The sequence below is a fragment of the Mercenaria mercenaria genome, unplaced genomic scaffold (genome assembly GCF_021730395.1).
Source record: "Mercenaria mercenaria strain notata unplaced genomic scaffold, MADL_Memer_1 contig_4537, whole genome shotgun sequence".
Lineage (NCBI taxonomy): Eukaryota > Metazoa > Mollusca > Bivalvia > Venerida > Veneridae > Mercenaria > Mercenaria mercenaria.
This window is the reverse complement of record NW_026462773.1, coordinates 1-66,894: the sequence shown is the minus strand read 5'-3', so window position 1 is coordinate 66,894 and position 66,894 is coordinate 1. Positions and strand designations below refer to the sequence as shown.

Genomic DNA, 66,894 nt, shown 5'->3' with positions numbered 1-66,894 from the left:
CCAGTCATTCCTTAATATTTACCATACATTATAACGTATACAGTAAATAGCACTAATTCGTTTGTTTTCAATTAAAAGGTACACATGTTTAATTTGTGTTGGTTCCGTCTAATGAACCCATTGTACCTAATAAATTTGAAAAACACTGAAGACCCTTTCGGAAATATTATAGTTTGCCGCGAACATCAGGCGAACATGCCGCAAACACTTTCGATACAACTGATACAATGTTCGCGGGATGTTCGTTTGGTGTTAACTTTTCACATGGAAATTGAATTTGCCGCGAACAAGTTGCTGCGAACTTCCCACGAACAAGTAGCTGTGAGCTTCCCGCGAACTAGTTGCTGCGATTATACCACGAACTAGTTGCTGCGAACATGCTGCGAACTAGCTGAAAACCAGAAATTGCCCACAAAATAGCATGCACAGAAAAAGAACAAAAACAAATAAATTAATAGGAATCTGGGATATAAAATTGAATAAACTTCAGCAATGCGGCTGTAACAAATTCAAATTGCCAATGTCCATTTCGATGGACATGTTAATTTTGTAAAATTTGAAATAATTATCTTTACTTTTTCAAGAGTTACAATGATTATACGCCCGAAGGAACGTATTATGTTATACCCCCGGTGCCCGTCTGTCTGTACGTCCGTGCCCGCGAAATGATGGTTAAGTGACTGCATAACGGTACTTTCTCTTTGATGTCATTCATTCCGTTCTGTTTATGTGACCTTTTTCTTTTTATGTGACTGTTAGAACAATAGAGAGAACAATGGGGGTGTCACATAAATACCGTTTCGTTAGAACGTCCGTCCATCCGTCCGTTAGCAATTTCGTGTCCGCTCTGTAACTCTTGAACCCCTTGAAGGATTTCAAAGAAACTTGGCACAAATGTTCACCACACCGAGATGACGTGCAGATCTTATGTTTCGGATGACTCGCTTCGAGGTCAAGGTCACACCTAGGGGTCAAATGTCATAATTACAGACCCTGGCTCGCGGATTTTTCAAAGTCTGCGCTTCCCCGCGATTGGACCCTAGCGCGGACAATTTCCTGAGCCGCGGGGATGCGCGTTTTTTCATGCATCTCCGCAATACATTTAACAGCGTCCGCCGCGACCAAATGCAATAAAACCGATTGCGGTGTCCCGCGATGATGGTCGCGGCGTATCGCGATGAAGTGCCGGTGGTTCGCGGTGAATTGGGATGAATCGCCGCGATTTACAGGTAAATGCAGTGGCATTTTGTATGTATACAGTTAATTTAAAATTTCAACACTATGATGGGATAAGAAATGAAGAAATTAAACAATGTTTTATATTTTTGAATCATTTATTTCTTCTTTCTTTTCTATTTCAGGTGTTATTTCCATTAACTCATATAATTTAATAAATGCAAGAATTATATTTTTAAAACATCAGGGTTATGAAATTTAATATCATTATGTCTTTGAACTTGTATAATACGTGTATATAAACATGTACTACTGTATAATTTGTTAATTCATTTAGACAAGATGGAAATAAATAGTATTTCGTATTTTGCAAGCATTTATATCTTCTAACTTTTCTATTTCAAGTATAATTTCCATTAAATTCTATAATTTCATAAATGCACAAAAGACTGTCATTGCTTTTAAAATTCCGGCGTTATGTAATTTCATTGAACTCGTATAATATTATTAGCTAATTCATTTTAACCACATGATTTTGGTTTTGAATAATATTGAAACAATATTTAATAAAACACTATTTATGTTGAAGTAATTGATGTTGATGGATGAGTTGCGAAAATACATCACACATCGAAAATTCGATTTCATTCATCAACGTATTGTGGTCGATAATTGCCCCAAGTTCAATGATGCCCATTTGTTTTAATTCCGAGATATGAATTTAATTATAGTTGATTACTTATCTGAGTGTTTCATGTTCCACTGATCAGTTCGTTAACCAATAACACGTGAAAATTAAAGACTTGAAAACAGTCATTGTTCAACATAGTTGTGATATTGTGTTTAACTTAAATTTTAAAGTTATAGAATTACGCTGGAATTAAAAAGTAACCTATAATGGCACTTCGTCAATGGACGAATTAAATTTCGCATTTTCTTAAAATACTTGTGTGACGACAGGAAACAGATCAGGATTTATTAGAACTAACGATGAGGTAATTGAAGATTTCACTTCATTATCTTATATCTTATTATTTTCCGGGAGTTTTGCATTATATAAGCCGCGCCTTGAGAAAATCAACAAAGTAGCTTTGCAATCAGCGTGGATCCTGACCAGCCTGCGCCACCGCGCGGTCTGATCAGGATCTGTTCGCTGAACTGTTTCTCTTACTGCAGTAGGTTACGGAAGCGAACAGCTTGGATCCTGTCTAGACTGCGCGGTCACAAAGCCACTATGTTGATTTTCTCATGGCGCGGCTCGATTATATAGTGAATTTATTTTTTTCCAGATATTATCAGATTACGAGTTTAAAAATCATATATTTACAGCTTTCTGTAATATTTTAGTGGTCAAGTCTGCTACATGTTAATAAGGCGTTGAATGTGTTACATAGTGAAATCAAAAAAAATGTCGAAAATGATTTTATAATGTAGAGCTCTATATAAAGTATCTGTATTTAAAACGGAACTGCTTTTCCACCCGATAATGTTCATGAAACATTTGCAATAATAATGAATGATTTAATAAAATCTAGAAATATATATCATGATAACACATAAATTTTCTATGGATGCAAAATAAATATCATAAATATATTTTTAAGTCAGTGCTTTAAACTCCGACAGAAATACGTATGTTTTCATTATAAACTAACTTCTTATGAAAAAATGCGATCTATCTATCCATTTTATTGGCCCCGAATTGCCACTAAATAAGGAGCGTTAAAACAACACAGAGATTACAACACTGATAAGCTACAGATGCGCTTTGAATATAATTATTATGTCATTTTACTTTTTCGCATCATTGTTTTGTTATACAGTGTAACTTCCGAAAACCGGAACTTCTGAAAACCGGAAACCTTTGAAAACCGCACGAAAGTCAATGTCCCGTTTTATTCTGTCGTTATTTCTATATATCTTTAACCTCTGAAAACCGGAACTTCCGAATTCTGAAAGCCGGACGATATTTGAAGCACCGTTTATATTTTAACACTAAAATTGACTTCTGAAAACCGAACAGCAAAATATTTACTGGATTAAAAGTGTCACCTGATAATCCAGAAACTCTGTCAACATGTTCTTTTGTTTATTTATTAGCGGTGCGTGTTTATTTTGACACGCTGTATAATCACAATTATCATTTGATGCAAAAGTAAGGAAGTAATTAGCAATTATTTTCATTTGTATTCAATTTATGAAAACGTGATGAATTAAATACATTATATGTTAAAAACTTTCTTAATGTTTGAACAAAAGAAAGATAGATGTTTTAAATGATTAGTTACATCGATTAAACTATGCATTATCAACATTAATTAATTAATGTTGACGAACTCGGGACTCCAAAGATGGTAAAATGTAAGTGGAAAATGTTTGCGTAAATGCTATTATTAAAGTTCTGTTGTTTCTTTTTATACTTGTTATTTATGTATTTATTATCCTTAATGTTTGTAAATAATTAATTAATTATCTAATTAATTTATTAAATAATTATTATGAAATTGTAAAATTAAAAAGGATAAAAATCTCCTTCATCCTACGTGTAAGAAAACATAACTTGTGCACCATGTCCACTTTGCCTACAAACTTTTAAACTTCTGAATTCCGGAAACTTCCAAAAACCAAACTTTTAGGCTGGTCCGGAGGTCGTTCGGTTTTCGGAAGTTACACTGTATTTATTTTGGAAACAGTTTGGTGAATTTGTTACGTTACGCAAGAAAAAGACTGCCACTGCTCATGAACTAAAGCCTATGCACTACTGCTTTATTTACTAACCTTTAAAACATTTAAAATATATTAAAACTTTAAAAACACATTTATAACAACAATGTATTTACGTCCGATACCTTCCATTCTCAGGTTTATTTTTAGATATGTTACTCCATGTACTTTACTATTCGCATTATGGTTAACAATTTCGCTTTACTGTATGTTTTTAAATTGACGGCATTTTTCTATTATTAAAGATTTTTTAATTCTGTTTTTTTGCCTTTTCTAGCCAAAAGTCCAAACTTAATATCCGCATTGATTTCAATTTATTTATTTTTTAGACATAATAGCTATTTACAACCGCGCTGTATGAAATGTTACCGGTAATTTTACTGAAAATCAGCCGTTTCTATGTAATTTTGTTTAGTTTAATGTTTATATCTTAATGAAAATACTCTGACAATCTAGCTGTATTTATCTTTTAACGATGTGGAAAGTTTGAAGCAAATCTATTGGATAATAAAAGCTCTACACGCATTTCCTGTGTACGGGACACCTCAATTTCGTGGTATAATTCTTTAAGTTAGCTAAAATTTATCTGTTTACCTGTTGCCTGCTTTCGGTTGCCTGTCGTCGTCTGCTTGTTTACTGTACTTCCTCACTACTGGATTTTCCTATGGTGACTTCTTTCTTATACCTATTACCCTGTTCTGTATGTTGTTTATGCCACCATAGGTCCCTAACATCTATCTACAAATGCTGGCCTAACTTTACTTTAAATAATATTTACTGCCTGTGATTCCTACTGAATTTCTTAAAGTTATTTCTTATTAAAGTTTTATTACCTTTGTTTCTATTCTATGTAAAACATGTAAAAATTGTGTAAAATTTGGTTAAAACTGTTAAAACTAGCTAAAATTGGATAAAATAAGAGTCGGCCTTTGCCAAAAACGAAAACACAAAGACTCTTATTTCTGATTTTTATTGTGCCTAAAGATTTAATAAAATATTATTATAAAATTATATTTAAAACTAATTTGGTAAAAATAGGTGACCAACCTTGCCGAAATGTAAAGTGGTTTACTTAGAAAGTACTTAAACAACGATTTCTTTATCTATTCTATATATTAATATTCTATAAAGAAAATGCCTGATATAATGTCTGTTGATAATACATATCACATTGTGCAACTGTTTCTTTACAAAAATAGAAAAGTGTCAAGTGTCAAGTACGTGTATCATACAATATTTGACTATGCTTAAAATATTGATGACAATATACAGTATGAAAAGTGACACTTCCTGCAAGTGTGAAACGGATCAATTTTTGTTTCTCCAACCTAGGTACTCCACAATGACATGAGACAGTTTTTGTGAAATGCTATATATTACTTATATTTCTGTTTTATTTTGCGAATGAATATAAACATTTATCCTCTACAGCTCAACATAAATTACAAAATTGCGACGCCAAGCCCTACTTGTAAATTTTGTAACTGATCCAAAAGGTAAGATGGGAATAAATTTTAATTTGTTAAATTCTATAGATAAATTATTAAACTGATGGAATGATTACATATCAACATTAATTTTATTTATTTGTTCTTAAACCCTATCATTTGTCCATTTTAACAGAAAAAAACTAATACGATTATACATGTCACAACAGTAGAGAGTTTATATGTATTTAACCTACAAAATTTACCTGGATTTCGCGGTGACTGCCGGTGGTTCACCGATCCATCGCAATGCACCGCGACCCGCTGAGATTATTCCTCGTGACTCGCCGCGGACATTTAGTGATACTTTTATTGCGGTGTATTATATAATCATCGCGATTTTTCGCTCTTGTCAACAGCCGTTCAATGTGAAAAAATCATCGCAATTTTCCACTCAAGGCAAATATTTGTGCCGGTGGTAACACGGAAAAAGCAAAATCCGCGAGCCAGGGACTGTATATGACTTTGCTTTGTGTATATTGCCTCTTTTATGGGCGATCCCTGTTTTGGTTCACTTACAATACTTTTTTTTAATTACTTCCCTTTTATGTTACTATAAATAGCTTATTTTGAAACTTTTTTATTATTGGCCGTAGGGTAAAACCGAGACCACTTTTCTGTGGTACAAGATGTGTAACCCTTTGGCTATTTATGTATTAAAAGTTAGTATATAAACATCCAAGGCTGGGTTCGGTTTTTCTTCTTTATTTATATTAAGACACGTGACATCAGTTACTGAGTTAATACAAAGCCAGAGATAATGATGATAACATGAAGACGATACCCTGAAATGATACAAAGTACAACATACTAAATATCTTAGTCGCATATATCACTTCTCTGAGATATCAATATCTAAAGGATATCTATACGCAATAAAGGATATACAAATCTCTCAAAGATATCTAAACAAAGTAGCCTCTCTCTAAACAAACAATAGGTGCATGTCCTATAACTGAAGGTAATGTCGTCGTAAATTAATGTGTCTAGTGGCTTTGAATAAAACATTACAATGGTTCATACCGGTATATACATGTATACATAATGGTAAATCAACAATCAAACAGTACGCTTACCAATTTATGGAATCAGGTGTACAAACTGCCCTGTTCTCTGCTTCACTCCACCCTGTCTCACTGTGCTGTAAAGTTAGGAAATGCATGGATATTATTAACGGTAAAATAAACATAATCATGTGTCATTAGAAAGAGACTGTCATCTCAAAACCATCTCGACTTAAAATATTTATAACTTATAGAAAGGGAACTGAACTGCAAAACATTAGTCTGTAGTTTATAACTTAGTATACATCTGATAAAGCCTTTACAACAAGCACTAACCATGAAATCCTCCTATAAAATACCGGCAAACTGCCTTTCAAGATGTCTAACTAAAAACAGCCTCCAAAACAGAAGAGCTCTGGTCATGTGACCAGTTTTGGCGGCAACTAAAACAGAGGTCAAAAGGAAACATCTCTTACAACTAGGTCAAAGGGAAACAACTCCTTTAACTCTTAACTCCACATAAAACCTACCCTAGTTACACTCTCCCCCACTCTGTTAAATGACGTCCCGTCATTCTGTCAACAGTCACTGTGTTTGTACGTCATACCTTAACAACCACCTGTTTAACTTGCAAAAAATTTATGCTTACATACTTTTAGTTTTATAATATAATAAACATTATTATACTAATCCTTGACTTACAAAACAAAATTTATTGACATTGCCCCCTGATCTTTAAAAATGACTGAATGAGTACATCCATAGCATCATACATTATTTACATAGTTATTACATTCTTCATTAATTTGAAATTTGCTCTTGATCAAATTAATTTTCACAAAAAGTATATCCTTATACAATATCATATTAAAACATCATTATACATCAATTAAAACTATCATTACACATAATATATCATTTGTTTCATATGATAATCTTTATGCCATTCTGGTTCTTTCTTATCTCTCTTGGAGCGTCTAGGTGCTGCTTTTGGTTGAGACACATTTATAATTTGTTTAGCTTTTTCGTCTTTATCTTTCTGTCCTATCAAAACATTCCTTGTGTCTGTAGTAGAATCTTTGTCTAATTCTATAACTCCCTTATGTTTCTTACTTTTTTCACTTTCACTAATCTTGTCACCTATAGCACCTACATTATCTGAACTTTCAACAGTCACTTCGTTATCTGCATTTTGTATCACAATATCTGTGTCTTTCTTCTCTGTGTTGTCTACAAATGCATTTGTACATCCCGTTTGATCTTTTGGTGTATCAGGTCCGTTTTCCTTTTCTTCATCAATCTTCTTAACTATTGTTGTATGATGATCTGACAGAAAATCAATCCCAACTGTATCTGTTTCAATACTCTCTGTAGTTAAGACCTCAGGCACACTTTCATCTTTCTTATTGTGACTTTCTATCCTCTGTGTTTCAGAACTAGTATCTGGATCATGAGCGTCCTCATGTTGATATGTGGGTAACACATATGTTAATCCAGTCTCTTCTTCCGACTCCTCATCAGTGACGTCACTAACTTTTTCTTCTCTCTTCTTTATCTCTTTTCCATTTGGCTGATCAACTTTATCTGAAGTTAATCTCTTCTCAGATACCTGTTCATTTCCTCTCACTTGTGTTTCTGTACGAGACTGAACTCTTTCATTGACCTCATTTGTATTGTCTTTATCCTTGACCAAATACAAGTGAGTTCTATGAAGAGTTTTAACTTTGCCTGATCTTTCTGCTTTAACCTTATACACTGGGATGTCTCCTCTTTGTTGTTCAATAACTTCATATAGTTCTTCCTCGAATTTGTCCGCAATTTTGTGTTTACCATCAAATTTCAAGATCTTTACTAACATTTTGTCACCTACAGATACTTTTACAGCTTTTGCTTTTCTATCAAAGAACTTCTTTTGTTTCTGTCTTACCTTTTCAGTGTGTTGTTCTACAATTTCTTTTGTCTTCTCTATTCTTTTTCTAAGGTCTTCAGAGTATGTATTTACTGTTTTCTCTTCTGTTTGATCATTTGCTTGTTGAAATAGCATATCTACTGGGAGTTTCGGTTTCCTGCCAAACATCAGTTCATACGGTGAAATTGTGGTTGTTTCGTGTGGTGTGCAATTGTATGCGTAGACAAGACATGATATGTATTACTTCCAGTCGGTCTTTTGCTCTGTTTCTAATGTTCCTAACATGTCTAATAAGGACCGGTTAAACCTCTCAGTAATTCCATTTCCCATTGGGTGATATACAGAGGTTTTGCTCTTTTTCATGTTGGTAACCTTACACAATTCTTTCATTATTTCTGATTGAAAGTTAGCGCCTTGGTCTGAATGTATGATGGTTGGTATCTCGTAGTAAACTATGAAGTGGTTATAAAATGCATCTGCTGTTGTTCTTGCCGTTTGGTTTTTTGTTGGAATAGCAATTGAGAATTTAGTGAAGTGATCTGTTATAACCAGGATGTTTGAAATACCACCTTTTGCTGGTTCCAGTGTAAGGTAATCCATGCATACCAATTCTAGTGGATATGATGTTGTTATATTGATCAATGGTGCAAATGAACTGGTCTTCGATTTCCGCCTGAGACACCGATTACATTTTGATATCCAATTGTCCACATCCACAGTCATCCTCGGCCAGAAAAATCTTTCACGTAACAAACCAAGTGTTCTTTCACGTGCGGGATGGCCTACTTCATTGTGAAGCCCTTTCAATATCTCTTTTCTATAGAAGTAGGGACGACAAGTTGGTAAAGATCACTTTCTTCCAAATACTTGTACAGAATAACTCTTTTCATTTTAAGATGGTTGCAGTGTTTACGCATAATCATGTCCTCTTTATCAAAGTTCTTATTTGGTATGCGTTTGTCAATCACTGCACATCTCCATCTTTCTATAGTAGGATCTTGTCTTTGCATCTTTCTTATTTCTCTAAACTCTAGTTGTGCCATTTGTCCATATTCTTCTGTTGCTTCAACTATGTTGATCTCTGCTGCAGGTAGTATTTCTATGTAAGGTGGTACCACTATACAGCTACAAATTGTCTTGACTACATTGTTTTCTATTTTGATCATGTCTGTACCATCACTCTCCACTTGTTCATACAGATAACGTGACATTCCATCTGCATCGGCGTTATTAATGCCAGGTCTATATAGAATTTCAAAGTCAAATTCTCCAAGCGCTGATGCCCATCTTTGTCCCGTAGCGTCTAATTTAGCTGAATTTAGGATGTGTGTGAGTGAGTTATTGTCGGTTAGTACTGTGAAGTGTTTCAGCGTGAGATAATCTGAGAACTTTTCTGTGACCGCCCATTTCAATGCCAAGAATTCTAATTTAAATGCTGAGTAGTTTCTTTCTGATTTTGTTAACAGTCTGCTTGCGTATGAAATGACACGTTTCTTTTTTTCTTGTATCTGATATAAAACTGCTCCAAGAGCTTTTGTCGAAGCATCAACATGCAGTTCAAAGGGTAATTCAAAATCTGGATACGCCAATATTGGGGGTGATGAGAGGATTATCTTCAATTTCTGAAATATCTCTTCTTCTCTTTTTGTCCATTCCCAATCTCTTGTAGATTTTTTCAACTTTTTTGATGACGTTGGTGGTAGAAGTTCTGATAAAGGTCGTGTTATAGCAGAAAAATTTTCAATGAACCTTCTGTAGTACGACGCGAAAGCAAGAAAAGATCTTAATTCATCGGAGTTTCTGGGCGTTGGCCATTCTTTTATCTTCTGTATCTTTTCTGGGTCAGTCTCTACTCCGACTTCGCTTACAACATGTCCTAAGAAGTGTACCTTCTGTTGAATAAAGAAGCATTTCTCAGATGAAAGTTTTAAATTGCATTCTCTTAGCCTTGTTAACACTAGGTCTAAATGTGTAAGGTGTTCCTCAAATGTTTTGCTGAAAATGATGAGGTCGTCTAAGTAGATGACGCAGATTTTCATGTTGTAGTCTCCTAGGCATTCTTCCATAAGCCGTTGGTACGTCGCAGGGGAGTTAGCAATTCCGAATGGCATCTTGTTGTACTCGAAGAAACCTAGCGGACCAACAGTGAAAGCCGTTCTTTCTTTATGCTCTTCTTCAATTTCTACTTGGTGATAGCCTGCCTTTTGATCAATTATACTAAAGTATTTACTGCCTTTTAATACGTCGAAAACTTCTTCAATTCTGGGAAGGGCGTATGAATCACGCACACATTTATTGTTCAATAATCTATAGTCCACACACATTTTGGTCGTCCCATTCTTCTTCTTTACTAATACGACATTGGAACACCATGGTGATTTTGACTTTCTGATGATTCCTGCAGCTAATAACTGTTCTAAGTATGTTCGGATTTCGTCAATCATCACTGGGGGTATTCGTCTGTGTCTCTGTTTAAATGGAGTCTGATCTAGTAAATCTATTCGATGTTTGATCATCTCACAATTTCCAATATCAATGTCACTGGTGGAGAAAATGTCCTTATGTTTTTGAAGAATATGTTTTATTTGTTGAGTTTGTTCTAGAGTAAGTTGTTTACTATCATCTATATGTAGGTTATCGATGATGTCATCATGAATTTCCTTTTCTTCTATCCTGTCGAATACATCTTGGTCAATGGATACAACCTGCAATTCTCCAATAATTGCTCTGGGTTCTATTGTCACTGTGTTTGTGGTCAAGTTGGAAATGTTGACGGTAATTTCTCCATTTTTACCATACTCATAATGAATGACGCCTGGAGTTATATCTAGAAATGATGGTATACTTGAATCTTCTGTTTCTTGTATGATGGCTGCCGTTGGATGGTATTCAACTTCTTTATCTGTCGTACAGGCTATATGAACAGATTCATTTGGTCTGATGTAAATCTTTTCAAACATTGCACTTCTAAGAATCGCTAGTCTATTTTTGTTTCTCTTAAGTTCTTTCTCTCGGACTACAATGCATCGAAATGTCAAGTACCATGAAGTGTGAAGATCTGCCTTTTGCAGAAATTGCTGACCAAAGGTGTTTCTACATTCTGTTAGTAGTTCTTGAATAATATTTGTTCCAATGATAAGAGGAGTCTTGGAGGAATATGTTGCATCTGGTGTTATGAGAAACAAACACTGGCGTGGCTGAGATTTCGGTAAACCACTGTTCACTTGTAATTCCACTTCAACATATCCGAGGTATGGGAGAATCTGTCCATCTGCGCATTCAATGTGTAATATATTGCGAAGAGGTTGTATTTCAACATCATTGAGGTTTTCGTCAAAGAATGATTTGCTTATTACACTTACACAACTTCCACTATTAAGGAGAGCCGTGGTTGTTATGTTGTTGATATTAATTTGGGCTTCGTTTATATTTCCTATTAATTGGGGATCTTTGTTTTTAGTGCTCTGGTCAGATCCCACGACAGGAGCACGTACTCTTTTGGGCAATTTCTAGCATAATATCCTTTCTGGTTACAGTTGTAACATGTTGGTAGCGATTTAAAAGTACAGTTTCTTGCTATATGCCCTTTTCCATTACAGTTGTAACAGGTTGGTTGCATGGTACCTGTTCCTGTGGGTCTTCTTGGTTCATCGCCCCTTCCTCTACCTCGGCCTCTATTTGATATCCCAGGTCTTCCTCTAAATCTGTTGGAAAATCCATGTCCAAATGGTCTCTCTGTGGGACTGGTGTCCTGTTTCTTTTCAATTGTGTCAATTCTCTCGTGTAACTTCTTCAACAGCGCCTTTACTTCTGTCAGTTCCGAGGAGTCTGTCTTTTCGCGAACATTGCTTATTGCTGCTTTGCAAGTCTTTCTGTCTCCTTCTGATTTCAGATCAGCCTCTATTTTTCTTAACTCAATCTTGAATCTGTCGTAGTCATGGACGGTGTCGCATTTGTAGGCAGCTAAATGTTTAATTTCTGTTCTGAGTCCTTGGAATAGAACCTGTTTCAAAATTTCATCATCACTTCTTTTCAGGCCTTAAGTTCTACTTCTTGGTTGAACATTTCTTCTAATCTGGATGTGTAACATGTGATTGTTTCATGATCTTTCTGTTGGGTCGAGTAGAATTTTCGGAGTATACTTTCTCGCGTTTCAATATTTCCAAATGTGCTACTAAGTTTCTGCATGACTTCATTAATAGTAACTCCAATTCCAAGTCGACGAACTACATCACTCGCATTCCCTTTAACAGCCCGTCGTACTCCTAATAAGATCTGCTCTTCTGTAAATGTCTTTACAGCTATTAGAGCTTGAACTTCAAACTTAAATGATTCCCATGCAACCTCAGTTTTATTATCATCTCCTGAAAAGCTAGACAGTTTTGGAAAATGATAAGTTCCAGCAGTTATCCTTGGTTTTATTTCCGGCGGTGGTACTGTTACAGCTGGAGTAGTAGGTTTTCTTAATTCAAATTCCTTTGTTTTAGGTCTGGCTCCCATTGGTTCCATCTTGACTGTTGTCTCTCCAATATGTTTGATTGCAGATATAACGTCTTCCGGTGTTGTACCTGATTTTTTTCATCTTCAATGCGTGAAATGCCCTAAGATGTTTTTGTCCTCTTCCGTTAGTTCAGTGTCTGTAACATGTTTCGGTTCTATACTTTCATCCTTAACATCTGGGCCGACTTCTTTTTCTCCCTCAGTTTCTGGTGCTCCCCCAACAGCTATACCGTGTTTCTCGTCGTCACTCATTGTTCAAAGTTTCTTTTTCTAATATATCAGTTTATGGCACTTTGAATCCTTTCCCTAAATGTATCAACTTCTTTTTCCTTCTGTTACTTTCAGTTAATTCTGAAAAATTAATCAGCTTGCTTGGTTCACTAGTACAGTGTCTATTTCACTCTAGTTTACTTCTACCTCAACTTATCTTCTTACAACTTTTCACTTGAATCAGTTCAGTTTATGTATCTTTCACTTCAATCGATTCAGTACTAATCAACTTATTTCACTTTATTCACTTAAGTAGCACTCATTCAGCTACTTTTATGCATGCGCATTTATCTAATTCACTTTTGCAGTGTCTATTCAATTAATTCAATTTATTCTCCAAGTATTAATTCAGTGAAATAGTGTCTGATTACCTATTTCATTTCATTCACCGACGACAATTTTATTATTTATCTTAATATATGATAGTACACTCTACTTGTACTTATTAAGTTCACTTTCTCTCAACTTTTCTAAATTTTCAATTCACCTTCAATCTAGGTAATTCACTTTGGCTTCTGTTCGATAAATTTATTGCACTTTCAAAGTTTTTAGTTCAATTTGCTGCTGACCTTTCAATAATAGATAATCTCATTTTCTATCTATTTAAAATTGCTTTACTGTCGACCTTCAATATAATCAATTCACACTGAATCTAGTTAATTCACTTTGCCGTCAACCTCTCTATATAATCGATTCTTCAATCTAGTTAATTCACTTTGTTGTCTGATCAATAACTTGTTGCACTTTCAATGTATTTAGTTCAATTTGCTGCCAACCTTTCAATAATAGATAATCTCACTTTCTATCTATTTAATTCGCTTTTCTGTCGACCTTCAATATATATATAGTCAATTCACATTGAATCTAGTTAATTCACTTTGCTGTCAACCTTTCAATATAGTCCATTCACATTCAATCTATTTAACTCGGTCTGCCGTCAACCTTTCAATATATTCAGTGTACATTCTATCTATTTAATTCAGTTTGCCGTCAACCTTTCAAAATATTCAGTTCCCATTCAAGCTATTTAATTCACTATACCGTTAACCTTTCAAAATATTTTGTGTATATTCAATTTATTTAATTCAGTTTGCCGTCAACCTTTCAATATCATCAATTCATATTCAATAAATCTATTTAATTCAGTTTACCATCAGTCTTTCAATCTATTTTATTTACCTTGCCGTTGACTATTCACTGTATTTAATTCGCTTTACTGCTGACCTTTTTATATATTTAGCTTACTTTGCCTTTAACTTTTCAATGTATTTGGTTTGCTTTAGCGCCGACCTTTCAACTTATTTAGTTCACTTTCTCTTCAACCTTCAATCTACTTAGTTCAGTTTGCTATCAACCATTCAATATAGTTACTTCACTTTACTATCAACCCCTCAATTTATTTAAGTCGATTTGCTTTCAACTCGGCAATAACTTTAATTCGATCCGCCAATATCTCATCAATCTATTTAATTCACATTGCTTTCAACTCGGCAATAAATTTAATTCGTTTTGTCGTTATCCCACCAATCTATTTAATTCACTTTGCTTTCAACCCGGCAATAAATTTGATTCGTTTTGCCGTTATCTCATCAATCTATTTAATTCACTTTGCTTTCAACCCGGCAATAAATTTAATTCGTTTTGCCGTTATCTCATCAATTTATTTAATTCACTTTGCTTTCAACCCGGCAATAAATTTAATTCGTTTTGCCGTTATTTCATCAATTTATTTACCGGTAATTCACTTTGCTTTCAACCCGGCAATAAGTTTAATTCGTTTTGCCGTTATCTCATCAATCTATTTAATTTACTTTGCTTTCAAGGACTCACTTCAACAATCAACTTCTGAAGACAACCTCATATCTTTCACTTAAGGCGTTTTCGCATTCACTCTTTATTTATTTCAATTTTTTTTTTAAGATCTCATTAAAATTGACCAATTCCTCAATTCATGGTATTTAGCTTTCACTTGTTATTCAATAATCTGAGTTCCATGAACTATGTCACAATGACCAGTAATTAATACAGTTGATATTATTGGTGCTAATACAAATATTTCTCAATATGCAAGAAATATTTCTTATTACATATACAAAGTATGTAGGACTAGTGACTATGTTTATCACTGTAAATACCTAAACAGAGTTCAAAATCAAAACACTATAACACAGGAGAATATTACTAGAGCTATGTAAAAAAAATAATTTCTATGTTCAACCAAAATAGTATGTCTTTAGTAAACAGTAACAAATACCAAAACTTTTTCACACCTAAAGTATAAATTAGGCTAATCAATAAAACAATTGATCTTCTTTATAATCAACCCTCTTTTAAAATAACTAAACTTTAAATGAACAAAAATAATCAACAACCTAAATTTTCCTACTGTTTATTATTCACTACTACTTTAGTACTATATGCCTGAAATAGATTTATCAATGAAGTGTACAATCTAAATATAGATTTGGTTGCTAGAGTGGTTGCCAAGATTGTACAGGTACTCAGTCACGTAGTCTTATGACGTCATGTCTCTCTCTAGTGAGCCAATCAAATTCAAGCCAGAACCAATCAAATCAGGAATCCCAGGGAATACCAATGTTTACTTGCTCAAAATAGACCCAGCAAGGTCAAGCAGCTGCGATTAGATTCTACACAAAATAATCCAACTAAAACTACACTATACTGATCAAACAACCAACTATTTTGTCTTTAGTCAAATCAATTAAGTGTTTTAAACCACAGAGTAAACTATAATGTTTTAAATATACTAAATAAATTTGATTTTAGGATGCTGACAGCAGGTCAGGAATTTCAACACTGAGGTCAAAAACTGTAACAACAGTTTGTTTACATTATTTTTTTGATATACACTAAAGTGAGATGGTTCTGAAAAGATGACAATTATAGATATTAGTTAGTTAAGAATTTTGTGACAAGATAGGAAATATAGGCTATGAAGAGAAAATTATGTGAAAGATTGATCCCTTTACCAATTAATTATTTAACTGTGATATCATGCATAGTGAATTTCTCTCAGACTTTCTACATTATTCACCTCCAGACAAAGTATCAAATAATTACATCTGAAACTTATAAAATTTGCTACTTTCAAAAACTGCAGTCTTAAACAGGCTATGTAGCTATGCTTTGCTTATTTTTTCAAAACTTCTGAAAAAATAGGTGACAAGTTCAATCTAAGCCTGGAACAACTGCAATTTCTGAATGTTCAATCACCTTTAAGTTACTTATAAATCTGTTGACCGGTAATGCCACTAGATCACAATTCTGTCTCTTAAATGTTTATATTCTGATAACTGTTATTATGATGCACTGTCTAAGTCTTTCTAGATACATCATCACAAATGTTCTGTTGTCTGAATTTAGTATTTCTGATAGTTCAGTTCAATATAACACTGTTACTGTACCAAACACAAATCGTTTATTTGTATTGTCTTTGCTATGGCTGATCAAATCCTACCGTTGCCCTGTATGTGAATCCAGTTACTGCGGATAGCCGTGTTTGTTATCAAGGCTACCACTGATCGAATCCCGTCGATATCCCGATCCAAAATTGAGTCCTTCGTACTGCAGACAGCCAAGTTTAACGTTTTTGACTATCACTGATCGACTTCCGTTGATGCCGTGAACCCCAAAATGGATTCCTGCAAATTGCCAAATTTGTCTTTTTGACCATCACCAAAAGAATTCTACTGAATGATACTGTTTATAGTAAAGTCCATCCGGTTATCACTGATGGCTTGCATATAACAATGGATTATTTTTCACTGTACAGTGTCAAGTCTGATGTAAAATTGCTGCTTAAAACTGATGATAAAAGAGTCATGACAGTTCGAATATGAATTCTGTCTGTATCTCACTAATCACTTATTAAAGTTCATAAATGACGAACGTTACTATGTTCCGTACTGTTATACGAACACTTGTGTTAACTTTAAAAATCCAATGTCACTTGTTCTCAGTCCTATTCCTAAGACAAGAAGTTTGTGTTCTTGTGCTAAACGTCTGCTTACTGTTCATGCACTTGTAATCCGTATAAAATCCAGTGTTTCTATTTTTAGCTATGTCACCATGTCCAATTTATTTCTCAAGTCCCCCGTTGGGCGCCAAATGTAACCCTTTGGCTATTTATGTATTAAAAGTTAGTATATAAACATCCAAGGCTGGGTTCGGTTTTTCTTCTTTATTTATATTAAGACACGTGACATCAGTTACTGAGTTAATACAAAGCCAGAGATGATGATGATAACATGAAGACGACACCCTGAAATGATACAAAGAACAACATACTAAATATCTTAGTCGCATATATCACTTCTCTGAGATATCAATATCTAAAGGATATCTATACGCAATAAAGGATATACAAATCTCTCAAAGATATCTAAACAAAGTAGCCTCTCTCTATACAAACAATAGGTGCATGTCCTATAACTGAAGGTAATGCCGTCGTAAATTAATGTGTCTTGTGGCTTTGAATAAAACATTACAATGGTTCATACCGGTATATACATGTATACATAATGGTAAATCAACAATCAAACAGTACGCTTACCAATTTATGGAATCAGGTGTACAAACTGCCCTGTTCTCTGCTTCACTCCACCCTGTCTCACTGTGTGATCTGTGCTGTAAAGTTAGGAAATGCATGGATATTATTAACGGTGAAATAAACAGAATCATGTGTCATTAGAAAGAGACTGTCATCTCAAAACCATCTCGACTTAAAATATTTATAACTTATAGAAAGGGAACTGAACTGCAAAACATTAGTCTGTAGTTTATAACTTAGTATACATCTGATAAAGCCTTTACAACCAGCACTAACCGTGAAATCCTCCTATAAAAATACCGGCAAACTGCCTTTCAAGATGTCTAACTAAAAACAACCTCCAAAACAGAAGAGCTCTGGTCATGTGACCAGTTTTGGCGGCAACTAAAACAGAGGTCAAAAGGAAACATCTCTTACAACTAGGTCAAAGGGAAACAACTCCTTTAACTCTTAACTCCACATAAAACCTACCCTAGTTACAGATGGATGGTACCTCCAATTTATACAGAAACAAGAAAAGGGTATATTGTAATACAGTTATTTAAGGGAAATCAGATTCTATCATATTTTATGAATAAATGTCCTTTGTGTTATCATGGCAACGGAAATTATAAAGGACCAATGCATCATGAAAATATAGAGATATGTAGATAAAAGGCCGTGATATGAAACAAAAGATATACGGTTGCGTTATTTTTCAGTAAAATCATTTTAAACTGTTCCGTAAACGTATAATGTTTAGTAAGTGATACGCAAAAAATGCTTTACTGACTTGAAAAATACACGCCATGCACGTCGGCGTCATACTGCTTTCATGTTCTTAACGTCATGTCTCAAAATGCTTTCAGTGACTTATTTTAACAAATCCTTACCAGGTACAGGAATGTTAAAATACACCTAAAAAGTGATTTTCCAGTATTTTAAACTACTAATTATGCAATATATATATTATGTCACTAACACAGGTTTTCTCATGGAACGGCCCGTTTACATTTGAACTTGATTGCATTTACGGTTCTCCGTAAACTTTTACCCAAGACCGCAAATAAATATTAAGTCAAATACAAAGCATTCTAACATTAATTATTTGTCCCATCAATCACGTGTACAAGCTTGATGTTCATTTTTGAAATCAAACGTCATACACCGCATAATGCTTATTTTATCATTAGGAAGTAATTCTGAGTATATGGGATAAGGCCGAGTATTATGTAAGAGGTTAATATTTGGCTTAATTGTGCTGTCATGCCATAGTGGCACTTTTAGTGTCATAATTGTCCGAGGGCCATTATGAAACGATGTGCCATTATGGCCAGAAGGCTTAAGCAGCCGTTTATTGGCCTTGTTATTATATACCTCATATTTATCTTAGTATTTTCATTCTACATATTTTCCACAAACAAATAAGCATCATTTTTCCATCAGCAATATTATTTGATAATCGATCTGAAAATGATTCAACATCCTTTCACCCGCCATAATGACGTTATTATATGACGTCAACGGCAGAACGTGTTGACCTTCCGGTTACCCAGGGCCATTATAAATATGGCGCGTGAGGTACACTGCGCCATTACGGATCAAACGAATTTTCTGTTACTATTTATAGTAAGGTATATACTAATATGATATAATTATAGAGTATCATTTAATTAAGTATCATTCAATATTATAAAAATATAACTACCATAAAATGAAGTATGAAATGAAAACGACCACTACGTGCACTTTGTTTACTATGTAAAACATTATTATTTTTATTATTATTATTATACCAGATTTATATAGAGCCATTTGCATGATAAACACGTTCAAAGGCGCTTTACATATATCAAACGCAGTCACACAGGGCGCGAAATTCATCCTCTACTAGTACAGACACAGAGCGATCTGACCAGAGGGACAGAGTGAGATAAAGCCCTCAGAACAGATAGAGATAAATCCTTTATAGATACAGGCCTGTCCGGCTAACTTAGACTAGCTCTTTGCGAATAGACAGTCTGTTTCTTTAACGTGCCCGGTGTATAGCACCGATACACGCGAAGCCGTTTTTCCTGGGAAGAACCAGTACAGGCCTCTAGTTAGATGGGAGACACTCAAGAGCATCTCAGAAATTTCCAGTGCCTAGACCGGGATTCGAACCCGGACCTCTGGATTGACAGTTAAGCGTGTTACCACTAGTCCACCGGCCCTCATTGTGGATAAATCATCAAGAAATTATGATTTTGAAATATCCGCCTGACCAAGTCATGCGTTATCTGATATAGGTCCTTCTAAATACACGTGGTGCCTCCGTCACCGAGTGGTTAAGGTTGCTGACTTCAAATGACTTGCCCCTCACTGCTGTGTTTTCGAAACTTCGCATGTGGTATATAATTCTTTCATGTGAGGAAGCCATCCAGCTGACTTACGAAAGGTCTTTGTTTATACCCAGGTGCACGCTTGCGCCTGAAATAATGCCCGAAAGATCACCAGGGGTCTTCCTCAATAACTGTAAGCTGGAAAAGTCGCCGTAAAACATAGATTGTATCGGTGTGACTCTAAACCCAGCATAAACTAATACGCCATTCAATTCGGTTCGATTAGTATCATCTCCGTAGTAATCAACGTTTACAACAGCTGCAGCAAAATGGTTCTTTCACAAGCGTTGACGACTTGACGTCCATGTTAACAAAACTATTTAAACAAACTAAAGTCAGTAGTTGAATAACAAAATAAATTTTTCGTTTACTAATAACCTGTATACTTACCTTCAGGTATTGCTACCGAAAACAACTTATTCATTCTAATAATTTTACACAATACCAGAAATGTAAATATTTTTCATCCATATGTATGTTTTCTTTACCCATGCCTCAAAAATATTTTTACAATATCTGGTGAAATACAAAGCCAAATAGATTGTACAGCTTTATATTAAAACAAATGTAACACCTAGCTATCATATTTAAAATAACGGATTTCGCAAATAATTACTGTTATAAGTTTTATCAAATACACACTCAAATGCACATCATCATAATCATCATCATCATCACCATCATCATCATCAACAACAAATCATCACCATCATCATTAATATTGCTCGTACTATATGTATATCGTAAGCAAACATAGTTGATAAACTAGCGAGCTTGATTTAACATCCTAAAACATACCAGACAAAATAATACCCGTCTTAGGCTTTGAATTTTTGATCACGAAAACCTATTAAAAAGTGCAAGGAAAAAGTAGTTCAAATTTGTATGAAGTCAGAGGTGTACATGTCGGTGTATAAAGGTTGGCATTCATATTTTTGTCTTTAAGACTATATCATATGTGAGTGTTTCAAACTTATTTCTATATTTGTTGGGTATATGATGTCGTACAATGATTATGAGATATCTCACAGAAACTGTCAAAAGCAGGCTCTGTATCTAGGTGATGAGAAAACAATTGCCCATACTATGAAAGTGGGAGTAATTGATAAATATCAATATTCATCATCTCAGACTGTCAGAATAATTTTTATATCTGATATATTGATAACGCAATACATAAGCACTGTCTGTGCTTGACTCCCTTTGCATGCTATCATTGCTGTTAATAATAGGATTTGGGTCATTTGTGGCTGATTAAGGTTCAATATGTCGACAGCTGGATCCCAGCATCACACATTAAGTCATACACAATAGTTAAAGGGAACCAGATATTTGTAAGAGCAAGTACTCGTTGTAAAATACTATCTATAAATTTGGACCAACCAGAAACAAGTTCTATAAATAGCATCAATCAAAGCTCACGTTTGTTAAGGTATAAATAGATAGATGGATGACAAAAAGATCATTCTGTACCCAGCGATTGAAGATATTTATTTGCTGGGTTTAACGACGCACCGACACAATTATAGGTCATATAGCGACTTTCCAGCTTTGATGGTGGAGGAAGACCCCCGGTGCACCTCCGTGCGATTGAAGAAGACACATCGAGGATTCAACTAATAATTTATCCCAGTACCTTGATAAGGAAGTTATTGCAACTACCCTGTCAGGGCGGATATATTATTAAAAAGAAGACGTTTGAAGTTCATAGACTAAAGAAGAGTTGCAGAATTTCAACGAGGTTTCGAGCTATAGGGCCAGCGCATAGGAGTTTTACCTTAAAGGCCGGGGAAGAACTATAAAAAGGGTTCAAGTAGAGAAATGGCCACTCTTTTTGTGTACAGTGAGCAAGCAACATCAGAGGTTTATATCAAAATTTCAAAGAAATTAGAGCACAGATCTTTTTGAAATTTTGCACAAGTCTTCTTCAGCACCATTGTTATAAGTTTTGAAAAAAATATGTTGATTGATTATCTAGAAGTGTACTTTCCAGAAAATAAAAATGTGTTGTCTGCTACAGTATTTGAATTTACCTCTCAGATGATTGGCAGCTTCTCCATTGGCTGAGAGCTAATCATGAAACAGCAGTTGTATGAAACACTCTCTCTACGTATCATTTGACATAAGGCGGGAAGTTTTCACATGTTTATGAACATGTATTACTGAATAACATAGAAAACTATATTGTCCCAAAAATTATGGCTTTCAGGAATGGAAATTAAACAGCTATCTTCTCATTTATTGATAACAATACACAGCAATGCACTAAGTCTTGTCATTTTTTTTGTAGAAAAATTTAAACATTTAAACATATTTTTTTTAATGGAACCAATTAGTAAATTTAGCCTATTCCACCATCACTTGCATAGCATTTCGTTTACCTTCCATTTGTCAATTGAATGGCATTTATCAAAATTAAGATTAAGGGACATTCTTTTCTGTTGTATATCAAGTTATTTCTGTAGATAGGGAGTTAATACATTTACTAGAGTATTAAAGAACACAATGCAACGTTTTTGCAGTTACTAGGTGATGTAGATGGGACTTAAATTGTTACAGCAAGGAAAGAAAAGAATATGAGGCAATAACTACATTATAATATATACATGTAGAAAACATTTTTTGGAAAAAATCACATAAATCCAGTATTTCATTCTGGTACAAGAAAAAACAAAACTAAAAAAACATGAATTAGATGCTTTTAGATATCAAACAGAGGAATTCTGTGTTTACATGATCAGATTACAGTCGTCTGCTCAGACTCTCTCATAGGTAGTAAAGCTCCTCCCGTAATGCATATATGCTTAATTGCCTGCCGGCCGGTAATTCACTTAATCAAACCCCGGCCTTTAAGGGTAGTTGAATGCTATAGACGATAGCAAATATAGGCTGAGCATCGGAAAGCTGAGACAGAGACCCAGGGTTTGGTAATCTACTGAGATAGTAGGAGAGTGCCAGTTTATAGACGGTTCAGCGTTATTGGTACGAAATGCATCGGGGTTATACCTATATGGTAGTTGAATGCTACATGTGATAGCATATAGGTACGGAATCCTGTTGAGGCCATTTATAATGGCGCCGTCGCGTTTGTGGGGTCAACACACGACAACGCGAAGTGACATAGCGACATTACGAAGTGACACCCGACAATCGCAAACGACGGCGACAATCCCAAACGACAATGTCGCCATATCCACTTTGAAAATTATCGGATAGTGAATGCAACCATAATAAACCCAAGACGACAGTTCTATACAATAAGGAAGTGGTTATGCGACAAAATAGTTCATCTGTTTGATGATGAATGTTTGAATGGTTTTTGGTGAAAAATATGCATTAATGGCATGATTTATGAGAGGAGACGTGAGATAGCAAGTATATATCAATTTTGATAAACTACAAATGTCATAATACGCATAACATGTCTTTCTGATAGGGCGAGTATTGCCTTTTCGTGGTCATTTAGAGATCATGAATTCTTCATACGCGTGTGATTTGGTCCTATATGGTTAAAAAGAGCCTGTCGCTCCAATGTTCATTGTGGCTAGTAGTTTTTCTCTTGAATAGTTCTTTCAATGCAGATATATTTTAGTTTATTTTAAAATGCAAAATTGAAATATTGTACAGTGTTTACATAGAGCATATAGTAAAAAGATCTGTGGTCTTAAGCAAGTCTGGAAATGTCATCCGGATAGTTCGGTTTTTATCCAAAATGCAAGGTGCGCGTTACGACATTGCTACTCTTGCACCTTTATGGCTTCACGACGAAAAAAACTGAATAGGCCAAGAAATCGTCCCGTGCTCGATTATCCGATTTGAACCTGATGTAAATAACAAAAAACAGTTCGTAAACTTGTCATGGACATTAAAACATACGAACATGTATTTTCGTAAATAATCATAGCAACGTACACGAAAGCTGTCGATATGTCTGAGAAGTAAACCAATTAATTGAAAATAAGTCGGGACATACGCCAAATACTAGTATTCTCTAAAGCTTTTAACTATTCTAAAATATTACTTCATTTTTATCATTTAGATTATAAAATTTTGCTATAGGGAACATACTTGACAAGATGAGTATTATCAATACAGAATAAAAAAATGTTTCATAACATTAAAATTAACCATTATTTACAAAATAAAAAATACTCGGAATGTTAAACAACGGCAAATAATGTGTTTTATTTGCATTTATTCCACCCTGATACTTTCATCTATTTATAGGAGATTAATGTGACGATATCGCAATAATTGGAGCGGGGCTTACCGGAAGTTATGCTGCGTGGCGTCTACGTCAGAGGAATCTAAAAATATCAATGTATGAGTACTCGAACCGCATTGGCGGACGTTGTTTCACAGTACAACTTCCGTGCACACCGGATGTGAATGTTGAAATGGGAGCAATGAGGTTTTTACCAGGTAAGTTCATTATAACATGGTTTAAAGAACAACTGAAGCTTGGCATATGTGTATTAATATTTTGATATGGTTTTTAAGTAGAGATAATATTAGATCTCGTATTACAAATGGAAGGACCATTGGAGGTTGAATGTGGATTCGCACCGTGGGAAAAATATTTTCTTACCATTTGGTACGAGTATAAAATATAATAAATCCCTTATTTTGGTATTGTTGGATCGTCTTGACACTCATAAAATTCGAAGCGTTTTATCCTGAAAATTTAGACAAATTTTATTGATGTTTTATCAATACATTTCTTAACTTGAACGGTACTTTTTAAATATTTTATGCACTCTTACCAAGAATTAGTATTAGCTAGATCAAAACATCACTTTTTTATTATTGTATAAGATGTTTTGGAACTATATCAATCAAACAAATATAATTTATACACTAATCCTTAAAGATGCAGTGAAAAGATAATTTCATTACTTTTTGTTCATATGTAAAGTATGTATGTCAAAACGGTATATAGACAAAAGTAAAGTGGTTGCTTTGTTGAAGGAAACATTTGTAAACAGACTATGACCTAGTGGCCTAGTTTTTGATCCAGGATGACCCATTTTCAAATTCAACCTAGATTTCATCAAGGTAATCATTCTGACAAAATTTCATGAAGATCAGTTGAAAAATTCAGCCTCTATCGCATACACAAGCTAAATATTGACAGACGACAGACAGACGCCGGACATCAAGCGATCACAATAACTCACCTGAGCATTGCTCAGGTGAGCTAACAAACACGAGAAGAAGATATCTTGTACAGTGCAGATCGAGAAGCTCATATAACCTAAAGGCATGAAGGAGATGGATCGGATGCCTAATATAGCGTTAAGACAAAAAGGATATCCCTTTCAAGAGCAGCTCATAAAAGACAATGACAAGAAACAAATAAAAATATACCTTATACAGCGGAGACTGGGCGCATCATAAAACGTAAAAAGAAAGGAAATACCTTGTTCAATTAGATCGAGCGACAAAATACGTTGTAAAGCAGTAAGACAAAAAACGAGATACTTAACAAGTGTATCTCATATAAGGCAAACACAAGAAAGGGAACATAGTACACTGTATTGTTGAAAACGTGCAGCTCATATATAACACGCAAAGACACAAGGGAGGTATCTTGTACTTTGAGATACACCGTACGGTTGAAATAGTACAGCTCATATATAACACGCAAAGACACAAGGGAGGTACCTTGTACTTTGAGATACACTGTACGGTTGAAATAGTAGAGCTCATATATAACACGCAAAGACACAAGGGAGGTACCTTGTACTTTGAGATACACTGTACGGTTGAAATAGTACAGCTCATATATAACACACAAAGACACGCGAAGGCACAAGGGAGGTACTTGTACTTTGAGATACACTTTACGGTTGAAATCGTGCAGCTCATATATCACGCGAAGGCACAAGGGTGGTACCTTGTACTTTGAGATACACTGTACGGCTGAAATCGTGCAGCTCCTATAACACGCGAAGGCACAAGGGAGGTACCTTGTACTTTGAGATACACTGTACGGTTGAAATTGTGCAGCTCCTATAACACGCGAAAACACAAGGGAGGTACCTTGTACTTTGAGATACACTGTACGGTTGAAAGCGTGCAGCTCAATTAACACGCGAAGACATAAGGGAGGTACCTTTTACTTTGAGATACACTGTACGGTTGAAAGAGTGCAGCTCATATAACACGCGAAGACACAAGGAGGTACCTTGTACTTTGAAATACACTGTACGGTTGAATTCATGATCGTGCAGCTCATATAACACGCGAAGACACAAGGGAGTTACTTTGTACTTTGAGATACACTGTACGGTTGAAATCGTGCAGCTCATATAACACGCAAAAACACAAGGGAGGTACCTTGTACTTTGAGATACACTGTACTGTGGGAATCGTGCAGCTCATACATAACACAAAGACAAGAAGAAAATCAAATGTATCTTGTACTGTGAAGATCGATCAGTTCATATAACACAAAGACCTGAAGGAGATACCTTATACAGTTGAGTTTAAGAGCATCATATACAGTGGCGCTCGCGATAAATGTCCGTGCTTTCGGAAAAAGAGACATATCCGTCAGGTAAGTGTTCATGAAACGATAACCGTGAAACGTTTAAATGAAATACGCATGCGTACCGTTAAACGAGAACCGTGAAACGAGAGTTTACTGCGCCTGCGCAGCGAGAAAAGAAACGCTAACCGTGAAAAATCTGAATCGTTTCATTCAATAGAGACATTATCATCTATTACCATAACGGATTTGTGTTAAGGTCGAATTTTTGTGACAAGTCAATAAAATCAGATTTAAGTGATATCGTGAATTAAGGAAATCTCAGCGAAGCTATGAATTCCCTCAATTTCAATTAAAATGTGAACGATAGCTATTAAGTAAGCAAATTAACCACAGAAGCTTATAGAATAAACTTTTAACAATATAATCAAACGTTTTTTTATAAATTACTGAACATGTAATCCTTCAAATTCTTTGGTTTCATCGTTTACATACATTGGTTTTATTCATTAGTTAATAAAAGACGTTCTAATTTATTGTTGTCTGCATATGTCAGTGATATATAGTTGATTTGTATATGATTATGAACCACGGAATATACTTTTTAGGGTAAAGCATGTTCGCTATATTTAATTTAAGATAATTACATGTATATGATTTTAGGTGACTTTTAGGCATATATAGCCGGGTGCTGTATTATTTTGTATATATGTATTTTAATACTTATGCACATGTCACGTTAATAAAACATTTACTTACTTACGTATTATCAGCGGCATAATTCCACAAATCAATTTATCAACGCAAAAGAAAATAAGATTTAAATTTGCGATTTGCTTTTGCTAACAATTAAGGAGAAGTAGATTTTATTTAAATGATTTGCTTACACATACTTAAGAGATATTTTTCTTTGCCGTAAGCGTAAAATGTCACAGAGGCGCGTGAATTGAATTTACGGTGTTCAACTGATTCGAAAATAAATAATAGTATAATTTTCAAGCTTTCTCAATGAAATAAACTGGTCAATAATCTGCATTGGAAGACAGTTGTGCCTCACATGTTGATTCCAATAGTAGTTAACTATCTGTCAGGGGCATGAAAAGGATTAAAGTCATAAAATTGTTAACGGATCCAAATGAGGCAATAAATCACTTTTTTTAAAAAAAAGCTTGCGAATGCGAGAATGAATTTAATTTCGCACATGCCGAAAGTTTTTAAAATAATGCATATAATTATTTTGTAACATTGATTATGATATTTTTTTTATACAATCTGACTTCACGGGATTGAAGTTACACTTCAACTGAATTTGCGTCCGTTCGTTTCATTTACCATATACTTTCCTTACATGTAAAATCGCATTTTTCGATAGAAGAATTTAAACATATCATACTCCTGAAAACCCCGTCGCCGCCGCTGGACCCTCTCCCCCATCTCACCTACAGCACACATATCTCCATACCTTTATCCCCTCTTTGACGTTAGCTTCCTCACCTTCATTCCCCCACCCCGCCATTTATTACCGTTTCTTTTTTCAATTTTGTTCAAATATTTTTATATTCAGCCTGTTTAAAAATTGGAAATCGCTTCTCCGTGAAATTACTATTTCACAACTTCCTTTATATTTTCTAAATTTCTTACAGCTAACTGCAAAAGACAAAATAAAATTAAAGAAATAAGTAATTAAAAAAGAAAACTGAAATAGAAAGCAGTGAAAACAGCAAAAAGTAAATATCCATATAAAAGAACATAGCCTTCTTTCGCATTTTATAAAATTGTTTGATTCCGAACAGGCGTCATTACAATATATTACACTGATTGACATGTCACCAATATCCGGTCCCAAAAAGTTCAAAGTGCAATACCGCCTTTGCGGTGTTTGTGATCTACTTATAATCAGAACTGAGGGTCCTCTAATTACTTCTCCGATCTCCTTGGTGCGTGCACGTCGTGGAGAGGGCACATATGGCGCTAACTGGGTCAGCGCCCTAACTAGGTCAACGCTTGATCTATTTAGCGTCACATGACGAAAACCAAGGAGTGTGGCCTTAAAAAGGGGACATTTATCGACTGGGCTTCATCTAGTCTGCTTGCCATCGTGTTGGACCTCTCTTCTACAACCGGGGTGCCAGGTCTGGTTGATCCCGGCCAACTCGATGCCGGATTACCATCTCTGAGGGATCGCCTTCCCGATACCTCAGCTGGATCATCGACTAGGCTGATGTTGGCTCGGAACCCCCGACTCGATGCCGGATTACCATCTCTGGGGATGTTTATATTGTTTTACTCCAGCTGGTTCATCGACAAGGTGGGACATCGAAGCCAGGCTTCCGGATGCGGCACTTCGGACAAGACAGTTGGTGGAGGCGACGTACAACGCGGTGGCGGGGGGCTGGATGAAGGACAGGCGATCAGACCGTTAAAAATGATGCAATAACAACGATGTCAACAACACTTAAGAGGATACATACATACATAACAGATGTCACAGAAACATGACGACACACACAATAGACGATATAACTACGATGATACATAACTACGATGTAATAATTGATGTATACTAATGGGAGTGAAGTAAAGACGATGTATGAAGAGGAGGAGGAGCATAATTGTAGCAACAGTCGCCCATATGGTCTTAACCGGTGGCGACGTTAAATAACCTCAACACACACACTCCTCTAATTAGACCAGATTTGATGTTATCTTCCATACCGGTATCGGTGTTTTAAGAAAGAAATCATTTATGCTATATGACTTTTGTATTTTTAAATGCGATTTCAGTTGGTAACATTTTTCCGTAAATGTGAAAATGATAACATCTTTATTTTATGCTCTTCTGTGAAGTACAGGAATTTATCAGTGAAATAAAATTGATATTTTCACTGTTTCATTTTTATTTTTCACTGGTACGGAACTACATCTGAATGCGAAATAATATGAATTATAAATGAATGGAATTTCCTTGCAAAATATTCTTCAGTAACGGTAAAGATATATAAAAGTAATAAAAGAATCATAGATATTTACATTTTATCATAATGAAATGTAAAAGAAATCAGGAAACGTAAAAGAAATATTTATAGGGTTTTTTTCTACAAATACATCCTGACGTCACGACATTACGATGCGATGCATGTAACGATGTGCAGACAAACTGAATATAATTTTGTTATAAACATTAAAAATGCATAAAATAAATAGAAAATTTGTTTGTTTCAGTGTAAGATCGAAATATATTTCACTCGTGAACACCATAATTTACATTTTCACTCGTGGCGGCGCCACTCGTGAAAATATTGCATTATAGTGTTCACTCGGTGAAATATATTTCGATCTTACACTAAAACAAACAAATATCCTCTATATGTTGATGTTTTTTTCTTTCTTTTTGTAAGCGTTCGACTTTGAATCTTTATATATGTTCAAATTATTTTTGCAAATAATTTCAATTAACGGTATTATTTAAAAAAGGATATATTGCGGGAGAGAGTGGGGACATCTCTACCTCAAGCCATACCTATTAAAATAATTCCATGTAGAAATGTTGTTCAAAGAATCGGAATTTATTAATATCGGGAGGACAGTTAAAAAGACACCCTCATATATAATATGAATGATGAAGCGGACAAAATCCCTCCCTTAAATCTAACTGTATTAGACATCTATCTAACTGTATTAATCACTATTTAGCAATTTATATCATATAATGTTTTTCAATTTCAATATTAAAAACGTATTTTTAAGGCGACATGGTATAGAATATAGCAGTAAGAGTTGGATAAATGTTCAGGTCGTACGTCACATTATCAGCATAATTAGGTATGTCAGAGAATGCAGATGCGTACAGAAAGCGTATCACATGGGACACTAGACCGTGTGGCCGAAACTTTATCACTTTATTGACAATCAACAATCTTGGCATCTTGACATCGCCTTAACATTGCGTAAATCAGCAATTAATCTAAACTCTTAAACATTTTCATCAAATATCTATATATATATGAGCCACATCATAAGGAAATCAACATAGTGGCTTTGTGGCCAGCATCGAATCCAGACAAACCTGCGTAGACCGCGCAGTCTGGTCAGGACCATGTTGTTCGCGAACGGTTTCTCTAATTGCAATAGGCTTTGAAAGCGAACAGCATGGACAGTGGTTGCGCAGACTGGTCTTGATCCATGCTGGTCGCAAAGCCACTATGTTGATTTTCTCATGGCGCGGCTCACATAGTGGGACACCACTTTTTTTCTTTAGTGTACTATGCTTCAAACTTGTTATATTAAAAATTCTAACCAGCAAATAACCTACATACATGTAGAGCAAAATCTATCGCGGGTTATTCTGCAATAACCGACGCTCGTGCAATGACGTTATCCTATCCAGGTGCGTACCACGGTCGTAAAAAGTAGTTGCCATTTTGTTTTTCTAACACTGTTGTTACAAGTATGTCGTGTTAGAATCGAAATAATAAAGTGTGATTTATCGTGGAATAGCCCTAGTTTTTCGTTCTTATGCGAAACAATATATCACTCAGGCCTATGGCCTTCGTGATATATTATTACGCGTAAGAACTCAAATCACGGGTTGTTCTGCGATAAACCACGATTAGGAACTTATTATTTCTCAATTATTAATTAACTAAAAACAGACTTTCACAAAAATATACTGCATAGAAAGAGTATACACAATCTTCATTTTCACGGTGATTGTCAGGGGCGGATCCTGTTTCCAGGGACATGGCCCGTGGTAGTAGTATATAGATGGAATGCGGGTTTGTTATCCTCTAATAAGTGCCTGTCAATCAGTAAAGTAAAGTATAGTGTGTCGTTTTTTGTTGCTAAATATGGAGTTTCGTTATGCACCCGAGGCCACGGTAATGAAGTTATATTGAATCTACATTGAAACTGTTCATCTAGTAAGCATTACAAATGTCGAATTTAGATAACAAAAATGTAGTTTTCGAAGCAACTTTCTATTCCGATAAATTCACTTAAGAAATAAAGATGTGGGTTATTTGGAAAATGACTGGTCTTATTTTGTCAACATGAACGTCTGAGAGAATAGAGGAGGAATAAAATAAACAAGAGAAACATAAAAATCCATCTTGCTCTGGCACATTATTCGTTGAAAATTTACAGGAATACGGTTGTATCTTCATTTTGTAAAAATAGAATATTATATCAAATTTACCTGTTGTTCTTCATTTTCCATGATACGGATACTTATGTCATATGTTGTATAGTCATATCTAAATGCATTTACCTTACAGAATATGCAGTCACACTGTTCCATGCAAACAAGCACACATAATCCTTTGTGTATTTTATTGAAAAAACATGTATAGTAAAAAACTAAAACACTTTACATCCATAGTATCAAAGCAAAATTCTTTGAAGAAAGCACCTAAAGTAAAAAGAGGTGGTCAGCTGTTTAGAAGTCAAAGGTATAATAAAAGTGTGCGGAAAAAATTGCCGCGTGCAAATTTTATGTACTTGCAAATATCCTAATTATTGGTTATAATCGATAGGTGTGATAATCCAATCAAACTCAATCAAAACTAATCGAAGCATGTGTTTCTTAAATTGATCTTATCTGTTACCTGTCTTACGACGCATAGTTAAGACTATTTTGCTAAAATTGCATTTATTTTCTTTATGTGTTTTATATGACTCGTAACAAAACAATGAAATAAAGTGCTGCAATAATGAATATATATTAGGTCATTTCCAATTACGATAAGCGTTTTTTATGCGTTGACTAATATTTTTTATTTCCAATTAATAAATGAAATACGAAGAAATACTTAAATAATAACCTGTGATAAATATATAAGAAATCCTTTCTGATTTTCAATCCTTTTCGATATGAGTGTTTAATACGCTAGTGTATATATATGTAACTAATTGAAAAATGAAGAAAGAAACTTCTGTAATTTGTTTTCTGTTTCAACTATTTAGTGAAATATGAGGTAATAATCAAATAAATTACAAAACAAACATGGCAGACTGTTTAAGACCATTTCATGCACCGAATCATACATTATCATTTATTCATAAAAAGATCGACATTTCTTTCTTTCATAATTCGTTTTCTTTTTATATTAATATTAAGACCTTTCCCATATCTCGTTATACCGGAGGTAGAATAAATTACATTTTCATCATTTCTAAGAATGAATTGCGGCTTATTGTTTTTGGTGATCGATCCACTTATTGGGAACGCCTACCGTACTTTTGATTGGCTGAACGATTCTCGATTAACTTTTCACGTTTAGATACCATTTGACTTATTGGGAACGCCCACCAAGCTTTTGATTGGCTGATCGAATCTCGATTAACGCTTACCGTTTAGATATCATTTGATTGGACTATCACTGAGATAACCGGGAACCGAGAAACGTTTGAGAAACGTTTCAACAGCGTTTACAAACGAGATTGCACGGAAGTTTATCGCGAGCGCCACTGTAACGCAAAGACAAGAAAAAATACCTTTTATAGTTGAGATTGAGCACATTTTATAACGCAAAGACAAGAATGAAATACCTTATTCAATTGAAACTGAGCAGGTAATATAACGCTAAGACAAGAAAGAGATACGAAGGAGTTCGAGTGCCTCATTCTTATATAAGGCAAAGACAAGATGGAAAAGCTTATACAGAGGACACCAAGCGGCTCATCAAAGGCAAAGACAAGAAAAAATACCTTATACAGTAGAGGTTGAGCGGTTCATATAACGCAAACACAAGAAACAAATACTTTATACAAATAAGATCCAGCCTCTCATATAACACAAAGGCAAAAAGGTAAGTCTTACAACGTGGAGATCGAGCGGCTCATATAACGCAATGGAATAGCACACTCACGGTCTAGCGGTTCACATAACGCAAAGACAAAAGAAGAATTTATTACTCTTTGAATGTTTTTTCAGTGCATCCATTAACGAACAAGACCATTCACGACTTAGGACTAGAAGTGGTAGATTTTGAACTAGGGATAGGACCGAGTAACGATTCGTTGTACTATCTTAGAGGAAAGCACATGAAATACAACGAGCTCCCGACACAAGCACCTTACAATCTTCCGCTTGAAAACCGCGTTGATCTAATGAACTTGACAGGTTGTGTAAAAGTCATACTCTCGGAAAAATGGCCACATTTTATTTTTATTAAATCTTAAATATGGTGGCATATTTCTGCCACGAGATAGCTAGGTAGCTACCGCGATAATAATGTAAACTTTCCAGGAGATGTGTGGGGGTTTTTTTCTGAAAAAAAATCCGCAATAAATAATATTTTGTGAAAATATTTCAGCGCACAATTTTGCGTTAATGCTCGAAACTGGCACGGGATGCTTGGTAGCAATCAACATAATATTCTAAACTTTCCAGGAAAGTTGTGCAATTTTCTGAAAATATTATCGCAATAATTTATTTTTTTCCAGATATTTTTTATTGTTTTCTGAAAACTTTTAAGTGCAAAGTTCCGTTACTGAATCGCCACAGCTGCTAGATGGCTATAAATAGAACACGATGATATCAATCAGTTATTGGCGCCAGACTTTTAAGTTCGTAGTCTACAGTATCTACTGAATGATGCTGGTAAGTACAGTGTTAAATTACAGGGGTTTAAGAGTGTTCCATCCATTCAGTAGGGTGCTATTTATAGATATCAAAATGGCAGCTCTGGGCACTAAATGCAAAAAAAAATATCGAGATAATATGGCCAAAAATATTTCAAGGAAACTTTTTAGAAAAGTTCGAAATATTAAGATTTCTTTTTCTAGCTAATAAATGGCAATTGTGGGCCCTTACGCAAAAAATAATGTAAATTATCGCAATAATATTTGCAGAAAACGTTCGACTATTGAGATAATCTTTTCAGAAATCTTCGCTTTTTCACGATAATTAATTATAGCTACCTAGCTATCTCGTGGAAGAAATGTGCCATCATACTTAAGGTATTATTTATTTTGATATTCCAATATAGTTTCTGATTTACTTTTAGATATATAAGATATTTTTAGATGTTTTTGTAACTATTTTGTTTCTCATATCGTTACAGAATTGTGTTTGAGAATTTCACTGATTCATCACAAAGTGGAGACGTCGTTAAATCGCTTGATGGAGTTGATTTATATAGGCAAAGGTATGCGTGAAAATTTGCATATTTAAATGTGATTTAATACCCAGGTACCCCGTGTTGTTCAAACACGAATTTTGCACGTAACCATATGTTACGGCTCGCTCAAATGACCAACTATGCCTCGCCGTTTCATGTGAGACATTTTATATTTGCCTTCTGACTCAGTGTTGTTATATTTTCTGGTCTTTTGGTTCATAGAATACATTCAATTTTACTACGTAATAGAAATCCGCTTAAGCCGGTGTTAGGGGCACGAGGGTGTTGCAAATTTTATTTATTCTTGTGAACAGACTCGATGAAAACGACTCCGCTATTATTTTATTTGTTGCGTTCTACATGTGTGTATCTTTTTATAGATTTTATGCAGTCTGTCTGTCCGGTCCGGTTGGAAATCAGCTTGTCCATGCTTCATCTTAAAATACCTCTCACCGGATTAGGAGCCCTAGTTGTGCATATGTCGGTACGTCCCGCTCGGATTATTGAGTTATGATCCTTATAATATAGCTTTTGAATAAACCTTTTCCGGGCTACTTTCATATTCTATACTATAGAGATCCTCGTCTGCGCATCTGTCCAGATTTCAGTAACACTTCAAAGGAGTAATTGACGTGAAGCATGGTTGTGCATTTCGTTTGCACGTCCCGCCTGGGATCTGAAACTTCATAAGAGATCAGCAGCAAGTTAAGTTACATATATACGGTTGAATAATTTTTTTCAATGAGTTATAAGTTGAACTTATAACAAATTGATTTTTATATATATATAGTATATCTTGTCCAAACTTAAGTTCGTCAACCGCTTGCTGAATGAGCTCAAACATTGGTTAGCTTTCATGAATTACATATTGCTATATAACCTACTCTGAAGAATATACTTGACTCAAAGGTCTCTTATCAAACAAAGGACACAGGTTAAATCTTTGACCAATAGACCTATCCACAGGGCAGGGGAATGTTGTTAGATAATCAGTCTAACACGATATAAAAACACGTTTATTCAAAGTTACTCTTGTAAGCCGCTTTATATCTTGGTTTTCTGGAATTCATGTTCCTTTTAGCAGGACAGCATGACAACATACCAACATGTTGACCTGTCGACCGGTCATCTTCTCGATCTGCCGATCTGTCAATCTGTCAAATGACACATTGGCTTTTAATTTGTATAAATTTTAATTGGCAAGAAGATAATCGAATATAACAGTAATATTGTTTCACATTAAAAAAAAAACGTATTGCAACTTACATGTACGACACAAGAGAATTTAATAAAAATCTTTTCCAACGAATTAATTGATATGAAGACATAAATTAAAGATAAAAAAATGACGTTTGTAACACAATTAATCAATTTGGATGGTGTATCAACAAGTAAAACAGACAATATATAAAGTGTTTTTCAAGAAATTATGTATACTCTTTCTAAAACCATATTGGTAAATGAATGAAGTTTACAGAAATGGTAACGTAACACATGTAAAGTATGAACTAATTCCTAAGTCAGAGATGTGTTTTCTCTACACTTTCTTACAAAATACATAATTATCTATCTATTTGTTACAATTTTTGTTTCTAATGAGTATGAAAATTTAATAGTACCTTATTTTAAATATACTTATTCCGTGAATGGTAGATTTCTTTTGTAAAATCTTTCTTTTATGAAAGGTTTTCCGACAATAATGGTCTTGGAAATTGCCCTTTTAGCAGGACCTGTTGTTCCCTCAAACTCTGTTATTAATTATCGGGTTTGTTAGTGACCATTCACGGAAATATGTGGGGTCAGTATGATAAATATGGGGACTCAGCTAACGTCTTGCCCCCATTTATCATACTGACTCCACATTTTCCGTGGAGGGACACTAACAAACCCTATTATTGATTGTTTTATCGACCACGTAATTTAAGCCTCAAATCTACTGACCCTCCACAGAAATAATAGGGATCACCACGTGACCACATTTTAACCAATGTAAATTGTAGAATCATGGTGAGGTTAAACAAAAGCTCTTAATAAATAGTGTTAATCCATCATGATATCAGTCAGTAATAAAAGTTATTAACTTCCATATTTATTACCTCGAAATCGGTATTTTTACATAAACTTCTTTTGCATTATTTTAAGAACTTTCATTTCTCACAAGATGATTTTTAGATGGACTTATTATTTCTCCTTTTCAAAATGCTTTATTAATCTTAACAAGATGCAAACACACCGTTTGATTCAATTGTAATTCATTCTTTCAGTCGAGATATATTTATGGCAAAATATCTGGACACGGAAACTGCACATTATATCAGGGACAGTGCCAGTTTTCTCAGCGGTCATGGCCCAGATGTTGCTGCAGGTAGTGGTCCGATTAATCCGTCTATGCAGCCAGGCCGTAAAGCTGTGCAAACCGTGAAAAAGGGACTCCAGGCTCTTCCTGAAGGGTTGATTGGACAATTCCTTCAAGCTAGTGATGAGTAGGGTATTCTATTTGTTATTTCTTTAATGTTACGCTTGACTTGTCTTTGGGGAGGCTGCGTTTTTTGAACGTGGCTTTCCCTGCTGGATATTCTTCCTTGTTTTTTTGGAGGTAAGGCTATATTGCTTTATACCGCTGGAGAAGATAAGTTAGTCTTTGTTGTATCAAATGTCACGTTTAATAGTGTACCTAGTCTAGCAAAACAGGCATTTTTCCTGAATTTTTAGTGACACTGAATTCTTTTGTAGTTAAGGAAACATTGTCCCCAGAAGTTTATAACAGAAATGAATCGCATACAATTCTAAGTCTGAGAACATGTGTATTCGAAGTTTATTTCGTCCCTTGAGTTTTGTTCAGTAGCATAAACAAAGGCAATGATAGCAGCAAAAACATTCTAGCTGTGCTTCTTTTTCACTAGAAACAAACAATCTTCCAGGCACAGTTTCTACTATAATAGTCATCTTAAAGCCATAAGGAGGGCCATTAACGAAAGTTATATACTGACGTGGACAACAGCTGGAGTAACTACTGATTTCAAGGTAAAGTAAAAATCATTATTACCGTAGCAATGTAGGATCAATTATGATACCTTGCAGTTACGTATGAAATTATAATGATATAGTATGCAAGCCATCAAACTTAATTTCAGAGCTCGTTTAGTGACAGGATCATTTCAAACCTTTACATATACGTTATGACTGTAACGCCATACGTCCACCAATAATTTTACATGTAAAACACGATTGAAGAATGAAAGAGATATATGTACTTTAAATTTTATTTATGTCTTATCGAGTTATATCAAACATTTGTAGACGCCACTGTAAAGAATTTTATGTATTTTATTAAGGTTTAATTTCCGTTTGTACATAATTTATAATTTATAAAGTATGTTGAACAAAAGAAATGCAAAGACTACGGTAATATCTTTTTAAAGTACTAATATTTTAAATCATATATGTACACTGCTGTTTTCCTTAGGAATGTCCGGTCATTAGAAGGTGTTACTTTCGATTTCTAAACTGGCATTAGAATATCTGGACTGGGAGGGACTTAGGCAAGTGACTGTTCGAGATTACTTGAAACATTCGATGAAGGTAATGCTAGCATGATCGACTTTATTTTAGTTTTTTTTTGCATCAAAATCAATGGGCGTTTCAGGATACATAAGTAATTTGGTCAGTTGGTCAGTATGTCTTTTATTAGCCTATAGCAGCTGCATTTTTCACGTGTAAGAGTAGTGAGGACAGTTGAAACTTTATATCTCGAACTCGCTTATCTCCAAATTCCGGAAATAAACAACTAAAATTATTAAATGAAAAACAAATAACAAACAAATAGTGATTCGATTATAACATGCAACGATTCACAAAAAGTAATGCATAAATGCTAATGCTAATGCGTCCTACGTAATGCTAATTTAATGCATTATTTTTACAAAAATGAGTAATGTTTATGCTAATTTAATGCCGATTTTTTCTAAGTAATGCTAATTTAATGCATTACTTTTGCAAGTAATTATTAACAACCCTGATATACATACGATTTTGAATATCTTAACATAAAAACGTCATATTATTAGATTACTTGACCTGTATAAAACTGAAAACTCAGCACGGACAAAGCATAATTAAGCAACTATTAATGCACATGAGGCCAAGTTAAATGGCACTTCGAAACATTCATGAGATCTATTTTAAACATTCCTTAAATCAGCACTGGATATCAGCACTGTTAAAAAGACTTTTAATTGGAATAATTGTTTACATGCAATTTTATTTTAGCTCCGTCTGACTTGTTTTTAGTTAAGTACAGAGACACAAGACTATAACTCGGAAGTTCTATGATATCACGACAATCTTGAAGTTTTCTTGAAGACCATGTTTTAAGTCAGAGAAAAGCCTCAAACTATCTATTATGTGAAAGAATGGACAATTTCGGCACGATGCGCATCGGTTTGTCCATACTTTCACATAATGGACAGTTTGAGACTTTTCTCCTTTACTTAATGCTCAATAGAAATTTTATACGTACGGGTCATACACTTTTAACATTACGAATGCTGAAGCAAAGTGAATAATAAATGGTTTGATGCACGTGTTCGCGGACATATATATCTTATTTCACAATTTTAGCTATTTGTTATCAATATAAAATTTTACTTTTTCGAAAGAATTACGAAAATGTATTTAAAAAAAAGATGTACTACAAAATGGTTACCTTTCGCAGGAAATCCGTGCAAGTAATATTTAATTTTGGTACGATAATGCTTGGTGGCGAAACATTACTATGGCAACGAACTATGCTGTGTCGATGACCCCTTTGAGACAAACATACGATTTTGGTCTGTCGAAGAAAACGTCAAAAGGTGTTTTAAATACGGGATACTCAGATGGAGGTATGCATGAAGGCTGCTGGAAAATAGTTCTCGTGTTGAGAAATGCTTCAATTTCTGCAAGTAGGGACGGAAAGCAAATCAGGAAACCTTGTTTATGTCTTTTTTTGTGAAAACATTTGTCTCACTCTGTCTCTCTGGTCAGATCGCTCTGTGTCTGTACAAGTAGAGGATGAATTTGGCGCCTTCAGTGGATGCGTTATGTAAAGCGCTTTTGAACGTGTTTATGATAAAAATGGCGCTATATAAATCTTGTATAATAGTAATAATAATGTCTTGGTAGATATGCATAGGCCCTACAATTAACATGTCATGAGGAACTTTTATTTCATTTTATAAAAAAATATCTTGTTAACTTTGCTATAAACAAAGCAGAAATACAGTTTAAACTTAGCAATTCATTTTGCGGTATTATTTTGAGAACATGTGCTACAATATCGCACATTCTGATGCTCGGTCGACCAATGAATGTTTTTATTAATGTTTAAACTATATGCATTTTCATTGTCTATAATCCTTAATAAACATGGTAAAATCAAAGTTCTATATCTGTAGATACCAGAATGTGGCGGGAAGCACAAAGCTTTGGTGAACTTGTTCCAGGAATCGGTGACAACTCTATTGCTACATGTATAACCAATGTTAGCGTGTATCTTGCACGGAAATATTATGCGGAAATATTCAACGTGACCGATGTTCCGGAACCAAATTCTGCTGTTAGACTGTATGTCTTGAATAAAATACACGTATAATTTGTTGCATATATCATGTCATGATAGTTTATAATATTGTTATATTCAGTATAAAGAATTAACGAGTTGATTAACATTGCTGTTTAACAATTTATTTTTTTAAACTAACAAACTCCATAATGTTCAGATTAACCTGTTGTACATGAAAGTTTAATCGATTTTTGTACATGACTAGTTTTATCGATTTTTGTACATGACTAGTGTAATCAATTTTTGTACATGACCAGTTATTCGATTTTTGTACATGACCAGTTTTATTGATTTTTGTACATGACAAGTTTAATCGATTTTTGTAAATGACCAGTTTTATCGGCTTTTGTACATGACAAGTTCAATCGGTTTTTGTACATGACAAGTTCAATCGACTTTTCTGCATGGCCAGTTTATTCGAGTTTGATTTGTCCGATTAACGCACCTCCAGTATTCTATTGAAGGTAATGGCCACCTGGGACCAGTATCCAATCTGTGATTCGTGGTACTCGCGGGCACCAGGATACAAGAGCGACGATGTGGAATCACGCATGATCAAACCGTCCACGAGCGATGACGTATACATTACGTCAAATGTTTTTTCAAGTAGTGAACACTATGAATGGATACAGGGCGGAATGGAAAATGTGGAGAAAATTCTCAAACGTCTTTAACATCCGTCTCCACTGACCAGTATACAACTGTCACCTCTAAACCAACAATAAAAGAACTTAACGTTATTGCTGAAACAGATAATACGATTGTAATTCCATATCAAGAGGCATTTTTATTTAGAAATGCTACTGTAATGCACCAGCTAAAAATACATGCAATAAATACAAAACAAATATGTAAATGTTATAAACTCAGTCGTTTTGTAACTGTTTAAGAATACAACTTCCGTTTCTTATCATAATTCATTTCATATGTAGACAAACATGTTATATGTATATGAAAAAATAAAGGTCCATGACCACCACCATAAATTATTTTATGCTAACATAAAATACACTCACATCACTTATAGATTCTCGCCCTTATTCCTTGGTGTGAATGAGTTTGCCGATGATGTTCGTGAGTTTGGCGAGAGATTAGTCCAACTCTTACAGCAGTAAATAAGACTTAGACAAGGTGATCAGACAGTAATGGTTTCGTTGCAAGTTGTTCAAGCAGACATGCTGAAGGTACGTATACGTTTTATAACGTACTTGCACTAAATCAGAAATACCATCTGTCATCATTATTTGTGTCTGTAACGAAACAAAACGACTGTCACTTTTGTTGTTCTGAGACCGCCGATTAAACAAAATTTCAAAAGCAACATGTTTAGTGCTGAAACTTCCTTCGTTCATGCGTTAGGGGCGCTTTCTTTCTGTCGCTAAAGAAACCAATCTCATCGTCGCGTAGTGGGTTACAGATTGAATAGACGCAAAAGTAACAACAACAGTCTGATAAGTATTTATTTTGTTGTTCGAACCAGAACAACATTATAGAAACTATGTAATATCGGTGTTATACGTATGTATCAGTGCGATACACCGGGAAAGTTAAAGAACTGGACTGTAAAGAGCTAGGCTAAGATGTATATAGTGCTCTTTTTATCATAAACACGCTTTACATGCTAAGGCATCCACTCGGTGGGGTGGGGGTAGCAAAATCATTCTCTTCTTGTAAAGATTTAGAGCGATCTGATAAGAACAGAGTGAGAAGAAGACCCTCTGAACGGAGAGAAAACATCAATTAGAAAAAGGTCTCTCCTACCACATGTTCATCCAAGTTTTCTCCTACCACATGTTCATCCAAGTTCTCTCCTACCACATGTTCATCCAAGTTTTCTCCTACCATATGTGCACTCATGCTCTATCTTACTAATTGTGCTTTCGTGGTCTTATCTACCAAATGTGTACCCATTGTCTCTCCTGTCAAATGTATATGTGCTCCCTACTTCACATGCTTCCATGGTCTCTCATACCATATTTATGTTATATCCATGGTCTATCATACAACGTATTCTTATATTTTCTGTCCTACCACATGTTTGCCCATAGTCCTTCCTATCTCTTGTGTATCAATGATATCTCCTACTACATACGCTTCCAATGTCTTGCATGCAAAATATGAATCCATGGTCTATCATGCTACACGTGCTCACATGAAGTATAGAAAACATTAAACGTCACGCACTCCTTGTATAAAATGGCGGATAATGAATATTCATATCTCTGTGATTGACCGTTAAATGAGACGGTGTGTTCCGCGTTTCTGTGGTGTTTTCACTCGAGGAATCGTGGTGTTTTCACTCGAGGAATCTAACATCCATTATAGTTTTAAATGATGAGAAAAAGACAAAATTAGGTCTTAAAATGATAAATTCTTAAATAATCATCCGCTGTGCAATATAAACGTTAAGGATTTATTTTTGTAAAAGTTACAAATACATGTATCGTTTGATCATCTGTTTTGACGCTCATGAGTTGTGAAGCCTATTTTTATTTTGCTGTCAAATAGATACAAGTGACCTTTTAAGATGTTAAATTACACTAGTTTGCAAAGCAGGCAATATTTTACTTTGCTCAAATAAAACATGTGAGAATTTAGTATTCTTTTAGTAAGATTATATGTTTTTTTTCTTATTTTGATGTATTTGTATGTCTTTTAAATAAAGCAAAAATCTCCAGTCCTTTAAAAACGTATTTCTTACAGAAGCAACTGTTGAAGAATTCAGATCTTGCAATGGTTTTCTCGTTCCCTCAGCTTTTTCATAGTCACAAGGCACTCCTTTGACTGATTTTTTAATAAATTTTAGATTTTTTTACTCTGCTTTAGACTATATACCTTGTATCATTTAAAAACGTTAATTTATTTTAATTGAATATGGTTTTGCTGCTCTTCATCAAACCTTACTGTAAATAAAGAAGGTCATGTTTCTAATAGGTTTTCACTGAAGTACCAAAGAATTGCGAAAAAGTGCTATATATTTTTGTGTCCTCACTGTTTTGATAATGAGAATGACTGCTATTAAAGAAATGTAAAGTGAATAAAAATCACACAATTTACAAAGAAATAGTAAAAACATAACTTAAAAAGATTAATTGATTATAAATAAAAGATTAACTTGTTCATTGTCCTTTTAAGTTTCAGGTCTTGACTGCATTCACATAGAATTATAACAGCCAGATAAGATTTTGGCCATACAGGCTACAAAAAAGTGATTTTTTTGTTAAGAAAGCCAGCAAATCAAAAGGCTTCATTTATTATTCACCATTTGTCCATAAAATCCACAAAACAGAAAAAAGTAAAGTGAGACATTCTACAGTTTATAACAGTAGTATTTATTTATTTAATCGACCTATATTATTAATTAAATATATGATAGACTACTTAAGGGGGTCAAAACTAATGACTTAAGGAGACCGTGGAGAAGTTGCACAATTCTTTCTATCGTTACCCGTATAAAATGCATGCAAACATTAGTACTAAAATCATTTTGGAATGATAAATATTCAGGAAATAGCATTCTGTTATAGTATATATAATAAATTGCCAAATGAATCAGTGATAGTCTATATTAGTCTATTATCTATAATATAACGTTGTAAAATCGTCGCTTGAATAAATACATAACACGAAAAACGAGATCAGTCATATTATACAAATAAATACTGACAAGCGAAATGAGGTTTTAGGCCTAGCGAAAATAGGACCTGGAGTCATAAATGTCAAATTTAAGGTTACTTAAACACTGCCGTGCTCTGGCCCTCTGACACAGGTAGTGCGCCGTACCGCCCTACGATACGTGTCGCGTACTCACCTACCTACCTGCACTACGTGACACGTCCTAGACACAAAGCAGCGTTTCATATCTCATTCTAGTTTCTCGCCCTCCCACACAGCGATCCCGTTGTAACACCATGCGATGCGTGACGCGCGGATCAAAAACCTACCTGCAATACGTGACACGTCCTGGACACATAACGGACTTCAGTATCACGCTCTAACCACGCTTGGAGATGAAGTAGCTGCCCTGCCCACTTGCCAGCGGCTTTGCCGTGGTGCTCTGCCCCTCTGACACAGGTAGTGCGCCGTACCGCCCTACGATACGTGTCGCGTACTCACCTACCTACCTGCACTACGTGACACGTCCCAGACACAGAGCAGCGTTTCATATCTCATTCTAGTTACCGTCAGAGATCAGCTGGGTGTTGTACGCATTAGTGAGAGGGCTTTCTTCCACAGTCTCGCCCTCCCACACAGCGATCACGTTGTACCACCCTGCGATGCGTGACGCGCGGATCAAAAACCAACCTGCAATACGTAACACGTCCTGGACACATAACGGCCTTCAGTATCGCGCTCTAACCACGCTTGGATATGAAGTAGCTGCCCTGCCCACTTGCCAGCGGCGTTTCCATGGTGCTCTGGCCCTCTGACACAGGTAGTGCGCCGTACCGCCCTACGATACGTGATGTGTACTTATCTACCTCCCTGCACTAAGCGACACGTCCTAGACACAGAACAGCGTTTCATATCTCATTCTAGTTACCGTCAGAGATCAGCTGGGTGCTGTACGCATTGGAGAGAGGGCTTATGTCCACAGTCTCGCCCTCCCACACACCGATCACGTTGTATCACCCTGCGACGCGTGACGCGCGGATCACAAACCTACCTGCAATACGTGACACGTCCTGGACACATAACGGCCTTCAGTATCGCGCTCTAACCATGCTTGGAGATGTAGTAGCTGCCCTGCCCACTTGCCAGCGGCGTTGCCGTGGTGCTCTGGCCCTCTGACACAGGTAGTGAGTCGTACCGCCCTACGATACGTGACGCGTACTCACCTACCTACCACCGCCTCGGTAGCCTAGTGGTAGAGCGTCCGCTTCGAGAGCGGGAGGCCGTGGGTTCGATCCCCGGCCGCGTCATATCAAAGACGTAAAATATGGTACTAGTAGCTTCCTCGCTTGGCGCTTAGCATTAAGAGGGTAGTGCTAGGACTGGTCAGCCCGGTGTCAGTATAATGTGACTGGGTGGGGTATCATGCCACGTGTCTACGGCGTGATATTCCAGTGAGGCAGCACTATAAAGTTGGGCATTGTGCTCACTGCTACAAGTAGACACCGTCGTTTATATGACTGAAAAATTGTTGAAAAAGACGTTAAACCCGAACACACACACACACACACACACACACACACACACACACACACACACACACACACACACACACACACCTATCTACCTGCACTACGTGACACGTCCTAGACACAGAGCAGCGTTTCATATCTCATTCTAGTTACCTTCAGAGATCATTTGGGTGTTGTACGCATTGGAGAGTGGGCTTACTTTCTCAGTCTCGCCCTCCCACACACCGATTACGTTGTACCACACTGCGATGCGTGACGCGCGGATCAAAAACCTACCAGCAATACGTGACTCGTCCTGGACACATAACGGCGTCCAGTTTCGCGTTCTAACCACGCTTGGAGATGAAATAACTGCCCTGTCCACTTGTCGGCGGCGTTGCCTTGATTCTCTGGACAGAGAGCTCGGCGTTTCATATTTCATTATAGTGACCTTCAGCGATCAGCTGGGTGCTCTACGCACTATATACTGTATACTGAATACGCTGTACCGTACTACGATGCGTGACGCGTACTCACTTAGCAACCTGCACTACCTGACACTTCCTAGACAGAGAGCAGCGTTTCATATCGCATTCTAGTGACCTTCAGAGATCAGCTGGGTGCTCTAAGCATTGGAGACAGGGCTTATTTTCGCGGTCTTGCCCTTTTTCACACTGATTACTCAGTACCGCCCTGCGATGCCCGACTTAGACCAAAAACATACCTGCGATACGTGACACGTTCTGGGCATATAACGGCGTTCAGTATCGCGCTCTAATCACTCCCAGTGATCAAGTACCTGCCGTTCCCACTTGACAGCGACGTTGTCGTTGTACCCTGGCAGTCAGGCACATATGATGTCCAGTATCGCCCTACGATACGTTACGCTTACGCACCTACCTACCTGCACTACGTGACACGTCCTAGACACAGAGCAGCGTTTCATATAGCATTCTAGTGACCTTCAGTGATCAGCTGGGTGCTCTACGCATCGATGAGAGGACTTTTTTCGCGGTCTTGCCCTCTTTCACACTAGTTACACTGTTCCGCCCTGCGATGCGTAACTCAGACCAAAAGCCTACTTGCGATACGTGACACATTCTGTACATATAACGGCGTTAAGTATCGCGCTCTAATCCCTCCCTGTGAACAGTTACCTGTCCTGCCCACTTGACAGCGGCGTTGTCGTTGTGCCCTGGCAGTCTGGCACAGATGGTGTGCCGTATCGTCCTACGATGCGTGACGCGTACTCACCTACCTATTTTCACTACCTGACACGTCATAGACACAGAGCAGCGTTTTATTCTCATTCTAGTTACCTTCAGAGATCAGCTGGGTGCTCTACGCATTGGAGAGAGGGCTTACTTTCGCAGTCTTGCCCTCTTTTACACTGATAAGCTGTACCGCTCTGCGATGCGTGACGCGGATCAAAAACTACCTGCAATACGTGACACGTCCTGGACACATAACGGCCTTCAGTATCACGCTCTAACTACGCTTGGAGATGAAATAACTGCCCTGCCCACTTGTCGGCGTAGGTCCGTGACGCTCTGGCCCTCTGGCACAGGTAGTGCGCCGTACCGTCCTACTGTACGTGACGCGTACTCACCTACTTACCTGCAATACGTGACACGTCGTAGACAGAGAGCTTGGCGTTTCATATCTCATTCTAGTGACCTTCAGCGATCAGCTGGGTGCTCTACGCATGAGAGAGAGGGCTTACTTTCTTGCCGTCTTGCCCTCCTGCACACTGATTAATACGCTGTACCGCCCTTCGATGCGTGACACTTACTTACCTACCTACCTGCTGTACATGGCACGTCCTAGACACAGAGCAGCGTTTCATATCGCATTCCAGTGACCTTCAGATATCAGCTGGGTACTCTACGCATTGGAGAGAGGGCTGGTTATCGCGGCATTGCCCTCTTTCACACTCACTACGCTGTAACTGCGATTCGTGAAGCGGACAAGAAAACCCCTACCTGTGATACGTGACACGTTCTAGACACATGACGGAGTTCAGTATCGCACTTTAATCACTCTCAATGATCAAATAGCTGTCCTTTCCACTTGGTGTTGTCGTTGTACCCTGGCCGTCTGACACAGATGATGCGCCGTATCGCCCTATGATACGTGACACATACTAAACCTACCTACCTGCACTATGTGACAAGTCCTAGACTTAGAGTAGCGTTTCATATCTCATTCTAGTTACCTTCAGAGATCAGCCGGGTGCTCGACGCATTTGAGAGAGGGCATACTTTCGCAATCTTGCCCTCCTACACACTGATTACGCTGTACCGCCTTCAATGCGTGCACGGACCAGAAGCCTACCTGCAATATGTGACACTTCCTGGACACATAACTATCGCGCTCTTATCACTCTCGGAGGTAAAGTAGCTGCCCTGTCCACTTGTCGGCGGCGTTGCCGTGTAGCTCTAGCCCTCTGACACAGATAGTGCGCCGTACCGCCCTACGATGCCTGACGCGTACTCACCTACCTACCTGCAATACGTGACACTTCTTTAAAAGGCATTGGCGTTTATTTTCATAGTCTTACTACTTTCTGAAAACATTTGAAGGTAGAAAACACTTGGTTAATATGACTATTTTGCACGCACATAGTATGATTACGCTATTACCGACAACAGATGCGTGAGATTTCATCGCCTACATACATCCAATATGTGACACGATTTTAAAAGATATTGACGTTTATTTTAATAGTTTTACTATTTTCTGAAGACACTGGTATGAAGAACACAGTTGAAAACATGGTTCATATGACTATTTTGCACTCACATAGTATGATTACGTCATTACCGACAATAGATGCGTGAGATTTCCTCGCCTACCTACATCCAATACGTGACACGTGTTTGACAGATATTGACATCTATTTTTATAGTCTTACTATTTTCTGAAGATACTGAGATGAAGAACACAGTTGAAAACGTGGTTCATATGACTATTTTGCACGCTCATAGTATGACTATGCCATACCAACAAAAGATGCGTGAGATTTCTTCGCCAACCTACATCCAATACGTGACACATCTTTGACATATATTAACGTTTAGTTTTGAAGTCTAACTATTTTGAAAACTTGGTTCATATGACTATTTTGCATGCGCATAGTATGATTACGCTATTACCGACGACAGATGCGTGAGATTTCTTCGCCTACCTACATCCAATATGTGCCTCGTCTTTTACATATATTGACGTTTATTTTTCTACTTTTACTATTTTCTGAAGACATTGGGATGAAGAACACAGTTGAAAACATGGTTCATATGACTATTTTGCACGCATGTAGTATGATTACGTCATTACCGACAACAGATGCGTGAGATTTCTTCGCCTACCTACATCCAATACGTGACATGTCTTTTACAGATATTGACGTTTATTTTTGAAGTCTAACTATTTTTAGAGGCTACTGGGATACAGAACACAGTTGTACAAATGGTTCATATGACTTTTTGCACACACATACTTTGATTACGCCATACCGACAACAGATGCGTGAGATTTCTTCGCCCACCTCCACTACGTGGCAAGTGTTTTACAGATATTGACGTTTATCTTTATACTCTTACTTTTTTCTGAAGCCACAGGGATGGAGAACACAGTTGTAAACATGGTTCATATGACTGTTTTGCACGCACATAATATGATTATGCCATACCGACAACACATGCGTGACATTTTTTCGCTTACCTACATCCATTAAGTGACACGTCTTTTAGAGATATTGACGTTTATTTTTGATGTCTAACTACTTTTAGAGGCCACTTGGATGTAGAATAGACTTGAAAAGTTGGCTCATATGACTGTTTTGCACGCACATTGTATGATTACGCCATACCGACAACAGATGCGTGTGATTTCTTCGCTTACCTACAACCAAATATTGACGTTGAATTTTATAGTCTATCTATTTTGAGAGGCCACTTGGATGAAGAATATAGTTGAATACATGGTTCATATGACTATTTTACATGCACATAGTATGATTACGCCATACCGACAACAGATGCATGAGGTTTCTTCGCCTAACTACATCCACTACGTGACACGTCTTTTACAGATATTGACGTTTATTTTTATAGTCCTACTATTTTCTGAAGCCACTGGGATGAAAAACACAGTTTAAAACACGATTGATATGACTGTTTTGCACGCACATAATATGATTACGCCGTACCAACAACAGATGCGTGAGATTTCTTCGCCTACCTACCTCCACTACGTGACACGTATTTGACAGGTATTGACATTTGTTTTCTTTGTCAAATCATTATTTGAGGCCATGTTGATGAGAAACAAACTTAACAACGGGTTCATATGACTATTTTTCGTCCTCATAGTATGATTACGCCATACCGATAACAGGTGCGTGAAAAGCTGTCGCTTACCATCCTTCAGTACCTGACACGTCTTATACAGGTATTGTTGAATTTTTTGTAGTCCAACTATCTTGAGAAGCATACAGACTACAATTGAAAACTTTGCTCATAGGATTGTTCTGCATGCATATAGTATGATTACGCCATATCGACAACAGATGCATGAGACGCTCTCACTTAACTACCTTCAATACGCCACACGTCTTTGACAGATATTAACATTTGTTTTAGTTGTCCAGTCATTATTTGAGGCCACGGCGATGAAGAATACAGTTGACAACGGGTTCATTAACTATTTTGCATCCTTGTATTTATATGATTATACAATACCGACAATACATGAGTGAGACACTCGCGCTTACCTTCCTCTAATACTTGACATGTCGTTTGACGTTTATTTATGTAGTCTATTTTGAGAGGCAACTTGAATGCAGAAAATCAAACCGTGTGAGTTTTTCCTTTTTCCGAAATTGAAAAAAAAAAAAACACCAAAAACGCCTATCTGGTGCGAGCCCATTTGGAAGGAGATATAGGTTCAGACGTGCATTGGACTTTGCAGTTCACCACTTTTTTATGGTTGTATCAAAAAATGAGTATGAAAATTGTTTCCAAAAATTGAATTAAAAGATATTTCGAAGGTTACTGGACAAAACAATAAAAACGCGTTATCAATATATCTGAGAAAACCTGTCATTTGCAAGATTCCGAACATACCTCGTATGTCAATAGATTCTGAAAATAAAGCGATCATTCGAGAGCACTGAGAGCAAAAAGGAAACAGCGAAAATTGCAAACTCGGTTGAATTCTGTTCATGGGCAGTAATGGAAAAAGCAACACTCTCCGTGCCCCTTAGCATCGGCTTAAGAGGTATTTAGTTTCAAATCTAAATGTCATGAAATCAATGATCCTGATGAGAGATCAGAAAGTATGACAACACTGAAATAAAGTACGGGGCAACGTTTTACGGCCGCCAAACAAGCACTTAACATCTGCTGTTGTGAAGTAATAAATAATGAAATGAAATAAGGGAATCTTTCGAGAGCACTAAGAACAAAAGCAAACAGCGAAAATTTCAATCTCGGTTTAATTGAGAATCGGGGTCTTGAAGAAAACAATGACTGTGATTATGAAATGAAAAGTTGTTAAAAGACATACTGCGTACCGAGCACTACAGGCATCTGAAGATGCGTGAGACGCTCTCACCTGCCTGAAGTGCATGATATGCAATATGTCTTTGGTGTATGGTGTAAAGTCGGCGGTTGCATGACGGCAACATGAACCCCATTCTCGACTGTGTTATTCTTCCAACTGGCTTCTTAAACTTGATGAACTTAAAACATATGTCCGTATGTGTGTTTGACATGTCGCATGTTGAATGTAAGACTGCGAGGTGGTGTCACGCATCTAATGACGGTATATCAAAATAATGTTTAAGAAGCATGGGAAGGTAAGTTTAACACAGTTCCTGGTGTGTTTTCTTCAAGTGAATTCCAAAGCTTATTAAAGAAGAATACATCAAGTATTGAAAGTCCGTGTCACATCTACAACACATTCAGACCAGTGTAAGCTAAATGTATGTTAACAGGGTGAAAATAAAATTCAGATATCATTAAACCAGAATATCGACTTTAACATGTTTATTTATTTGTAAACAAACAAGTCACACACTGTTTCAACATATTATTCTGTATAAGTTGTTATGGAAGTTCCGAAATTCCAAATTAATGTTCTGGTCTGAGATGTTCGTTAAAGGATTTGTTTAAGAAATAATTTATAGCAAAAAAGGTTATAAAACTATTTATGCACGATGGGCGGTTATTCGTCGGACGTAATACTTTCACGGGGGCACAGTCCTCACTGAAAACAAGAAAATTTTCTTTCTATTTTATGCTAATTGGTGAAGATAAACGAATTTTCTGTTTATTACATGCTTACATGTTCAAATAAGACCAATACTTCATAATGATATTCGGATTTATTTAGGCTGCCGTGTTACATATATGATGCGTCCGTTAAATTACTATGGACACTCAGGCACATTGTTATCGAATGTTGTGATTAGGTCTGTGAAATCAACACGACGCTGCATTTAAAATATTTCGTTTAAAAAGTGCACAATCCGCGGCCAAAAGACACTAATTAAGTAATCATATTTATAACTTTTCGGGTCAATGCCGTCAGTTCGTTGAATAACCGGAAGCTTGCTTTGTTCGCACTCATTGGTTTAATGGGCGTTCCCAGGCACCTGTAGGCGGAGCTCTGGAAACCTACAGCAGATTCGTGACACATCAAGGAATGCGTGAGATTTGATGCTATCTCATGAAGTATCCTACCAGATGTTTTTCAATAGTTTTGCCTATCAAATGTGTATCAGTGATATTCCCTTCCACATGTGTGTTCATTTTTGTACCTAGCACATGTGTATTTATTGTCTTTCCTCCAAACGTCTGCCATACTATATGTTCTTCCATGGTCCCACCTACCATGTCCAGTGTTTTTCACATTACACGCGTGTACATGCCTACCACATCTGTACATCTGGTCTTGTCTACCACATGCGTATCTCTTGTCTTAAGAATATCAATGATCTTTTTATCAGATGAGAAGCCATAATCGTTCATACTTCATGTGTGTCCATGGTACTTTCTGATTACGTGTGTATCCATGCTCTCCTACCACTGTAACTTTCTAATCATTTACCATAATATATTTCATACATACGAGTATATTACAGCTAGTTAGTAAATAAATGATCCTTTATCATGTGTTTATTTTGGTAACAACTTTATTTTATCAGAATTGTAAAAGCTTAGTATCTCTTGTAAAATATATATGATTGTGCCCTTGGTGGCAGCAAAGAGGCAAAAACAATTATGCATTATGACTCCTATGAAAAGAACACAATCATAAGCACCATGTGATCATTCAACAATAAAATTAAAGGTTAACTGAACCGACAATACATGTATGTGCAAGGGAGTGTGTTCATTTTCCAAAGTTATCTTGTCAGAGGATTTTATTACAATACTCTTTGTTGGAATTTAATAAATCCCAGTGAAATTCAAATTGGTAACCTTTTACCACAGTATCTACATTTGATCTGGTATTGCCGGTTGGGATGGAAAATGCCAACAGAGTTGTATACTTGATACGTTTATTTATTACTGCGGTTTCACAAGTCCGTCCACTTAGCTGAATAGGAATAACGCAGTTTGCCAGATATATGGGTTATGGGGACTTGAGTTCGATCCCTGGGCGAAGAGCATAAATCTAACTGCCAACTTCTCCACATGAATCAGAGGTAGAGGTTGATTGATTCGTCACGCAGAACAAACGCCTTGCCCGGGGATAGATCGCACGAACCGGCGGTCTGTAGATCTGTGCTATCTATATTGAGTTAAGCGAGTGTGTTGAAGATCTAGCAATATCTTTCTATTCTGCTGAGATTTGAAATCAGCCAGTATTTTGGAGTTGTAATGTAGTAATTTGTATTTTGTATTTCCTAACGCAGGAAATATTGCTAGTATAAATTCACATTATTAACAACATCTAGAAGTCACATGAAAGGAAAACGCATGTTGTAGGAACTTGGGCCGTACTTGCTTTCACTGGTTTGTATTTGATTTATTTCTGTATGTACATGTACATATTAGCAATAACATATCATCAGATGAAAGATCAACCAATGGCGCCGGCGATGAAATATTATATGTACGCATCTTCATGCTAAGATAAAGTATCCTTTGTGTCACGCACCGTTTTACCCTACTTATTTGAACATAATTAAATCTAAAATAAGGAAATAACACATGTTTTATTTGATATTTATTGAGTAAATGAATTTTAAAATCACGATTAAATTTGAGATCATTTGATGCAATAGGTTGCAAATCAATATAACTAGGAGGCAGTATAATAGTGTAACAATATTTGTAAATCAAAGCTTATCTTTTTCAATGTTTTTTTTTATTTTGTTAATTTATTTCTTCTTTGCGACAGACAGAGACATTTGTATGCAAATTGCCATTCATAAAATGATCTGCATACGAAATCAATAACAAAAAGAAACGGAAGAATATTCTTGACATTTAAAGTTTAAAAACTATTGAATAACACCATAATGTACTGAATCAGCATATTTGATGCATACATGTTTTGTTTCTGTAATATTCATAGAGGATATTAGATGTCATAGAGGATATTAGATGAATATCTTTTCATACTGAATTTATTAAACAAGTTGAATAAAATAATGTAATTTTATCAATTTTGGTCAACGAGTTTAATAAATGCAATGTGGAAAGTCAAGATGTAATATTATTTTGATCACATGTTAGCTTTTCCTGCCTAAACACCAAAAATTTTACTTTCTTTAATTATTATAAACAATTCAATTTGACTAATGTCTCCTATACTTTAAACGACGTCGGCGCAAGTGTATTATCAATTTTATGTTAAGGCTTTATTTCACTCCCGCGACGTCAAACATGTGATAAAAATAAATAAAAGATACCTTAAAAGTATTGATCAATTATATTTTCCATCTATGAAACATATTTTTTGGAATCAAACTATTACGTATTTTTATTTTTAGAAAGAACATTAACGCATATTTTAAGTGACATACATATTCAAAGCCTTTATTTTAAATACTTTAGAACTTTCTCGACCATTTCCATTCCGCCCTGTATCCATCCAGAACGCCCGCTACTTGAGAAAACATTTGACGTAATGTATACGTCATCTATCGCTGACGGTTTGATCATGCGTGATTCCACTTCATCCCACTTGTACCCTGGTGCCCATGAGTACCACGAAGCACCGATTGGATACTGGTCCCAGACGGTCATTACCTTAAATGGAAAACCAAAAGTATGTTAAGCGAACAAAACATATTAAATTGCTACTATTAAAAAGGTGTAGCTAAAAAAGATCACGTACATCAGTTTGCAGGTAAGAAAAAATTGTTCAATACCAAAGTTATTTTACATGTATGTATGAAAGATATCATAAATAGCATGACCGCTGCAACAAATTATAGACCATAAACATTTTTATTACTCATATAGGCTTACAGCAGAATTTGGTTGCGGAACATCGGCTATGTTGAATATTTCCGCGTAATATTTCCGTGCCAGATACACGCTAAGATTGGTCATAGCAATAGAGTTGTCACCGATTCCTGGTACACGTTTACCGGAACTTAGTGCTTCCCGCCACATTCTGGTATCTATAAATATACAACTTTATTTCTCTTATAATTCTCCAGAAATAATGAATGACTAAAATAATGTTGATAGTTTAAAATGTATATCTTTTTTCTCTGTAATGTAATCAAGTACATATATATAAATGTATCATTATCTTATTAAATCCATAGCTACATGAGTTTTTGAGTAGAGCTATATGTTATTATGTATATATTACACTTAAAATATTCTTAAAAAATCTATAACGTGACCAAGGTTTTCTGTAGATATTTGAACATTCCTAAAACGGAAACTGTCTCCTAAATGTATACATATGTACCTCCATCTGAGTATCCCGTATTCAAAACACCTTTTGAATTTGTTTTCGATACGCCAAAATCGTATGTTTGTCTCAAAGGTGTCATCGACACAGCATATTTCGTTGCCATAGTAATGTTTCGCCACCAAGCATTGTCGTACCCAAAATATATTTTAGCGGCATGGATTTCCTGTGAGAAAAGCAACCATTTTATAATAAATTTCTTCCTTAAGACAAACTGTATACTTCATATAATAACAAATAAGTAAAAAATAAAAAAAAAATGAAAAGAATATGAAACAGGATACGAGTAAATAATATGAAACAGGATCTGCTTACAAGTGCATGAAGCTATAAAACATTTACTTTACTTCTGTATTCGCAGTTGGAATCGTATATGGCTAGTCCATTTCGAGGGCTCAGAGCGAAACTGGTCTGTCTGCTTCTATTTCTATATACACTTAGACTAGTTTCGCTCTGAGCCCTCGATTTTCTATTTCTAATGGACTCACATAGCTGTGACGTCATGTATTGGCGGAACATTCAAGATGTGACAACAAATTGACTGGCTACGATTGGCATAGCGACATATGAGACTCAAGGAAAGCGAAGAAAGAACGTTTGCTATTCTAATAGACACTTTTAGTTGACGACTTTATCTTTTCAGATACTCATACCAATTTAAACAATGTGAAGTAAAGAAAATACAAATATAAAAAAAAGGATTAATATCGAACAGGGAAAGACCCAAAATCGAACAAATAAAGGATCACAGTACGGCATAGCCGTGGAACGGTCAGTGGCAAAAACATGACAGGAGAGTTTCAACCGGTTAATGGTGCGCACCTTATCTTACCTTGGCTCTATGGCTGTGTTTGGGGTGCTCTGTGTGCCGGGAAATCTACCCTTACCTTTTATCTTTTTAAATCCCTGCTATATTTCAAAGTCACAGGGAAGTGAAAATAAAAGTTATCACTGCAAACGTATTCCATATCACACGCAATGGAAAAATTTATGGTATGTAAAACAAACAATTGCTCTTGTAAATTTATATATTAAGCTAAACAGGCATGTACTCAATGCCTTTGCTGCAGAAGACAGAGCATCAAGAGAAGCATCCTTAAGGGCCCAACGAAATGAGCAAGAAGATAGACATCAAAACAGCTCAGTCCCGTTGGGATTTAAGAACCAACTTTCATAGAGTCCTCCGCCTGTTCCGTTAGACACAATCAAAGAGGAAAACTGTAAAGTATTGAATACTAAATATACGACGTGTCTCAAAACAGTCATGTCATAACCTTTTCAATGAAACGTTTTATAACTTTACCAAATACAGTTGCCATAACCTAAAATCTAAAGATTGTAAACACATCGCCATACGATCGGGTGTTGATATACCTGAAAGGTAAAGTTAGGTAAGTGGACGCATTGGTCGAGAGGGCTAAGACGCTTTCCTACGGGTTCGATTCCTGGTTACTCCCATTGCGGTGTGCCCTTGGGCAAAGCACTTTATCACGACTGCCCAAGACGACCCAGCTGTAAATGGGTATCAGCAAATTGCTGCGGTAAGGTATAATTGGATTTAACTGTTCTGAAATAGGGTCGCTAAAAAGCTCTAGAGCTGTTTCATTGTTTCGCAAAGCGACGGTAAATAAAATTTACCTTTACCTTTACCTAAAATCTAAAGATTGTAAACACATCGCCATACGATCGGGTGTTGATATACCTTCTAATGGAAGCGTCTTTAAATTAATTGCTGTACATTATAAAACCAGATCTTAATTATGATAAAATATTGACGTTATTTATAATAACGACAGATGCTGAAAAGTTTATTTGTAATATATTGATTACGTTCTTCGAAACCAATACCATGACTACACGCTCTGGCAAAATGAATTGATTGAGAAATATATATCCCAAAAGATGCTACATTGGGTACATTTCCATCCAAATTATAGAAATTTACGACACTGAAATTAAAATATCCACTTTTCATAATTTTCTTACGTAAAAATATTGTCATAAATAGAGAGATGAAACTCTGAGGCTAAAGAAGCAGTATCCGAATTGTTAGTTTTACTAACTGGAGCTCCCGGGGATAAAAAGTATCCAACAGATGATCAAACAACGGATTACCCATATTAAGAAACTCTTGAAGATAGAGTGAAATATTGCATGAAATACAATACTAATATTTAACTTCATATCTGCAGAAAGGCACAACATGAAAATCTCTTTTTTTCACAACAATATACAAATGTAGAAATAAATCTGGCAAAAGGGGTGCACAATAAGATTTGTTCCAATGGAAATACTTATTACTTGTCTGAATACTTCATTCCCAAAGCAGACATATGTAGTCCTATCTCAGTTTATTCAACAAGATTTGATGGGACTACAAACTTAGTCACAACTCCAAATAGTGACATTGTTAACAATGTAACTAGGAACAAAATGTTTTATCGAAACTGCATACAAGAAATGTAGCATTTTCACTGGCACCAACATATCCTTCCCCTATCCCCTCACCTTTTGGCTATGAAATCTTTATTTTCAAAATAAACATTATAAATAGAGGTACAGATCCTATTTTTAACCCATTTTGAAAAAAAGTATTATTTTAAAGTTTAATTGATTTAAATAGAAATGTTTCTGCTGGCTACTCAACCATTTTTGGGGACTAATAAGCCTTTGATTCACATCCGACCCAAACCCCCGCCCGATATAATATAGGCTACGGTGTCTGTGATGTTATAAGGAATACTTAGTACGTATCTACAAAACTACTTACTTTAACATAACAGAACTCTATCTAATTACCATTTTCGTTCAATTATTCACAAAAGCACTGCGGACCCGTATGCTTCCTACAAAAAGGTGTAGGTCAAATATTTATGTCTTAGCTCTATAAATGCATCAGTAACAATAATCATATTGATATTTTAAGCATGCAAGAGCCAGAAGGACACACTCCTGATTTTGACAATTGACACACTCGTAATTTTGACAACGGACACACTCATGATATTGACAACGGACACACTCATGATATTGACAACGGACACACTCATGATATTGACAACGGACACACTCATGATTTTGACAACGGACACACTCATGATATTGACAACGGACACACTCATGATATTGACAACGGACACACTCATGATATTGACAACGGACACACTCATGATATTGACACAAGGTAACGTCTTAGCACACTTTTAATTTAGAATTTCCAGAATGTTCACGGTTGTCACTGATTTGGTTTTTTTTTTGTAAAATAAGATAAATTTGAGCAACAGTAACACCTGTTCGTGGTAACGTTTCCTGTAGCACAATACCTTCTGCCTTAATGCCTCAGTTTATTATGTATATATGACAGATCTCTGAATTCGTAGAAACTGGCAGGGGGAAATTATTTATATAATTATTATGAATAATATGCATTATACTCAGTTTCAAGACGTATAAAATTGCGACTGATAATACACCTTCAATAGGGTAGTAACAGACACACGGGCCAATTCAGACTGAAACGTCGTCCTGTTTTGATATATTAAACTAAACTTTTAGAACATGTAAAATCGGTCTCGATGGCTTTACCTTCAGCGAATATTTCAGGTAATCTTGAACTGTCTCTTGTCGAAGTCCCTCCCAATCCAGATGTTCTAAAGCTAATCTAGGAATTGCAAGTAGTACTTTCTTAGCACAAGTTTTAACGACCGGACGTCTCTGTTGAAAAACAATTGCACTTATTTCAATAATATACACGTACGTTTCAAAATATTAGTACTACATAAAAAGGGCTTAATGCAAGAAAGGACTAAGTCACATTTCGACCAAAATTAAGATATCGATACCAATATTTTCTACGGAGAATCTTCAGAACCATGAATATACCATTAATGATATCACTAGACATCACAAGAATTTACAAAATGCGCAAAATTATATTGAAACTTATTTATGAATGAAACATGATCAGGCAATGAAAAAAATGTATTCACCAAATATTTTTGTATATATTTAATTCCTTTAAGGACAGCTTTACTGAATTCAAAATCTCACTGAAATTAGTTAAAAATATGAATACATTTCTATTTTATGGACTTGACACCCTTCTAGTACATACTTGCATACACATAATTCTGAAAAATGTGTCTCTTGTAAAAACTACTCAAAACTTGACAAAAAATTAATTTCATATTAAATAAACACATTGCTCCGCACTTACAATATGCACGTTACCGACGTGTAGTAGACAATATTATACAAATGCCTTTTGAGTTTTTCTCAAAACAATCAAAATATGATATGACACCTTTCCTGCACTATGCCCTTCAAATGTTTTGTTTTTCTCCAATATTTCTTTAAAATTATATATTAAAAAAAACAAGAGGTCCATGATGGCCCTATATCGCTCACCTGAGTAGAGTTGTTTGCTTGAACAAATTTCCTAGCTAAAGCTTTAAAAACAAGAAAATTAGGAGTGTGGGTCAATGTAAAGATTATGCAAGATTACTTTTGAAATCTGTAAAACAAATGTTACAGGTGGTCCAAATCCTTTTGCTGTAGCTCAGAAAACAAGAAAGTAGGTCAGTAGGTCACACTGATGGTCATTGAAAGTCTGTTTAAAAATCGGCATGCAAAACTATACATGTCTTCCAAATTTCAAAGCTGTATCTTAAAAAACAAGAAAGTAGGTCAGTAGGTCACATTCCAGGTCACTGAAAATCAGTTTTAAGATCGGTGTGCAAAACTGTACAAGTCATCCAAATTTCAAGGCTGTATCTTAAAAAACAAGAAAGTAGGTCAGTAGGTCACAATCATGGTCACTGAAAGTCAGTTTCAAGATAGGTGTGCAAAACTGTACATGTCATCCAAATTTCAAGGCTGTATCTTAAAAAACAAGAAAGTATGTCAGTAGATCAAGGTTACAGTCAACTGACCTCTAATTACTTGGGGTCATAAGGTAATTATAATTAAACAGTCTAAGAAATATGATCAGATAATTTTTGAAGATTTTTTTCCTATATAACTCATATAAAAACTATGTGACTTTCGGGGCGGGGCCTCTTTTCACCCCAGGGGCATAATTTGAACAATCTTGTTAGAGAGCCACTAGGCAATGCTTAGAGACTGAATAACAAAAGCCTAGGCCTTTCAGTCAAGAAGATTTATAAAAAAAGGTCCTATGTTAGACTATGTAAAACTTGGGACCCCCAGGACAGGGTCTCTTTTTACCCCAGAGGCAAAATTTGAACAATCTTGGTAAAGGAGCACTAGGCAATGCAACATACCAAAAATCAAAAAGCTATGCTTTGCAGTTTCAGACAAGAAGATTTTTATTTTCTTTCCTATATAAGTCTATGTAAAATTTGAGATCCCCCGAGGCAGGGCCTCTTTTCACCCCAGGGGCATAATTTGAACAATCTTGGTAAAGAACCACGAGGCAATGCTACATATCAAACATCATAGGCCTAGGTCTTGTGGTTTCAGACAAGAAAATCTTTTTAAAGTTTTTTCCTATATCAGTCTATGTAAAACTTGGGACCCCTCTTTTCACCCCATGGGCATAATTTGAACTATCTTTATAGAGGACCATTAGATGTCACATGCCAAATATTGAGGCTCTATGCCTTGTGTTTTTTTTGACAAGAACATTTTCAACGTTTTCCCTATATAAGTCTATGTAAACAATGTAACCCCCAAGGCCGGACCATGTTTAACCCTAGGGGAATAATTTGAACAAACTTGGTAGAGGCCCACTAGATGATGCTACATACCAAATATAAAAGCCCTATGACCTTTGGTTTTGGACAAGAAGATTTTTAAAAATGTTCCTTTCGGTTGCCATGGCTATATGGAATTCAATGTTTTAAACAATGTTTAAAGAAAACCATCCAAGAAACATCCCTGTGAAGTTTCATCGAAATTGGCCTGATGGTTTAGGAGGAGATGTTGTTTAAAGGAGAGTGTTGACGGACGACGGACGACGGACGGACGCCGGACGGTGAGCGATCACAATAGCTCACCCTGAGCCTTTGGCTCAGTTGAGCTAATAAAACTGATGTAAATGTACTTTTCAGTGTGATTATGACTGCAATATTTTAAATAACTTAATACGACATGATATCACACTGATTTATCCCTGAAATTTATAATTTTCTATAGATACACGTTCTTCAACTGTGATATTGTTGTTGGACAAACAGTCACTGCGTATATTTAACTACATTGTATCTGTTATATGATCTTGTAATTAAATGAGCTGTTGAACTTTGAAGTGTTGCTTACGATGGCATTATGCATATGGCATTGTAAAGTATCATTACTATTTCACATGAAGGAATCACAATGCTACGGAATGAAAATATCCAATTAACCTTGTCATCCGTAGTTACTCCAGCAGTTGTCACCGTTGGCTGAAACGTCAGTATATAATTTCCGTTAACATTCCTTTTTATGGCTTTAAGATGACGATTATAGTAGAAACTGTGCCTGGAAGAAAATGTACGCTTAAAGAAGAGAGGCAAACCAGAGTGATTTGGTTATTTCTTTGTGTACACCACCGAACAAACCTTAAATGACCCAGTAATTTTTAATATCTGTGAGCTAAGAGCACAAATAATTAAAAAATATAATTTCTGTAATAAACTGCTTAGAATGAAATAAAAAACAACAACAAAAAAACTAATGCCGTTTTGCTAGATAGCCGTTAAAAAGTTATTAAATTATGTGGTATACACTCTCTTCAAGGTATACCAAAATCTATTGGAAACAAGTAATAATATTCATAGTACTTCTCCTATTAGTACTACTAAAAACTTCATTGTGCTTGTACTTTCAAGGATACAGTTTAAAACGAGCAGCTGCGTTCATCATGCCCCCCGGGTGTATGAGCGTAGATTTTTTAAAGGATTTATAGTAATATCTTTATAAATTTTTTATAATCAATATTATTTGCTAAGATATGGACTATTTGAATAATAATTGGAATATCAATAATTGAAATATCAATGAAATCGAAAAATAGGTATAACAAATAAAACTGCATATATTATTTGAAAAAATGTTTTGATTAATTACTTTGCACCCGCATGTGATCCTTACAAAATCTGTCATCAACCATTTCCGTAACTTCAGCATGCTATTTCAATAATAGCACTTAAGCGCTGCAACCTTTTGGGGCATCATTCGAAAAGGGAATATTTAGCAAATACAGGTTGCTCAAAAATAATTTTATTTCCATATTAAAGCTACTTAATCTTGCGCTGTAACAAAAATGTGACGTCATGACGTTAAATAAGCACAATTATGACCGTACCAAGGCGGTGCCTCACTGTGTTCCTTTATTTGTTAGTTTTGTCCTTGTGTTTGCTTTGTATGCGAGTGTGTGTGTGTTTGTAGTGTGCACGTCTGCGTGCTGTGGGTTTCGTTTTGGGTAGGCTGCGTTTCTTTAAAATGGCATTCCCTGTTTGATAATTGTCCGTGTTTTTTTTATTTTGCCGACGGTAATTTATCCACTTTGTTCAGCGTAATTCAGGTAAATGCAATTTCCCGGAAGGATGAATGTAAAACATTTAGTTTGTCGTAAATGCTGTCGTAAGTTCTTAACATGTCCTCTGCTTCCAGTTGGACATGCACAAATTCAAACTTTAGAGTATACCATTTCCTTAAAACAACAAACATTCTCCGCGATGACAAATGATACATCTTTACCTTCATTCCTCTCAAGTCAAATATAATATTAACAACCAATCAAATATAACTTACTTATTACAGGCTTGGAGAAATTGTCCAACCAGTCCCTCGGGAATAGACTGGAATCCTGTTTTCACAGCTTTTTTGCCGGAAGGCAAAACCGGATCAACCGGACCACTATTAAGTGCTGCAACATCTGGTCCAAACCCGTCATGGAAACTGGCACTATCCCTGAGATAATGTGTAGTTTCTGTGTCCAGGTATTTTGCCATAAATAGATCTCGACTAAAAGAATACCAGAGATGTACAAGTTATTGATATGTACAATATTATCGATAGAACACTTAAAGACGACACTTCGAGAATTCGATACGACCAAGATAAATAAACGATACAGGTAGAGTGTAGATTGTAGATAACGATGTTGTCCGTTTATTAAATATTTCTGTGTTTTGAGGAAAAATACGCCTAAACCTTAAACTTTCACACTCGAAAATGCATAATCTTAGACTTACCTTTGCATGTACAGCTCACACCATCAAGCGATTGAATGACGTTCCCATTTTGAGAAGAAACAGTGAAATTCTCATACGAATATCTACAACGATTCAAGAATCGAAACAGTGAGAAAAAAATATTTTAGCATGTCTTAAATATCTAAAACAAAAGAGGTACTATAATGATAGGATGTCAAAATACAAAAGAAATATTCGAACATTTAATAGAAATATCATGAGGTCGTGTTTCCGAGAAAAATGAGTCTTACAAAAATTTAAACAACAAACCTATGAAGCGTTTTACGATCAATACGGTTTTCAGGTGGAAGGTAATAAGGTGCTTGTGTCGGCAGCTCACTGTATTTCATGTGCTTCCCTCTTAGATAGTACAAAGAGTCGTTACTAGGTCCCACCCCAAGTTCAAAATCTACAACTTCTAGTCCTAAGTGGTGGACGGTCTTGACCACTAAAGGATGCTCTGTAACACAATGAACAATATAGACTACTCATAAAACTCATATTGAAATAGAGGTATTCTCACATTTCCTTTCTGTCTTTGCAATATGTAGGCCGCTACAGTCTCTGTATTAGATCTTTTCTTCCTGCTTTTGCGTTATATTAGCAAGTTCATCTCCACTGTATAAGATATTCCCTTCTAGTCTTTGCATTAAATGAGCTGCTGAATTATATCTTTAGAGTCTGTTAGGCCTTCGAAGTTCTACTTTTTTCCTTCTTGTCTTTGAGTTATATTATCTGCTCGATCTTCAATGTACACGGTATCTCTGTTTGTCTTTGCGCTATATGAGGCTCTCATTCTTCACTTAATAAGGCACCTTCTTGTCTTTGCGTTACATGTGCCGTTCTTTCTTCACCTATTAAGGTACCTCATTGCCTTTGCGTTATATGAGGCTCTCTTTCTTCACTTAATAAGGCTCCTTCTTGTCTTTTCGTTTCTTTCAGATCTTGTAATATATCTTATTTTGTCTTAGCACTTGTTTTTTCACTGGGGCGATCTTCAGTGTATAAGATATTACCTTTTTGTATTTCCATTTTATATCAACTGCTCTGTAGAAGAGATCTTTTTCTAGTATTTGAAGAATATCAAATGCTTGGTCTCCACTAAAGGATGTCTCGTCCTTGCCTTTGTGTTATTTGAGCCGCTCGGTCTTCACTTTATAATGTATCTCCTTCCTGTATTTGCGTTTTTTTAACTGCTCGAACTTCACTGTTCATGTCGTTTCGTTATATGAACTGCTATATCTCCAATATGAACGGAGTCTCATTCATCTGTTTGCGATATATTAACTGCTCGATCCCCATTGTACAGATTCTCCTTCTTGGCTTTGAGTTCTTTGAGACATTCGATCTTCATCTTACAAGGTATTTGCTCTAATTCGAACACAATACAGTGAAAGCGAGTGTTTATTTGAAATATTTTTATGGCAACAAAAACGTTTTGAAATATTGATATTGTATTCTTTCAACAAGAACACTGTGAGTCTGTGAGTAAGCCACATACGTGAACCAGCAGGCTGTTAAGGACACGCGATCCTCTCTATAAGCTATGCAATTCCTGTCTCTATGTTATATGACGTGTTCGGTCACGGTTGACAAGGTATCCCCTTCTGGCTTTTGCGATGATCTTCACGGTATAAGGTTTCTTATTAACTTTGCATTGTATTACCTGCTTGATACAGGATAACTCCTTCTTGTCTTTGAGTTATATGAACCTCTCGGTATTCACTGTATCAGACATTTGCTCTATTAAAACTCTATACTGTAAAACACATGTTCCTCTATAATACCAAATTTATTGTATTCTTTAAACAAGATCATAATGTCTATGAATAAATCATATTTACAAACGTAAATCAGCAGGCTGTTAAATACAACGCAATTCCTACGCTCGATGTTCTCTGTATAAATTTCTCTTTTTTGTTTTCGCGTTATATTAGCCGTTTTGTTTCTGTATATGCTCAGTTGTCTCGTTTTTGCGTTTTAAGAGTATCTCGAACTCATCTGTATAAGATATCGCGTTAAATGAGTCGACACGTCATTTAAAACATTTGCTTTTGGTTACGAATACAATACAGTCAAACAAAATATTAATGTTCTTTTAAAATATCAACTTCAGTAATAAAATATTTTAAATTTTGAAAAGAACAATGATCCAATCATCATAATTATTTCACTTACCGTCTGGTAAAAACCTCATTGCTCCCATTTCAACATTCACATCCGGTATTCCCGGAAGTTGTACTGTGAAACAGCGTCCGCCAATGCGATTCGAGTACTCGTACATTGATATTGTCAGATATCTCTCACGTAGTCGCCACGCAGCATAACTTCCGGTAACCCCTGCTCCAATTATTGCGGTATCGTCACAGCGATCACCTATAAATAGATAATATATCAGAGTGTAATAAATGCGAAAACATACTGATATTTACGTCGTTTCCATGCCAGACAAAACTTTTATTTTGCAAATAATGGTTTTTGTACTTGTAGCATGTTAAAATTTTGAGTTCTACTCAACCCTGGGCAAGAGGGCGTGGACGGTAGCATCCATTTCTACTACCGCCCATGAATTTTTTAATCAAACCAAGCCTGCAGCATTTTCGTTTTTGTCGTGTTGAGCGACCAGTGGAGTCTCCAGTTTTTCTGTTTTACTGCAATGTTATGTAAAAAATTTATTTTTGAATTGCAGTTAATAGTACTCATTTTACTTCCGCCTAGGACCATCAATTAATGATAAAGTAAAAAAAAAAAAAAAAAAACAACGTAAAATACTATTATGGTAGCAACATGGATTACCTGGAATTTGTATGAAGATAATTAATACAGTAGGATTTCTTTAAAGTGCTCAAATATAGTATACTTGACTGGTTCATTGTTAACAAAAGTAGGGAAAACAAAATTTAACTTTTAATTCATGTTGTATACAAGTCATACAGTTTTTGGGGTATTGAAAATCGATTTCAGATATACCATATATTTTATATTAAACAAGATGGTCCAAGGGGGTTGTCGTTCTACGAGCCTTTTGGTCCTAAATGACCATTCATGTATCGTAGCCCGAGTACAATTTAGAAATGTTGTGAAGAAATACAATACACTGAAAATATTTATCATTGATGGGACACTTTATTTTTTATTTCAATTACTTTGACCTTTGCTTTGAACACGATGACCCAAAAAGCGTCTAAGTAGCGTTTTTCTTACTGCATATCCTTTTTAAAAGTCTCCACCGGGGAACTGAACCGTCATCCTTTAAATTTCATACATTCCAAAAGCTACATTTTACCGTTTACAATCACAACAACAGGAGAAAGGAGCTGGAAAAATATACCACAATAGTTAATAATGGTGAACTTGATACTGATTTAACTGGTCTCATTTGCAATTCAAAACTGTCTGTTCCAAGGTATTGA

The 66,894-nt window shown here is 35.8% G+C and overlaps 1 protein-coding gene and 2 long non-coding RNA genes across 3 annotated transcripts; 1 reads left to right on the top strand and 2 right to left on the bottom strand.

Moving 5' to 3' along the window:
* Nucleotides 1-15,443: 15,443 nt before the first annotated feature.
* LOC123553713 (uncharacterized) lies at nt 15,444-18,029 on the bottom strand. The gene is made up of 3 exons (XR_006686814.2): nt 17,917-18,029; nt 17,644-17,717; nt 15,444-17,352 (listed from the first exon to the last, which is right to left on the bottom strand). It is a non-coding gene; the product is annotated as an uncharacterized LOC123553713 (long non-coding RNA).
* A 20,068-nt stretch (nt 18,030-38,097) lies between these two features.
* Nucleotides 38,098-40,667, top strand: LOC128553950 (uncharacterized). The gene is made up of 3 exons (XR_008369480.1): nt 38,098-38,192; nt 39,325-39,493; nt 40,046-40,667. It is a non-coding gene; the product is annotated as an uncharacterized LOC128553950 (long non-coding RNA).
* A 13,687-nt stretch (nt 40,668-54,354) lies between these two features.
* On the bottom strand, nt 54,355-65,857 carry LOC123553697 (L-amino-acid oxidase-like; the record flags this gene model as incomplete). Its single annotated transcript, XM_053535151.1, has 9 exons — nt 54,355-54,601; nt 54,824-54,978; nt 55,278-55,446; nt 58,866-58,994; nt 61,649-61,763; nt 63,039-63,251; nt 63,454-63,564; nt 63,752-63,941; nt 65,660-65,857. Coding segments are annotated over 9 exons (1,493 nt in total), but the record flags the coding sequence as incomplete, so codon positions are not given.
* Between the last annotated feature and the right edge of the window lie 1,037 nt (nt 65,858-66,894).